A 72,089-nucleotide genomic window follows, 5' to 3' on the forward strand; every position below is an offset into this window, starting at 1 on the left:
ACTGAGTTCAGGAAAAGCAGAGTTAAAACAAGAAGGTCTCCAAAAAAATCAGTTCTAGACCAAATAGTAACAATTAAAATTTAATATAACAATACTCATAATTCAAGAAACAAGAGAAAAATGTTCTTTAATTCGAGAATGAATCCTATACGAAACATGAATAGAAAGGCCAACTGAAATGATATGATAAAAACACATTTGAGCTAATTCAAATGATTTCATGTCCATGGGTCAGTCCATAACTTGGCACATCTAATCCCATCAAGTTAATAAATATGTATTACCACTGATGAAAGAGAAGTTAGAATCTTTACCATTATGGGAACAAACGAAAAGTGTCTTCCCTTTACAAAGTTTCAGCTTTGTAAAGTTTACCGCAAAAGGAAGATTGCTTAATAAGGAAAATCGGTCCAATTTTGACGTCTAGCCAATAAAAGCCAAAGTAAGCAGAATAATTTCCAAAAATGAAAACAAAATACTTATAAAAAATGAAAAAAAATAATAAAAAGTGTCATCTTTTAATTTCTATTGTACTCATCACCATAGGAAGATGCAAATGTGCTCCAGAATCGGAAAGATAGAAAAAAGATACTCTTGGTCACAATTCAATATGCAATCAACATTAGATATCTTTGGAGCTGCACAAAAGCATACAAACTTGCAGGTGAGCCAAGTGAAACATTTGAGATTATGAATTACTGATTGAATAATCTTACTGGCAGAACAAAGATAGGAAAGAGACAAAATAATTGGATATGATGATATAGGACTAACAATAAGTGTGACAACTGCATTTAGAGAGAAAAAATAAACCCAAGCAAATGGATGAAGAGAAACCCAACATTAATGATGCTTTTCGTAAGTATAGAATCTGGGGATGAGGCCCCTCAAATAACAGTTAATGCCTAGCAAAATAAATAAACTACAGAAATCCAAATCATCATAACATTAACAAGTGAATGCACTCTGTTCATGCATTGAAGAATATGAACAATACAGAATATATCCAAATCCCCAAAGTCTTTTTCCAAAGCTCTTCTTATATACTTTTGATAATTAAAGTTATTTCCTTCTAAGAAGTGGGCCTGGAATTGTAGTACATGCAAGATTGACAAAAAAACATATGATCAATCAAGGAAATCGATAGACTTGAATTTATTAAATGGGTAATTGGTTGAAATAGATACCATAATGAATCCATGTCCAAGAATGAAGTAATCCACTTTAGAGATAGATTTGTAGAACTGTCTAAGAAAACAATCCTTAAGAAAACAACCCTAAACAGCATTAGAAGCAAAGGTATTCTAAAACTAATTCCCAAACATAATTGGGATCGTTTATTTAGTCTGAAAACGGCCAGTGGTCTTGGAATAGTATTCCCACTCAGGATGTGATTTGGTTATTGTCGGCTACCCAAATGGATGTCCTTTCACATAAGTAGGAACCTTCACCTCTTCCGCCAGGCCATCCAAGTACGCACGTAGCTGACCTTTTGGTCCTAATGGACAATATAACAACCAATGTTTAATTTAGAAATCATAATATAAACTTAATCTTCAAGGACTTGAGGGCTATAAATATTTGCTCTTTTCTAAGATATCAAATGACTAAGAAATGGTCTTAAATCTCTCACCTAAAGTGACATCATTAATTTGATCGGCCTTGTATTCATCATCAGGAAATATTGCTGTATAAGGCTGCACAAAAAAAATTAAAAATAAAATTAGAAACTCGAGCTATTGTGAAACCTAGTACATCCTGAAGAATATTGTCTGTCACATACATGGATTAGTAGAGCCTTGTACGGCTTATCATCTATCAGCAATATGTTTGATGCAAACTATTTAACTCCAAAATTCCCTAGTTTCTTGAAATCTTTAAAAAAGATGGGCTTGTTCCTATTCTCCAAGGTCTTGAACCCAGAATCAGTGCATCTTTCTTGGTCCTAAAAAACTAAGGGAGAAAAAAATGTTTATAGATGTAACCGAGGAGGAAGGAAGCTGAGAAATGCAACAAGCAATTTCATAAATAGTTCTTGTTTCATTAAGAATGGAATTCATAAAGTCCAAAATATTTACTTACCCAAGCAAATAAAAGCTTGCTTTTCAACAATTTCATTAGACAATCCAAAGCACTGATCAAATACCATCTATTTACCATGCATTCGGATGAGGTTTTAAACCATTAGACCCTCAAAATAAAGCAAAATATTATTTAGAAACTTGGAGAGAAACAAAATGAATGAGTTGGTGGGGCTTATGTATACTCACTCCCTTGCAGAAGACCATATCCCAACTTTAAAAATTCAGTGGTTACTCCAAAAATTCAGACGCCGCTTTCCAAATGATGTTTGATGGGTGAGCTAAAACTTTCGTGTATCTACATGATGAACTATGAGTTAATCCCAATGCTCGGCAATGCAACAACTACGGAAAAAAAAAAAAAATCCAGTCGAATCCCATACAAAGAGAGTGACGACTGCTGAGCTAGGCTTCTTTAGCCATGGATGGTGAAGAGAGAGAGAGAGAGAGAGAGAGAGAGAGAGAGAGAGAGAGAGTTACTGAAACCACCATTTCTAAGGCGTGGTGGAGGAGATCGAGAAGAGAACAGTAGATCTGACTGGCTTGGCGTGGCTTGGTATGGTGGAGTCATTACCACAACACAGATGCGGCGTAGTTGCTAGCGACATTGGAAATTGCAGAGGCTGTGGTTGAGACGATGGAAACAGAGGATAAAGAGGTGTTGAGCCTGGGTCTCATAGCTTCGGTGCTTTGGGTTTCAGCAACACGAAGATAAATTAAGGGTTGCGAGGTAGAGAGAGAAAAGAGAGAGGGTTTGAGTTTAGAGAGAAAACTCGAGAGGTAGACGAATAAAACTTGAGAAAGGGATTTGTGTGGTCTAAAATTATTCTGAAAAAATATCACTGACATAACGTCACACCACATGACGGTAAAACATCTCACCCATCCGAAAAGACAAATAAAACCCAACTGCACGGAAACAAACCGATATAAATCAATGGGTAGAAAAATTAGAGACCAAAATACACGGAAAAATAAAAGGAAAGTGGGAAAATCACTATTGTTAGACTGTAGCTCAACGATTGCCGCTTATATAATTACTATAGATATATATTTTAAGAGCAATATTATGTAGAGTTTCCATTTGGAGACTACAATACAGGTATAGATAATTTTATCTTTAAAATTTTTTAAAATTATTAAAATATCACTCCTAAAATAATATTTTTTCTTATTTAATAAAAGACCTGCACATATAATCTCCACTTGAGGATTGCAAATAAAATTTCTCATATTCTATTTTAAATAATTTACCTAGACTCGATCCATATTTTTTAGAAAAAATATACACAATAGTTTCATATTTTTTTATATTATTAAAAAATATAAATTTATTATTTTATTTTCTTCTATTTTACACTTTAAAAATGATGATATGTTACGTATGAGGGTGTTGTGCAGCAGTTATTTATTTTTTAGGGAAAATATTGGGAGCAGCCCCTGTTTGGGAGCAGCCGGGCGCACACAATACGTGGCGTAGTCTAATGACGAAAATGACCCTGCTTTCCGTTCCCTCCCTCAGCATTCTGGTACATTTGATTTTTGAGAAAGAGAAGAAACAGAGCTCGTGTTCCCTCCTCTCTCCCGAACGTAAGAAGTCGAAATCCCTCTCGCCCTCCCGAATCTCCTCATCCTTTTGATTTTTGAGAAGGTTTCATAACTGGGCGCTCTAGTTAGCTGATCTCTCCCGAAACGTGTGTTCTCGATTCTCGAAGGTTTCATAACAGCACTCTCCCCCTCGTCTCGCAAAAGCTCCCCCTCCCGAAAGCTCCTCAGCCCTAGAAGCCAAGCAACCACCGACCTCAACCCTCCCCACCAAGACCCTCAGCCCTCCCGAGGAGATTAGTCCCCATGCCCTAGGTCCCTAAGTCCACAGATTATTTGGTACCGGTAAATAATCTGTGATTCTAGGGCTTGGGCAAAATTAATTTTTTTTTTGTCTATTTGCTTCATTATTTTTTGCTCCGTGTATTTGCTAGAAACTAATGGTGAAATTCAGTTCGTCTGTCATTTTCTTTTCAGGAACTGGAAATGCTTCAGGAAGAATTTATTACTCGCTATCCAGGTTATAAGTTCAAGCTCCTTCATTACAATGTATCGTTTATTTTGTCTAATTTCTGAGTGTTCTTTTAGATTACGTCTTAGACCTAAATTATGGTAATTGTATGTTTTAAATATTTGAAGGTTATTAGTTTGCACATTCTCGTGGACAAAAACTACTTTTGACATCACAATTTTATTGTGATGCATACTGTGATATGATATGAAAAAACAACATTGTTGCTTGGGTAATTGTAAGCTAGCATTCAATGATTCACAGTTTGATCCAAACAGAACTGCTTGACTTGCAACATTTCATTTCATTTCATAAACTGGACAAGTTTATGAGGACTTTTGATGCTTGTTTGTTTCAATTGTTGCATGAGATTTTGTTCCTCGGCAAGTTCTTATTGTTTAAAAAGCTTGATTGTAGTTTAATGCTTGCTGTTATTTCAGATTTACTTGTTTTTTTTGTCTTCCTTTTTTAATTTTTTTTTATTAATTTTTTTTTTTAACTTTAAAAGCCTCAAATAATGTTCTCTGCTATTAATTTGCAATTGATTTAAACTTTCAGGTACCTCCTTACCATTTTAGCAAGAAGTCTCTCTTTCTGTTCTGTTTGTGCTTCATCTGGTGTGGAGTAACTTCTGGATAGCTTTTTATGCTAAGCTAGTTTTTCCTGAAATTCTTAAGATGGAAAACAATAGCTATTCCAACTTTTTTTTTCATGCATTTTCTACTGGTGTTTAGGTTATTGTGCATTAGACTTTCTGTGTTCTATAGTTTCTTGTCCATGAAGTTCTTCATAAGCCCCAAAGCCACACCGATTCTTTAGATTTATCAAGGTGTGAGTTTTTCTGATTTCAGTCAATTGGGTATGTTCTTTTCCTCAACCATGATATATATATTTTTGATATATAAACAAATTTTATTGACATCCCGAAAGGCACAGCCTGAATTACAACTCTGATGCCCCACCTAAGTAGGTGCATTAGAGGCAAGAAAGCCTCCTACGGCCAAATTCTTTAAATATTTTTCCTCAACCATTAGATATTGAATGCATATTTTGTCATGCTTCCACTGCAAATGAGTGCGCCTCTGGCTCTATCAGACCTTTAGGTGTCTTAGACGAAGTTCACAAAAATTTCTTTTGAACTCTACAAAGGAGCTGAAAGTTTTATGCCATTTTCTCCAGATCTTATATACTTTATTTGGATTAACCGTCACTATAGCTGGAAAGGAATTCTGGAATTTGTAATTGTTATCCTTTTATTCAATTGGCTCGAGTTTTAAACCATGCTGCAGGTCCCCCCGCGCTAACGTAATGATGTCTTGATGATTTAAAACACGTGAATGTAAGTTCTCAGTGGCTGCACATTCATTGGTCTGAAAACCATCATTCTGACCAGTACACTTTATTGGTAACATGGGTATTATTTTGCTATTTCATAATTTTTATTTATTGGTATAGAACCCGTTTATTTACTTCTCACACGCACGCACAAATTTTATTTGCTTTTTCAGAATCAGCCATGTCAGCATCTCAATCATCATCTGTTGTTAATGATTTTCGCATGGAATCTCCAACTTGTTGGTGTGGTTTGAAAACACAACTAAAGACATCTCACACGTCAAAAAATCCCGGAAGGAGATTTTTCGCTTGCCCAAACTATAAAACGGTAAAGCCAAATTTGATGTTGTGGTTTGTTTTGTTGTGTACTTCCAATGGTTTGCTGCTTGAGGTGTATTAAGACAGTACTAATTGGGAATTAATACTGTGTAGGGAGATGCAAGGTGTGAATTTTTTGTATGGGCCGATATACTTCATTTGCTAGATGAAAATTTTCGTGCCCGTGAGAATAAGGCGACAAGTTTTTTGTTGAATGATGTATTGCAGCGCGAGTATGCTGTTCGGAAACGGGAAGATAAAGTGAGAGAGATGGCAAAGAATCTGAAAAAGCAAAAGCGAAAACTTCTGATTTTGTACTGGATTCTGACATTTGTAATAGTGTTTATTTGGTTTGCATAAATTATATGTAAAGTACTGTGTATGATAGAATGTGTGTTTTGCATGCTCCTTTTGAAGTGCACATGGTTGGTGGACCAAGACCATGTATTTAAATTGTATGGTGTTAAGACATTAACTGTGTAAAGAACTTTAGTGCAATTATCTTGTCCTTGTAGACTCGGTCCAGGTGTTATTTAGTGACATTGCTCAAAAGATGCAAGATATTTTATAACATTCAGTTCTTATGCAATTCACGTATTGGTGTTGGCTATAACTGATCCTAGTCTGAGTTGAAGGGCAAGGTGGATTTTTGAATGATTATTGCTTAGCTACGTGTTTCGACGTTCAATGGCAAAACTTACCCATTATTTTGGTAGTTCTAACATCCTGATGGCACTTCAATATTTACCTCATCATTAGGTGAGATCCGATCCCACTTTCACAAAAAGATATCATTAAATAGAATGAAGAAAATTTACATGCAGATTCACCTTTAAATCTATAAGTCATTCAACATATTACCCCGTACACTCTCAGCTATTAAGTGTGGCTCCATTTTCAAGTGCCATACAAGAAAGCTTTGCATACATATCCATTGGACTGTACAATAAATTCCCCTCATCATCTCTTAAAATGAAAGATATACAAATGAAGAACACCAGGCACATCGCACTTGATGGACATTATATCAAGCATTCAAAATATTTAGGGTAACAATTTTTAAATCTTCAGTTCAGTGCAGCTCCTGGACAACTTCTGGATAACTATCAACCATGAAGCAAGCCCACGTTCCTCTGCAATCCAACTTCTCACATATTCGTTGGCTACAAAAATAGGAATAAATTAGTGGTATTCTTGGTTAAATGTAGCATAAAAAATTACGGCTACATCGCAGCTGTAATTACGTAGAAGCTAAATCTCTAAAAATCAATAAATGCTCACAATTGCATTATGTTTATATTCAGCTTTCAATAGAAATAGAATACCACCCTTTTTATTGTTCCTGAAATAAAAAGGGTACTTTATTTGTGTTATAACTTCTTAACAATACTGCTAGAAGTATTGTGACAAGTAGGGTGAAGCCATTAAACTAACATCATAAGTATGCAGCAGTTCAATAGAATCAGCAGCATCAAAACTAACATACAATCTGGGCATTTGTCAAATAGGTAGATGGATGGACCCAAGAATTTGACATCCAAGATATACAAAGAATTTAGGTCAAGCCATGAAATTCTAAAATGCATACACCATACATACTTTCTCCATCTAAGCTTCTCCCATTCGAAGGCATATATCTCAAAATTCCAGGTCAAGCCATTTCTTACATTGCTAACAATAAGGGATAATTAAAATTTTCATATATGAGAAGAACTACCTGGGGGTACAAAATTGCAGTATTGTGCAATCAGCATGGCAGTATTCTGCTTGTCACCAGTTAACCTCCTTTGTGTTATTCCTTCTTTCCTTAGCCTTTCTCACTGTTTAACCAACACCATCCTGAAACCATAAATAAACCTCATCAGCATTTAAATAAGGTTGACATTTAACAGATGAACATAAGTATCATAAGTTGTTTTCCTTGAAACTTGTTTGCGGTGGAGCATCAGCAGAAAAGCCCGACTACCACACCTATTTGTTTAGATTAGGAAAATGACACCACTCCTCAAAGTGTAACTACTACTATACAAATGTAAATCAATCTTGGAGTGCCCAAATATAGATTTAAAACAAGTAGACGGGCTTCTATTGCAGTAACTCCAATATTTTGACAAATCCTATTCTAACCTTTGGCATACCTCATATTTTCTTGTCTTAAATTCTCAAGTGCCATATGTGCTAGTTTTGGACTGAGTCAGGGTTGTGACAACTCCCAGCAACATCAATAAAACCATCTTGTGATCTTTCAGCAGTTCCTAAAAACCTCCGGTAGCTGTTATATGCCATTTTCCCACATGCAAATATTGTTGATAGAAACCCAACAATACATTTACCTTATGCAGATACCAAAACAAACACATTGTTTTGCTTAATGGCACTCTCAGTTGTCCAAAGGCCAATTATTTTGACAAAACCTCCTCCCTCATCTACACCAACACCCATTTCACAAAAATAGGAGACTCTCACAAAAATCATTATGAACAAACTGCAGGAGATTGACCAACCCATCAAGTATTATATTTAAAATTGTTAAATATAATAAAGATATAAATGAAGAAAATTTAATTAGAGACTCGTTACTACCACCCAGGTCAATAAATGAAGTTGGTTAAGGTTGACATCCCGGGCTCTCTTGGGGCTGACTTTCATCTATTTGGAGTTTCCTGCAAGTCTAATTACAGGGGAAAATGTTCATATATTAGCATTAGAACTACTAAATATCAAGTAGGCAACGTGTTTCGACATGCATACCTGTTTTTTCCTCTTTGTTGCCATCTTCTCCACGGGTGGAACCTTTCTCTTATTTGGAGGTCTCCCTTTCCCTCGAACAACGTTCAGGCTTAAAATCTTTTTACCCTTATCCAATACCACCGTTGGGTTGGCCTGAGTTGATTGGAATGTCGAGTCACACGTTGAACCTTCACATGTTTTATCAAACTCGTCAACATAGTGCAGAAATGCATGGACTTTGTCATTGTTTGAGGATATTTTTGCTGCTAATTTCGAACATCTTTGGATCATAAGCTCGTAATTACGCGTGTTTGATCTACCCCTGAGGTCATCATAACTACTTCTGATTAATGTGTAATGCCTCTTTAAGTCCTTTCTCCATCGATCTAGGAAATATACATCTGGCAGCACATTAATATTTCTCAACTGACAAACTCTAAGTGCATGCCTACATATAATCCCCCTCATCTCAAACAATCCACAAGTGCATTTTACCTCACACTCATCTTCGTTATAGTAAACTGAGTAATGAACTCTTTTGCTTTGCTCATCAAACGAAATTTCATCCAACACATCAAATGTTAAAATGCACCCTTGTGTGCTTACCAACCAACAATTACAACACATTAGGCCCATCAACTCTCTTTGGACCTCTTTAAACTTGGCATTCGTGTAGACTTTTTGAAACTGCTTCTCAATGTTGAAAGGGGAGACACAGGGGATAGTTTGGTTGCTAGAATTGAAATCAGCCGTTGTCTCGACCTCCACTTTCTTTCTAAGAGCATTATCGAATTGGTCGACAAATTCCTTCAATGTCGTCCCAGCATGGACATACCCGTCAAAAAATGCGTTCATACTTTCGGACCTCTGCGTTGTGCTCATACCAGCCCAAAATACACTCTTGAGGAAAACTGGAACCCAAAAGGACCTTTCCTCATATAAGGACTGAAGCCAATGGTTGCCTTGCAGATCATATTTTACAAGTAGTTGACCCCAGCTCTCCTCAAATTCTGTGGTGGTCTGTGAATCATATAATGTAGACTGAATGTCATTCTTCAACCCCAGGTTGAATTTGGCGTGCGATCCTAACTTCTCTGGAAGTTTGCGCATTATATGCCATAAACAATATCTATGGCGAGTATCAGGGAATACAGTAGCAATCGCATTCTTCATCGCTCGATCTTGGTCGGTTATGATAGCTTTCGGCGCCCTACCCTTCATGCAATCCAACCACATTCGAAATAACCAAACAAAACTATGTGTGTCCTCGCTTGATAGCAATCCCGCCCCAAATAGTATGGACTGGCCATGATGGTTAACACCAACGAATGGAGCAAACGGCATACCATACCTATTTGTTAGATACGTTGTATCGAAGGATACAACGTCTCCAAAATACTCATAGGCGGCTCTACTCCGTGCATCAGCCCAAAACACATTCCGTAGTCTTCCATCATCATCCACGTCCATGTAGGAAACGACACCATCATTCTGATCTCTCATTCTTTTGAAATACTCATTAAGTGCCTCGCTACCTCCTTTACCCAACCTTAAATATCTAGCTTTGTCTATGAAATTCCTACAATCTTGCTCTTGAAAAGCCAAATTATCATAACCCCCAGCGTCAACAACAAGCGAATAAAAATTCTTATTCATTCGTATACCGGCTCTATCGTTCAGCTCAAGGATTCTTTGACTGTATTCATCTAGATGTTTGTGCGATCGCAATAGTCTACTTTTCTTGGGGCTCACAGTAATATGGTTGTGAGAATTTTCAACAGTGGTGAAAACCCATTTCTCATTGTTATTCAACGTTGCATTTACCTTCGCTTTACAACCCGTTTTAGTTGTTGCCCGTGGTTTCGACATATTAGTGTTTGGCTTAGGATAGTACTTTCCGCCACGGGCACAACCAATAGTCACATACACAGGCCTCCCCTCATCATCTCTTTTAGTCCTCTGTATCCTTACCCCAAATCCCTCTTGCTTGGCATACTGCTTATAGTAGGCAATAAGCTCTTTTTCACTACCAAACTCCATACCGGATCTTGGTGGTTCAACTTGTACCTCATCATCCGGGACAACAGTGGTACCCTCTAAATCTTCATTTATGTCGAAGAACATTTCTATCAATGAAAACATAATGATGAATTAGCATCAATGAAATACTAAGAGAAATAAATACATAGCATCGAATAGTGTAATACCATCAGCATCATGACAACTTCCAACATTTGCTTCATTTTCAGATTCTACACTCTTTGGTGTCATCGACGCAGGAGGCGTTTCTTGCCTCAAGTCTTCCCAATTACTCGACGATTGGTATTGAGTATAAGGTGGCATCTACAATTCAATAGCAGCACAACATAGGAAAATTTTGAATCACTATAAACACATGAATTAACATGTAAATTTTTGAATTTAGGGTAACAAACTCAAATATACCCCGAATGAATCTTCAACTCTAATGAAATCCTCCAAACTACTCGGCGGAGGGTTGTTCATATCGTGAGGATGCTGCCATTATGCAATTACTTAAATGAATGAGCACGTCAAACACACTTTAATAGAAGTCAAAACATCAACCTGGCTACTCACATGGTCGACATTTGGATTTCCAAATACATTCTGATGCATGTAAAAGGCTTGTGAAGTCGAGGTCGAAGGTCTGCGTGCCATTCTATCTTCCTCTTCCCCCATCACACTAAATTTAAGTCAGTCTTCCGAGGCTTTAAAGGCGAAGCAGAAAAGAAGTTTTATTCCCATTAAAGTCTGACAATAGAATCTTGACACTTAATAAACTGTTTCACATTATTGTCACATTTGATTTTTTTATAAGATAGTTATTAAAGCAACCTATAAATTCCTGCAAATATCCAACACTGTTTATTTGGATGTTATTCACATTTTCTAAGGTTATCCATCTGACCTATCAAAAAGAAAGAAATAATTTCACAATTTCTAAATTAGGTTTTTCAGTTCAATAGAAGAAATCAAAGATTGAGCTTGTGCCTCACAACATGCACACAGAAAGGGCAAGTTAAAGAGGATAAAGCCCTTTCAGTGGACTTGAAGACAACAAGAAAAACAGCAATTGGGAGATGGCAAAAAATTATGAAAAAAGATTTCAAAAAGCAAGTGGCCTGGAATGACAAAGTTACTCACCCAATAAACCAAAAATTGAAAGCACATATATTCCATTCTTCTTCCAAAGAAAATCAGGAAATAAGGCTCTTTCAAGTAGTGTAGAAAATGGCTTCATCACTCAATATATAAATTAATTGAAAGTATTTAGGGAACAATTGCACTTTGCATCAGAATGTCCAAATAGAACTTACCTATCAAGAAAAGGATTTATAAGAGTTCTAAAGAACCGAAAGCTCTATTGTACCCGTGGCAGTTTTGTTGGTCTTTGTTTTAGTAGAATGACTCAATGCAATAAGTAATAAATTACCAAGATCCATGTAGACAGTCGTATTCATAACCATATAGATGCCTAAACAGCATTTGTAGAATTGCTAGAATTATGTAGAATCTATTAGAGACTACAAATGAAACTAAGAGTGGGAATCAGCTCTGTGTAAACAAAACATTTTTCTTAGCAATAAGTGATATTCGCATTCCCTAATTTATTATATATAGACTAGAATGGGTCAATTATGAGACTTGAACGAAAAATCATGAACAAAAATATCAGATGCATCAGTTTCATGCTCCAACATGAACTCAAGAATCTGGATATAATGCTGATCAAAAGAAGTGTAAGTAATCCTTTCCCTACGGAAGAGCTTAAAGCAAACAGTGGTGGAAATATAACATGTATTGGGAGTCTTCATTAGCTTTCTCTAAAATTCAAACTAGACCAGACACTAATTTTATCACATTCAAGTTTATATCTTGCCCGCTATAAAACAGTTAAAACTTCACAGTCTAAGGAACCCGCACCATTTCATAGACTACAAACACACTGATCTGGTCTAGGCACTGCAAATTTTTTTGTTTTTTAGTTGAAAGGATAATCAATTCCACAAGTATACCACGTTCATCTAGTCCATCAAAATGGTCATATTTAGTGTCCATTCTTTTCGGGATTTACATGCTCTGTAAGTAGAGGAAACTGAACATCATGCAGCATGAAGATGAAAATAAAGGCTTCTTTTCGGGATTTACATGCTCTGTAAGTAGAGGAAACTGAACATCATGCAGCATGAAGATGAAAATAAAGGCTATAACTATTACTTATGCCCAACATGGATAAGGTTCAAGCTTAGCCCACCACTTCGCTTAAACTCCAATAAAATTTTTGAAGATAAAGTAAGAACAGCTTACCCATTTTTTTATCTAATGATGCATGCATTTTCCTTACAATGCAAAAACTCTGCACTATCAGAAGACCCAGCTAGCAGTACTAACCTTGTAAAAGGCACAACACACGATTAAGAATGTATGAAAAACATGCAAAAAATTGATTCGAAATACAAATAATCATCTTCAATCAAACAATGTATGAATGACATGCTTGAAAACAGAGGTCCAAACCAGAGGTCAAACACCATGCAAAAACTGATTTTTTTTTTCCATGCCCTAATCCAAAATATTCATCTGAAAAAACCCAAAACTCACCTCTCCCAGTACACAAAATGAACGTAACCATATGGAAGTTCACTGGTCTGAAAATGTTTTACCTCCGTATGATCAACGACGGCGGCGAGGGACGAGGGTCTTCGCACTCCAACTGTTTGCTCCTTTCAATGATTTCCACGCAGTGGCTCCTCTTTCGTGTATGAAGTAGCGTCGCTCGGTGTCGCTGGGGAGAGAGACGGCGTCGCCGGTGGCGCTGGGCGGAGGAAGGTGACGCGGGGCCGAGGGAGGAGGGGTTTCGCGGGAGGAATTCGAAATTTTCTGTTTCGTTTCAGCCAACCGAAATATCACGTTTTTACCTTTCTAAAACGCACGTTTAAAAAAAAAAAAAAAAATAAAAAGATTTAAAATGACGCCACGTACGGTGTGCAGCGTGTGCAGCTGCACAGTGGCGGATGCGTAGTCTTACTCTATTTTTTAACCATTCGCGAAAGCCTAGAGGCCCCAGACCCCAAATTCAAAAGACTAGAAATCCTGTCTACAAGGTTGGCCTCTATGAGGGAGTGAGCTACTCTCTCTCAGGCTTCCTTTCACTGGCACGAACACCCTCGTCGATCACAGAAATCAAGTAAGTAACTCCTCTTTCTTGAAATTCTAAGAATACCCATGACCTCTTCTCCATCGCATTCAATCCCTTAGTTTCTTTCTCCATTTTTCGTGGTCTACCTGTCTCTGAATCCGCTACCCAAGTTCATAGGTAAATTGTGAATTTATGGCATTAAAGGCATGAATTTCAATGGGTTTCGCTTATTCGGGCTGCTGGGAGGTGTTGTATGATTAGGTGGTTTTTTCTCATCTGTACTGATATTGCATAATGTTAGTTGGCAATTGATTACACCGTGTCAAATGTGCTATAATTTCATTTTTTTTTTAATTTCTTTGACTTCTAGTTTCATGTGGTATTTGATGTCTTAGTTTACGAAGATTGAATAATTAACTGTAATACGTGTTTGACTTTTGAAGTTTACTTTTATATATTGTTGGGCGTGCTCAATAGATGCTTGATAATTTGCCTAAGAAATTAGCACTGATCTGTACGGTGGAAAAGAAAAGAATAAAAAGAAAGTCATTTATTGCTCTGGTCGGTTTCTCTGAAGAAAAGAAAATACCAATCATTCTTTATACGCTTTACTTGGTTTACTACGAAAGTTTACACATAGGCGTATTTCCTTTTTCTTGTTTAGTTCTTTTCTTTGTTTGTTTGTTTTTTGTTCCAATCAAGAATCAAAGGCAACGTCAGAAATTGCAATATTTACTCTCGCATGTTCTGTTGGTAATGACTGGAATGCTTCTTCTTCAGTTTTGATTTTGCATGACCTGGCTTGTTTTTCAAGATTATATGAGATTGCTGCATGGGTTTGAAAGATAGGCAAATCATGTTGTGTGGCAGTGGATCCTGATGAGCGGGCCGGCACTGTGGAGAGTTCTGTTGGAGCAGAGTTGTTCTATGAAAGAGAGATGATTCTAGAGCCATTTGAAGGTATGGAATTTGAATCCGAAGATGCTGCCAAAATATTCTATGATGACTATGCACGTCGGGTAGGATTTGTCATGCGCGTGATGTCTTGTCGTCGCTCTGAAAGAGATGGGAAAATTCTTGCCCGCCGGCTTGGATGTAATAAGGAGGGCCATTGTGTTAGCATCCGTGGTAAGTTTGGGCCAGTTAGAAAGCCAAGGCCAAGCACAAGGGAAGGTTGCAAGGCAATGATTCATGTAAAGTATGATAAGTCTGGAAAATGGGTGATAACTAAATTTGTAAAGGACCATAATCATCCACTTGTTGTGTCCCCACGTGAAGCTCGTCAAACGATGGTCAGTTTTCTTATCTCTTATGTAATTAAGTGCTGCAGTATTTTTCTCATTATTTCACTCCATTACCTGTTCAGGAGTTTGTATCTTGTCCTGTTGAGTTTGTTTACTTATCCACATGCATAATAGTGAGAATTTGTATTTTATTCTTCTAATGATTTAGATCATATTCTTTATCTGGCTTATACAATTGATAGTCACATAATATGCATATATTCTTTACTGATTTTTGGGAAGAATTGCGAGCATTAAAATTGGGCATCGGAGAGAGAAAGAGGTCTTACATGCAAGAGGCTATTTATTATATTAATTGAAAAATACACTAAATAAAGTGAGGATCAATTTACCATGACGTGAATTGTTTTTTTTTTTTTTTTTTTTTAACCAGTAAATAAGATTTTATTGACCATAAGAATAGGCAAAAGCCCAAGTACACGGTCATAGTTCGGATACCAAATTTACACAATTTTCTCTATCATGACATCCCAAATAGACTTAGGGCTTGTTTGGGAAGTGAGATGATCTCATCTCATTTCAAAACTTCTCATAATTTCCTTCCTAAACATCACTCAAATACAAATACTTTTGAATTTCAAATTTTCAACCTTTTCATCTAATCATTGCCTAATTGTTACAACTTTCCCAAACTTCCAAACATAACACACAAAAGATACTACTTTTTCAAATTTTAAAACAAAAATTATATTAAAAAATTATATTTTAACAATATTTTATTCAATTTTTTCCTATCCTTTCCCAAAACCCAATAAAATATTTTAACTCAAATTATTTTACTATTATTCACAAACCATTTCACTACTATTCACAAAATTCGCATCTTATCTAACTTCCCAAATGAGCCCTTAGACCATGTTTGGACACTTAGAATCTCATTTCAAAACTTTTCATAATTTCCTTCCCAAACATCACTCAAACACAAATCACATTTCAATTCCAAATCTACTACTTTTTCATCTAGTCATTACTTCATCATTACAACTTTTCCAAACTTCCAAACAATACAATTTTTCAAATTTCGAAACAAAATTAATATTAAAAAATAATATTGAAACAATATTTTAATTTTATAATATTTTTATTCAAAATTTTCTCTCATTTCCGAAAACTCAATAAAACATCTTGATTCAAACCATTTAACTACTATTCATAGAATTCTCATCTCATCTTATTATCCAAATATGCCCTTAGCCTTTAAAGATGCTCCCAAAGGGAGACCTAGGTATTTCATTGGCAAGGATGATACCTTGCATCCCAATAAGCTAGCCATGCTATCCACCTTAGTGACATTTTCACAAGGACCAACTATGACTTGGGCAAATTCAGTTTCAACCTAGAAATAACTTCAAAGAAAAAACATTTGCCCTTAATGAGCGGATGTGGCCTGAATTCACACCACAAAAATATGATGGTGTCATTTGCAAATAATAGGTGGGAAATGTTAATGCCAAGATTATTAGTGGTCTCAGAAAAGTCAGATAGAGAACCTCTATCAACAGTAACTGATAAACTTTTGTTGACAACCTACATGACAATAGCAAAAAATAATGATGACAATGATCACTTTGTCACAATCCATGAGAGCTACTGAAAAAACTAGCGGGAGTGCCCTTCACCATTATGGAATAATGCACCAAAGTGATAGAATATGCTATCCACTATTGTGATCTCTCCCTAAAACCACTTCTCCCTAGTAGATGGTATAGAAACTCCCGATTAACATGCTCACAGGCCTTTTTAATATCTAACTTCTCCCAAGTAGATGGTATAGAAACTTCCAATTAGCGGGCTTGTGAATTATCTTGTCAATAAACCTATTTAACCAAGTAGCAAGGAATTCTGGGCCCAATGCTTTGTCACTAATCTACTCTGGTAATGTCTAAAATTTCTAAAATCCTGGAAGATTCTTGTATTGTCTTCTTAAATCACATTCTTGCAAGTTTGGAAGAAAGTCATAGAAAAACCATCTAGGCCCCATACTTTTTCACTAATCATACTCTTTCCCACATTGGGGGCCTCAGTCTCTTCAAATGGCCTCTCAAACTGTATGACCAAATCTTCTTCTATGGACTCTAGTCCCAATCCATTAAGCTTGGGCCTCCAATCAAACCACTAAAAGAAGTTGCTCATAATACTAAACAATACGATTCTTAGGTGTGGTTTGGATAGTGAGTTGAGATGAAAGTTGAATAAAATATTATTTTTTAATATTATTATTGTTTTGAGATTTGAAAAACTTGAATTGTTTATTATATTTTGTGTGAGAATTTGAGAAAGTTGTAATTATGAGATGAGATATTACCATTGTTTTTGGTACCGTATTAAAAAACAATGGTAATATCTAGGCCGGTACAGCCGGTACATTCCTTACGGGTCACTGGTCTGGTACAGGTATGATACCTGTTTTGTACAAGCTGAAATACCGGCCGTACCGGCCTAGATTTCGGCCTGTATCGGCCTACATACCGGCCGGTATTTCGGCCTTTATCTTTTTTTATTTTTTTATTTTTTTAAATTGTAATCTCATTTTTTGACCCCCAATTCCGACTAGACTATTTATAATTTATATATACATATGTATTCATATATAATTTATTCATATATAGACTATTATTTTGAAATATAATTTTTATATATATTTATATATATAAATTATTTATATATCGACTATCCTGAAACGGTACTGGTACCGAAATATTTTGTTCCAGTGGCTTGACCAGTATAACATCCGGTACGGTATTCAAAACATTGGTTATTACATCTATGAGCTATTGAAGGCAAGCATACTATTCTCTTTTCTCCTCTGTCCATAAGATGATCATGTTGCAATTACCCTTTATATTAATGTTTGTAAATCATTTGCCCATATATCCATTTTGATACGCGGTGGAAGCTTATATACATTTTTATGCTGAATTACTTATATAGCCAGGCCGTAATTATTGTTGTTTATGTATTATTAAAAAATTTCCCCATGTTTTCCTTTTATCATTTATGACTTGGATTTCAAGCTAGATTGTTCAATGACGAAGTCAAATCCACTCATCTTTTATTATAAAATATTATTTCAGCAACCAAGGGGGAACTGAAAACATTTCAATAGTCAATATATGACTTATAAAAAAAAGATTCAGGATGTTGTATTTTATCCTTTTCATCTTTGACTATATTAATTGTTTCAGATTTTTGAGTCAAAGAAAGCGAACTACAGGGACTGTTCACAAGTTACAAAAACGAAAGTCAAAAGCCCTAGAGAGTGACTGCATCAAACACACAACCAAACATGAAAGAACATGAAACAATATAAAAGGGGACAGGGCTTAAGAAAAACAAGTTGCAGTTAAAAAAAAAAAAAAAAACTAACTACTATGGTGGAATGAAAAACAAGAAGATTCAAACTGGGACAAGAAAATAATTAATCATAGAAGATCATAACGAGATCGTTTCTCAATCCAAATTGGGCCTTAATCTCAATTTGATTAGAAGAGACCAAACATCAACCAAGAGCATCTCAATGGCATTTGAATTAGCTACTTGATATAAAAGATTTGTATGCGCGTCCCCTTATTTTAACCATATTGCCCTTCATTTCTGCCTCTCAAATACCTCTTCCCTTAAAGCGACCCTTTCTAGATGTCTCTCCACTTGTTTTTTTTCCTTAATTTCTCTTCTTCAAATAATGATTCATTTTCTTTCATACCATCATTGTCTAAACTTGTTGTGCCGCTCCTAAACTTCACTTGGGATTTGACGGAGCTTGAAGCGTTGGGACATGCAACATAAGGTCACATACCCGTTCATGACAGTTAATGATGTAGTGCATATGCAGTATTCGCAGTAGATTTTTTTTTTTTTTGAGCAATACGTAATGTACCAGAATGCTAAATTTCAAAACATAATATACTTTTATGAATAGTCACACATCAAAAGATACAACATCTGTCCAACAAGTTTGTAATCAAAACGACGTAGTACTGGAGACATGATTCAATAAGTTCAGACATAATATACAGATTGCTAAACTAAACACTAAGCCGCTTACACAGCTCGGCAATGATCTCCAAAACATAATTCAAGAGCTAGAGGATCAACTCCATAAGCTTCTTGAGCATCTTTTGTGGCCTACTCAGCCTCATCTAGCCGGTCGTGTCCTGATCCTCAGTCCCCTGACACATCATCTACCATTCCAGGGAAAATGGTAGATGAACCTAGCAAGTGAGATTTACAAAATCTTATCAAGTAAAGTTCCTAAAATACCAACAATATGAATAGGCATGCATGATTCGTGACATGGACATGCACATGCGTGACATGACTTGAAATGGAAATAACATGACTTTGACTTGAACATGACATGCTTGTATGAACATGAGACCTTGTTACATATACATGTTTGTTTACTTGAAAATGGATACTCTATGACTCCCCATGGGCCGTGTGCTCCTGCCAAATACTGTATCACATCACAGGCTCCTGCACTAGCTGCGAGTACCTCATGATAACTTGTACTTGTAGACGTGTAATTGGGGCAACATCGGCGTTGGGTGCCTGACTCCGCTTTGGAAACCAGTTACTTAGGTCCCGTTCGAAGCCTGTTGACTGTAATTCATCAACTTAGGGGATTCCACATCTAATTTAAACACTCCAGAGTGGATAGAGGCGTTCCACTAGAATAACTCCCCATCCTATCACTTGGGGTCGTGATGAAATAAAAGACTCCTGGATAACTTAGAAATATTTCATGACATAATGCTTATGACATGACATTTATCTCATGTTACAGATAATCATCTAATAGATATGATGACATGGCATTCGTGGCATGTAATAAAATAACTTCTAATAGTAATGGACGACATGGCATAGCATATTATAAACAATTATAATAAGCCTAAATGAGTATGAATATGAACAATGCAATCTTACCACCGTACATATGTAAAAATATATTTATCAAAAAACATATGTAAAAATATTTTGAGTGAGTAAGAAGCTAACTTACATAATGTAGCGTAATATGTAAGCGTAGCGTAAAAGAATGTAAGATGAAATGAGATACATTCTAGGGCTAGAATATCTTACTTAATCCTCATAAACATAAAACTTACTAACTTAGGGCCAAATTTGCAAAGTTACTGATTTATTAGAAATTACAAATTTGCCTCTAAAAATAAGGAATTTGCAAACAAACGGACTCCAAAATTGACCAAAATTTACATTCCTTAAGTAAGTTTCACCCTAAATCCACATGTGAACTCAAATTTTTTTTTTTTCTATAACTAAACCCAACTATGACATCTCTCTCTTGGCCTATTCACTCCTAGGCTAAAAATCATTTTTTTGTTGCTATTTGTCCATTTAACACATTAACATGCTTAAACCGGATTTAGCACTGAAAAAGTTCACATCCTTGGTTCTAAAATCATGTTAAAACATTAAATCACACATTTCATAAAAACTTGGCCTCACTACATCAAAGAAAAAGCCAAAACATCAAGATTGAGTCAAATAAAACCAACTCTTGTTGTTCTTGGTATAACACTTCATATCAACTCCAATGACTCTAAAGTTCATGAATAACATTCCTAACATGTTCATCATTCAAACCTAAATGATAGCATGCTGGACTAATTAAGCAAAAATCTTAAAACACTACATAGAACAATTGGCTTGCATGACAACTTAGAAACCGAACATGCATGCTTTTGGATGTGAAACAAAGTGACTAGATCCTAGATTTTCATGCAATAACTCTTGAAAGAACACAACCATATACCTCACATTCAAGTTCTAACTAGATCTAAGCATCAAATCTATGGCATGTCATGGAAAATATTTTATTAGAAACAACATACCCGAGAGCCTCAATAACATGCTTAAAATCAAACTCTTGCATGCTCATCATCATTCCAACAAAGATCTAAATCATAAAATTTCAAAAACTCATTCTTAATCCATAGATCTAAGCTTTAAAAACAAAATTCATAAAAATCATGGCCATAGAATCAAAATCCTAAGCTAAAATACAACCTACACCAAACCAAAAATTGTTTTGAACAGCCAATTCAAAGATCATGTAAAACCATTTTATAAAATCCTAACATGCTTTGAATCATACCATAAACTTGCATATAATCATGTATACACTTCATCAAATAGGGTTTGGTTGGATGGAATAGTGATTGATGTAAGAGAGCATGATGACAAGCTTGATTCACACTCCATCTCTTACACACTTTGTCCTCCTCTTAACAAGGGTCCTGGTGTTTCCAAGTGGATGGCTAGGATTGTACCATGTGTTCCAAATAAAAAGTATCTAGTGATCCTAAGTGTATTTGGACATTCTACATGGCGATTTGATAACTGTTTGAACCAAATGCCACATGGCGCTATTCCGAAGGGTTACTATTCACCTAAAAAACTTGTAACTTTTTATTGCATCATAACATCCTAAATATTCATAAGTTTAATGGTGCAATTTGTTTCGTACAATTATACTCCTAAGTGTCTTAATTAAATGAAAAGGCAATTTTGTCATCATAATGGATCGAGATCTGATTGTGCTAACGGACTAAAACCCAATCGATCGCTTGATTCATGAAATTACTTTGGGATTTCATGACCTTTGTAAGGTCTAAAGAAATTCTTCTATCAAATTTCTTTTGGGACGTTACACTTGTCAACAAAACCTTATGCTTTTAACCACATATTCTTGAATTTAAAGTACCTCGTATCCCCTCAAATGCCTATAGAGTCATGAATAAAAGGAAAATGATCCGATCAAGTTTTGAGAGCCTCTTTTGACACAAATCAAGAAAGTGCACTTCCGCTTAGTGGATATGAGTTTCGATAGTCAGACAAGCTTCTTCTTTATTATTGTCATTGAGTAGAATGATTGAAGCGGCTGTTGATGGGAGCTTCTAGTTGGGTTTTTTGGTGGGTGGGCACTCTCTTGGTAGCCTAAAGGTCTTTCGTCTCCTTTTTGCTGATGATTCCCAAATTTTCAATGAGCCTAATCAAGATCATCCTTGATCTTTTAGAGCCCTTTTATTAGGTTTTGAAGCTGTTTTTGGTTTTATAGTCAATTTATCTGAGTCGAAAATAGTTCCAGTGGGCCTTATTTCGAATACTATGGTTTTGGCCAACATTTTGGGTTGCAAGATCTCATCCCTCCCTATGAGATATCTAGGCCTTCTCTTGGGCGCTCCTTATAAATCTTTGTCGATTTGGGATGAAGTGGTTGAGAAAATAGCGAGGAGGTTGGCTGGTTGGAAAAGGATTTATTTGTCCAAAGGGGGAAGAATTACTTCTGTAATTTTTTATGGGGCTGTTGTGGGGAAGATTGGAAGTTCCATTTAGTAAGTTGGGATAAAGTTTGTTCATTGGTTGCTTGTGGAGGATTGGGGATTCGCAATTTGAGTCTTTTTAACAAAGCTCTCCTTGGTAATGGCTTTGGAGGTATTGTTTAGAGAAGGATGTGTTATGGAGAAATATTATTGATGCTAAATACGGGGAAGGTTTGGTGGAGTTGGTGTTCTAACGAAGTAAGAAGTGTGTATGGTGTGGGTTTGTGGAAATATATTCTGAATGGCTGGGGGGAATTTCTCAACCATGTTTAGTTTAAGTATTTGTTTAGACTAGTGCTACTTGTTTAAGAAAGATGATGAATCAATTGATCATTTGTTTCTGCATTGTGAGGTGGCCAAGATTTTTTGGGACGAGATTTTCATCAGGTTGGGTATTGCTCGGGTGATGCCTAAGAGGGTGGTGGATCTCTTGGCTTGTTGGAAAGGATTTATGAGTGGTCACCTGCATTGCTGCTATTTGGAAGATGATTCCTTTATGTTTGATGTGGTGCCTATGGCTAGAAAGGAATGGGCAGTGTTTTGATGTTGGGAGAATTTAGAGAGTTTTTCTTTTGAACTCTGTCTTTGGGAAAATGTTCTTGTATTGAGTGGGGATAATCTACATGATTTTCTTTTAGCTTTTCCTAGCTCCTAGTTTCTAGATTGTATTTAGATGTTTCTGCGTGTATACTTCCTGTGTACTTGGGCTATGCCTATTTACTTGCCTTTATAAAACTTCTTATTACTATGAAAAAAAAAATTAGTGGATGTGAGGAATGTATCCATTCTAGAACAAGGAGTCTCTTGATTGTTAGACTACGTGATAGAAAATCCAACAAGGGGATATCCTTAAGAGCGTGCTCAAAGATGAAATGTAAGGACTCCACCATGGCAAATAAAGTTGTTTTCCACACAATCTTTCACTCGAAAAGCAAGTGACAATGTGAGATTGCCACCGATACACCGTGGTAGTTCCCATCACCTACAAAGGCCAGCCAACTCCTTATAAAGATACCTTTTGTTACTATTAGAATTGGGTTTTTATACTTTGAAAAAGCCCCGGAAAAACCATCATCTACATTTCTAAAGAACAAGTCATCGTATGTTCTCCCCCACACACTATGCCACTTTCACTACCACCCTATTTTCTCATGTTAGAAAAACTCCATTGTGCGCCCCTCTCTGGAAGGCAAATAAATCCAACCAATATGATGGCATCCCCACAAACTTCAAACAGTTCTAGCCGCAAATTCCAGGTAGTATCTTCTAGACAAAGAACATTGACATTCTAGTGATTAATATTATTGTTCTAAGGCTCTGGTAGACATAATTCAGCCCTCTAACATTCCAAGATATTATTTTAGCTCCGTAAAGAATCCAATAACACCCTCCCTTTGCTTCGACAATGATTAGAATTCCTACCACTCGAGTGATAGTTGATAGTGCATGATAGTCCTTTTAGTTCTCTATTCCCTTTTCGGCCCAATTAGATAGAAGTAGGAGACCCTTGAAGAGACCACCCCACTTCGATGGCAATGGGTAATGCCACAAACTGCTCTGCAAAGCTCTCACATGATAACCCCACACAAGGTTGAATTTACTTCGCCTTTAAAACTACCCAATTTGATGACTTCATGCCGGGGCAAGAATTCAAGGGGTGCACACCTAAATACAGTTCTAGTGCCAAACTAGACAATGTACATCACACCTATTCATGCCAATGCCATCCGTAAAAGCCATTGCAAAATTAATCGCCTTCCTACCGTTATCTAGTATGGTTCTATTCTCCATTAGCTCTCACATGATGGTGGTAGTGGGGATAGGAAGAAATCTGGCAAGGGAACCATCTCCGTTGTGATACCCTTTATTAGGGAGTGTAGGTGGTGAATGGTCCTATATTGCTTGGGAAAGAGAAGTCTTTACTCTTACAATGATTCCCAGGGGCTCCTATTAGGGGTGTAAAAATAAACCGGAAAATCGGCCCGGACCGGACCGGTTGTGCCGGTTTTGGACCGGTTCGGTCCGGAACCGGTTTTCATAAATGAAAAACCGGCCGGAACCGGTCCGGTTTCGGTTAGTTTTAGATCGGACCGGACCGGTACTATTTATATATTAATATTATATATAATATATTTTATATTATATATATTTTATATTATATATAATTTTTAATCAAATAAAAAATAATCACATATATACTAATACTAATATTCTAATATAGATTATAGTTATACTCATACTAATATAGTTATACTAAATCATCAAAACTAACACTAACATATAGCTATACTAATAGTCTAATATTAATACTATTATATTGTCTAATATATTATATAGCTATAACTAATACTGATATATATACTAATACTAATCGTCTAATATAGGATTATAGCAGATTTTTTTTTTTACATTAGATTTCTTATTTTAGTTTTTGTTTTATAGCAGTTTTTGATATAACGAATTTTGTTTATATAACAGATTTTTTTTATAAAGCAGATTTTTTATATCAGAATTTTTTACATAGCAGATTTCTTTTTTTTATAAGCCAGATCTTTGATAGCAGAATTTTTTTACATAGCAGATTTTTTTTTGCAAAGCAGATTTTTGTAAATGGTAAACAGAATTTTTTAAATCAGTTTATTCTTTTAAACAGAATTTTTATAAAAAATTTGTATTTTATTAAAACCGGAAAACCGGACCAAACCGGACCGGAAACCGGTAAAACCGGAATACTGGTTTAGGAAAAAAATCGGTGCGTAATCGGTTTTGAAAAATGCAAAACCGGTGCCTACCGGTTCGGTCCTAGATTTTGTACAAAACCGGACCGAACCGGACCGGTTACACCCCTAGCTCCTATTGTACCATTGACTAGTCCTTTTAGAGTATGGGCCCAGGTGTGGCTTAGGCCTTCTTTGAGGTGTTACAAATGGTATCAGAGCTAGGTTGCAATACCCCATATTGGTGAGTATAAGTGGTGATGGGATCCCACATTGCTTGAAAGGAAAAAGCTTTGCTCTTATAATTATTCCAAGGGGCTCTAATTGTACTATTGACTAGTTCTTTTAGAGTATGGGCCCAGATGTGGCTTGAGCCTTTCTTGGGACATTACATCCACCCTTGCCAATGAAGGACTATACACAGCACCGAGAGCCACCCCAGTGAGCTAAAATAAAATCAGATCTCTTTGCTGATGAAAGGGGACTGCTTGCTTTGTTGCAACCACCATAGTAATACTTACATGGATAGTGGGCACTAATGAAACAAAATTAAGCCTCTTAGCCATCATATCAGCGTACTTTGAGCATGAAATATCCATTTCTGTGGACTGCCCACAGAAATGGCGCTATCTCTATCTGCAACTTGGGCACCCACTGAGCTTTTGGTTGTGGCTTCATAGTAAAGGAAGTCGATGTGGACTTGATTTGAAAGCCCAAGTTTTAGTTAAAAATACCTGTATTCTTCTCATAACCAGCCCACTCCGTGACCCATGAAATGCAAAGCCCAACATGATCATTCTAAGCATCACCTTGAAATTCGACATTCCATCCACTGCACCAAGAATCCCAATAGCTGCTGACTCGACATGACTTGCAGAAGATTTGATTTCTTCTGCCTGTGATTATGAGTCACCTCATATAACTTTGCTCCTGATAGACATGCAACCCTCCATATAACCCATTCTGCCTCTGCCCAGATTTTCAAGAGCGGAGCTTGGTCCTTTCCCTTTCAACGCCTCATCATACAAGCAAAAGATGACTGTTGCTTTCGGAGCTTCCATTGTCACCTCATGGGGTTCCTTCCTCTCAAATATTGATACATCACTGCATGGCTTCCATGGTGGAACACACATGTAATCGTGAAATGAGACAGTTTGAAAGTGTTTTACAACCATTCTCAATTCCACTTCGAATGCTAACCACCCTTTTCACGCATGTCCATCGGGTATAGTTAGTAATCCTCTCTGCCATTCTCTCCATCCTTCCAGGGAAGAGAAGCCATAGATGCCAACAGCCAGTCAACAGTTGAACTGCCCAGTGAAACAGCATGCAAACCAGCCCTGCGTCTTTCATTTATTCTTACTATAGGGATGCCTTTCTCACCTACAAATTCAAAAGACTTTGAACCAATAATAATTTTATGTCATACTTCCTTTTTTATGGGTAACATGTTGATTCAACAAAACCATATTGAGCCTTTAATACTGGAGCACTCTGACACTTGACACTTTAATACTTGTAAAATACCAAGTAACATTGAGTGGCCTCCATTGAAACTCGGAACCAAACCTCTGGGAGTGTCTGATTGCTAAGGTTTAGGGTATGAATCAAAGAAAGGAAATACGAACACTTACTGTTCAGTCACAAATTTGTCAGCATCTGAGTGCAGAGATGGGGTGCCACAACTCTTAACGAAACATTTAAAGCTTTGGCTGATGTTTTAGAAGGTGAAAGCTTCCTTTACCCACTTTTATTTTATTCTCCTTTCTTGAACCGTTTACTTTTTAAGCTGCTAAAAAACCACTGTATTCCAATCAAGCCTTTCTTGATACTGAAAAGTATCCTACATCAGATCAACATGCAGAGCTGTCCTGTTTCTGATATAGCTCTTTCTATGCAAAGCTCTTGCTGTACTGCATTGACAAGATCAAATAAAAATGGCCAGAAGGGATTTTGGCCATTTCACCCCACATCCCTCCAAAAATTCGGTAATCCACAAATTATTCCCGAATCATCTTGTGATACTCATCTTCCAGCTGTTAAGCAATGCCCACTAAATTTAGATGATCCCAACTGATATTATATATTTCATGCATATTTTACGATGCATGGAAGTTGGAACTTCAAAGGAAAAAAATACTATTGTATGCTTCCACATTTCATAGTTTCAAGTTGTTGGATTGGCAAGACACATTGGCGACACTTGAATTAATATGATATATACTTATGCAGTGTTCTGATACTTCTGGATTTGACACTTCTATGCATTGAGATACCCCCGTGAAACATTTGATGAAAATGGGAGAGAAATTTTTTCTGCAAGCATTTTTATAGCAAGTATCTTTTGATACTTGTAGTATAGTATATTCCATATTTTCCATAATTTATCAACTTTTTTTGTTATATATATAATTTCTTTAACTTCTTGAGCTAAATGTTTGAACTGTTTGACTAGATGACGGGCCACTTTAACCTTTGGGGTATCATGTTGTTGAATTCATCTCTTTACCATTCGGCCTTTTGAAATGTTATGAAACATGAACAAATATGCGTATGGGTACATCTATTTCAATATATAATACCTGTCCTGTCTATGCGTGTACAGAAATCTGACATTGAGATTATCCTATTGAATTGGTAATTAATCTAAATTAGTAATCCTGTTGATTATCAGTTTTGATAGAAATCAAGTGATTTGTGCATTATTATGTAGGATGAAAAGGACAAAAGAATCCAGGAACTAACTGCTGAGCTGCGGAATAAGAAACGGTTATGTGCAACGTACCAAGAACAGCTAAATGCATTCATGAAAATTGTTGAAGAGCACAGTCAACAGTTATCGAAGAAAGTACAAAATGTAGTTGAAAACCTTAAAGAATTTGAGTCGATAGAACAGGAGCTTCTACACCATAGATAGCATCGTCATATAGAGTACGTATCTCTGCACCCATACCTTCAATTGGGTGTGTCATTTGTTTTCATATTTGTGTTTAATATATGTTGGTCACTTTGGCCATGTTTATGTAGATGTCATTTCTAGCATAGAATTCTGTTTTGTTTTTACCCTATATTAATTCATTTATATTTTTAGTAAGTGAGAGGAAGCCTTTTCTAAGGTCTTTTGTGTGGTCAAAACAAATCAATAATTGTTCTGGTGTTTGCAATGTACTCGACTCAAATTATACACTGATGTGTTTAGAATAACTATTCTACTAGATACGTGATAGAATAATATTGTTTTTTTTGTAAGTATATATTATTTTTTATTGCTTCTATTGTCACTTGTTGGCCTGTGAGTTGAGTTGTTCAAGACTTATAGTTCACGTTTGCATGGAGACCAGTAATAATAAAATCCAGCTTTATGTGATTTGTAGCTCCATACATCTAAATTATAAAAATTATAAAGAGTAAGTGGGTGATGTTTTGGGGGGTTGTTTTTGCACCTGCCCCCAATAGAAGAATGAGAAAGCTGGTCCATTTCATGTATTCATTTGATTACACGTACACTAGCCATAGTTTGACATGCTTTTATTTCTGTAGATCGGTTATGGTTGTATTAATTTTCATATCCTTCACCAATGTGAAATTTAGTAGGGGAAAAAAGAAGAATAAATAGGTGAAAGTTGAAAATAATCCAATTTTCATGTTCTTTGCGGGTGCAGTGCAGTGATAGGAAGAAACAGTGACAGATGTATAATGCTAGTGAGGATGGAGCTGCCCTGATTTGGTTTGATCTCCATAACGATGTGCATTGCAATATTATATTCCTTTTTCAAATGGGTGCAGCAAGTAGGAAGAAGAAAGGCGGGTTTGGTGGCATGTTCAAATGATAGAAGATGAGCTCATCATCTCTTTAGTGATACATACCTGTGATTATATAGTGTGCATAGTGAGAATTGAGATGGATTTTCTTTCCTTACCTTTTCTTTCTTTTGCAGATTGTTATAATCCAATCTGTTGAGATAGTGAATCTGGTTGTATTTGAAAAATATATATGACCCCCCAATTTATGTAAAATCCCAAACAATTGTAACATGTTTCCTCATGATATGCCATTGGTGCTCTTTTTTGTTTTCTGTCAGATCACTATTAAATGAAAATATTATGCATTGGCCCCCCTGAATTCGTCCCTGCACAGTGCACACACTCGCTGAGGGTGAACGTGCAAATGCGTGTCTTCGGCTGCTGCTGTTACTATACAAAAAGTTGCGTCTCATTTGTTAGTCATTCTATGCATGTTTAAGTTATAGCATAAATAATTATACAATAGTTATATTTTTCGTTCAGGTGGAGATTGTCTAACTCACTCATTCTTTTTCTGGTAGGTCTTCTTGTTTCGTTGCTTTCACCTTCAAAATGTAGTCTTTTTCCAAAGGGAAGATTTATCATGTTGTTCAAATCTGGCTTACTTTCTCATAACATGCTAGATTCGAGATGAGTACAACACCTCGTCCCTCTAGGATTATAAAAGAGAGGAATCAAATGCTACTAACCTTAAAATAATTTTATTCAGCTCTAGGGATAGTGAATAATTCCTCATACTAACCTTAGGATCATGAATTTACCCACCATGATACTTCAAAAAAAAAAAAAAAAGAGGACTAAATGACATTAATGCTCATGCTCATGATTAATAACAATTCATTAATAACAATTCATTAATAACATATGGCAATGCATACACGACAACGAGAAAATGATACTATAATTAATAAATTACAGTTAAAATACATGAAATTCGTAGGCATGGGTAGCGAGGTAACTTACCTGAGTGCGCTAAGTGATATTAGATGTCAGAAGATTTGTTGTTTGCGAGAAATTAAAGTTATCAAGTTGGATTGTGGAAAGTGAGTTTTCCAGTGAATGAATTACGAAGATTAAAAACTTTCCAAGCATTGTGGCTTTGCAATTATGCCCCGTAGGAGTACCCAACTTGCACCTTAGTCCTTGAATTTTAGTCAAATTGCAAACCAATCCCGTTCGTTGGAAATCTATGTCAAGCCCACCATTGGACTCACTGTCACTCAAAACTCTTTGAAATACACTAAAACCTTTAAGTGGCTAAGGCAACTTCTAAACCTATTACCCCAACTTAGACAATTTTCTTTATCTCAAACTCTCGTTCCCTTTAAAAGCATCACTTGCAAAGTATATCCCATAATTGGCATTTCTAATAACAAAAGTCCTTCCTTCTGAAGACAAGCCCCAAACCCTCATTTCCGTAACAAGGTTCCATATGGCTTCAATCTTTATTCCTAACTTATGACTTAATTCAAAGCATGCCTTTGAAAGTAATGAAAAAAACCACTTTCACACCAAAATACAAAGGATCAAAGACTCCTTTAAAAACAAACCGTAGGACCATAAAACTTCTCGATCCAAGTCTTGCAGTTAAGATTCACAACCAAGTCTTAATCAAAACAAATTTCTAATTTATAGAAAATATCATTAAGGGCTAATAAGATTCCAAACCGGAACTTACAAGATAAGTTTTTGTACAATTAACAGAATATTTTGATTTTCATCACCAATTGGCCCGAGTTCTATACTACTCAAAACATCATCTTTATTCAACCATAACATGGTTTTATTTAAACCCATTTCAACATTCTTAGCATCAAAAGAGTCCTCTCCAATAATAACTCACAAGATGAATTCAACCAAACAAAAGTTCAAACTTTTTTAATCAGTACAAGATCCTCTTTTGATTACATTTTAATCTCCACACATTATATCATGGGTCAAGACGATACTTACCAAGTATACTTCAAGTTTTGCTTTGGTTCTAGTCATAACCAAACCGAGGCTTATGCTCTTCAAAACATAACCTTTTTACTAAGTTATCTACTCACTCCTATTTTAGGTTCTACGTCATACTAAGAGTATTCTACGCATTAATCTAGGACTCAACCAACATCAATGTAATAGTACCCAAATTTCTTGAGTCCAAACTAACACTACACATTCAACAATCAAAACTTCTGTTTATTGAACTACCTCTTTGTTTCTGTTTTGATCATCCAAAGAAGTAAAAAGGTTAACATCCATATGTCATTTCTCCTTAAGATCGCCCACCAAGCAAACCCTCGACCACATGAAACCGAAACCTTGAGCATCACCTTCAACAACTTTAGTTCAACCAAAACAGGTTTTCTACTATACTTTCAGTTCTTAAACATCAATGATCATAGACTTGGAAGGGTTCATACCTTCAAAAGTTACACAAACTAGTGATCCTTCCATTGACTACCCAATTGTACAAGTTGGAAAATTAATATGAGTGTTTTCAATGAGTTGTGTGCAAATAACTAAAGAGGAAATGCAACTTAATAGTAAATTGCATTGGCCGGTTAAGAAGATGAAAAGGAGAAGATGAAAGCTTGAGGTGAATCTAGAAATGGTGGAGCTCAAGTGAGAGAGAGAGAGAGAGAGAGAGAGAGAGAGAGAGAGAGAGAGAGAGAGAGAGAGAGAGAGAGCTTAGTTTGAATGTAAGAGAGTGTGTGTTAGAAATACTAGATTAGAGTATAGCATAAGCGATATTATCTCATGTGGTAAATCGTAGATCTAGTGCAGTTGTTTTACGGATTTTTCCATGATCATTAATCTGAAATCCTCCTCATCAATGGAGTGTGCTACGTGGTAAGAGTAGAGCAACACTCATATGTTCCACAATCTAAATATCAAGACTAGAGAGAACTAAGAAAGACACTTGAGAGAGAGATTCTATTTGTGCATGAAATTCTACACTATTGTTTTTTTTTTTTTTTGTTGGGGGGGGGGGGGGGGAGGGGTGGGGATATATATATATATATATATTTATATATATCCCTTCTTAAGTATAACCCCCAGCTGGCCTCCTTATGGGCTATATAGCCCCTCTAAGTATAACCTCCAGCTGGCCTTAAAGACCAGACATTAAGGCGTATTGCCATTAAATAACCTATGGGCATACGAAGAGGAAGGGGTGCTCACTATGGGTGCCCCTTTATTACATGTTCCACTCACACATAGTGGAGAAGACTCCAATTATGCATCTCTTAATATGTTCTCAATTTTGTTTATACTGGCAAATGGGCTATGCGACTACTGAGCACACCTATAAAAAAATGAGAGCACTATACCAAGTTTCTCCAAAAGAAGACCAACATAGCAGCATCCCTAGAAGTGTATTGTTATGCCCCAACTATTTTGGTCACATCAGATTAAGCATTTCTAATCACTCTTGAGTCCAAATGACACAGAACAATGCTCAATCTCCATAAAACATAATGTATCCACAGCTATGTCATAACTGCTGAAAAACAACATAACTTGCTGGCAGTGAGTACAAACCTAGTATTGATGTGTTACCAAAGAGTCTTCCATTTGCCCTTGTGTCATTAAGTATTAGTTCTATCGCTTTCCCATCAATATCTCTTTAAATCAGATCATTCATGATCATAGACAACATGTCAAAGTTGCATACACTAAAATCTTAACCTCATGACATGGTCAAAAGTCTCCTAAGGGCATAAATAAATAAAGGTCATCAATAATGACCTACAGGAGTCACATAGTGGGGAAGCAGGGATCCATTTACTCACCTCTATTGTTGGTCATAAAAGTATATATAGTATGAAATGCATGCTACAATAAAGCTTTCTTTCCAAAAATGTGTATGTCTAATCTCAATGCAGTGTACAGATCTAGTCTAGTCACTATCCAGCACCTAACTCGAGTCTATCCATTTGTTTGCTCTCAATAGTGCCAGAGAGGATCTTGAATCTGACTAAACCCCATGGCTGCATGGATTGTGGGCTATCCATATACAATCATAACAAATAACAAAGATACCATCTTAGCCTAGTTGAGGCAACATATATATATATATATATATATATATATATATATTTATATATATATTTGTGTCAACCATTTCAATATGCTGCATAAGCATCAAGGAATACAATGTCTCATCTCTGCTCGCTACCTAAGCGCCAGAGGTGATTGCTCTACAAATAATTAAACCACAACTCTCAAGTGGTGTTTTAAGACCATTTCTCTCCATATGCAATCTCATGTATTGTAACCTTCTAAAAGACACGCATGTAATAGCTCGTTAGAAATTCAATGGATGGATTTCTTATGCTTTAGGAACACTGTGAAAATCTCCAAATATTTTTAAGAATCGGTCAATCGCGTAGGTTTAAGTTTGTTAGTATAGTTAGTCTTATTACTCACTACGGAGCACAAAACGCGATTGTATTTATTTAAGGTGCTTAGGAGTGTGAGAATGAGAATGGTCTATGCCATTAGACTCAAATGAATATTTAAGATTTTATGACATAATAAAATGATTTTCAGAACAACAATTGTTTGAAATCGCATTTTGATTTATTCGAGGTACTTCGGAGTTGAATTTTTATAAAAGATTTGCACTTTGAAGTTAGTATGATTATTTATAATTTTACAGTGTAAAATTTATTTTTTATTTTTTCAAAATGAATAGTGACCTCAGTATTAGCACTCAGTCCAGTGTTTTCAAAATCACAATCTAAAATGTCCAAATTAGATTAGAGAAGTTCTATTTGGACAATTCACAAGATCTTAGCCACATTTGGTAAATAGTATTGGATACTTGGCACCAAGAGGAACCATAAGATGGAAATGTAAAAGAAATCAAGTTTTGTGATCATGCCATCTAAACCAAATATTATTCCATCCAACAGTTCAATTTGTGCAAAACCAAAAAGAGTTTAAATCCTAGTGAAATCTCAAATACTAGGAATCTAATTGAAACCCCAAAACCTTGGTGAAAATTGAAGCTCTAAATGGTTTCCCCAACCCTAAATGTTTGCCTCAAAACCCTAATTGTGACTGGTTGTAACTTAGTGTTTAATCACTTGATTAAATAAATTTTACATGTTAACCACTCAAATTCATGTCATTATATTCTTATTTATTATTATATATATCTAGGTAATTTCATTGGACCAAGAAAAATTAGATTTGGGCTTGTTAGAAACCCAAACCTCATTGAAACCCCAAATAGTGGCACATTCGATTAAGGCCCATGAAATTGCACCCCCAAGGCAAGGCTTGTGGAGGAAGTTTTCCCTGCCATTAGTATCTTTCCACTACCAAAGTCAGCCCTAAATAGTACTTGAATGGGTGGCCAAAAAGCAACCCCAAAACCACACTGCACATGGGAGTTTCCTTGGCTGAAAACCATGGGATGTATAGCACACGATTTTCACCACTTTTGGCTAACCAACCTCCCATCAAGTTGACTTAGTTTGGCCACTAAGCTAGCCCCTCCTCCTATATAAGTCATCCATAGCTGCTAGTCACTTTCCTAGAGAAGATTCAAAAGGCGATTTCTGATAACTTTTTTAGTCATTCTTGCTCGAATTTTTTGAAGATGTTGTAAGTAGATTCTTACGAAGCTCTCTTCACATAAGTTTTCCCTCATTGAGTTTAAGTTCTATTGGTATATTTTTGTGTAAATTTTAATAAATGTTTGATTGGTGAAAAGTTTGTTTAAGAATGAAGAGATCATTTTGGGTGATAGTTTAGACAGTGTGTCATATCTTGATATTTTAGATGAAGTTCTTTGCAAGATCTTGGTTTGAAACTTTTATGGTTTATAGCTAACATGCTAGTATACAAGTTTGATGACAATCCATTGCATGTTATAAGTTTTTTATAAAGGTCTTGCATATATCTAAAAAGTTGAAAACTAGGAGTAGGAAAACAGTTGTTGTTTTGGAAAAGTTTAGGTCTTTTGTTATGAAAACTTGCTCCAATGACTTTGATATTCACATATGATTCTTGGTTCACATAAATTTGTTATGTTTTAAATTTTTCTAATTAGATATTTAGATTTAGGACAAAATTTATATGAGAAATGTAAATTTTGGAGTTAGGATGTGAAATCTTTAAACCATAAGTAAAATGGTAATTTTTCTACATATAGAGAGGTAAAATGGTAATTTTATTTTAAATCAGTATTTCTAGTTTCTAAGTTTGCTAGTAAGGAATTTCTAATATTTAGAAATGTCTCCTCACAGTTATTGTTTATTCACACATTTAATTCGTCACGCTACACTCATTGTAAGTTAGTATCTAACTTACTTTCAGGATATTTATGTATATGTAGTGGAAAGAAACCATCATTCACGTTTACTATGCTTATTATAAATGTTATGTTATACTGTAAGATGATATTTTAGTTATATGATTGCCATGATTATGATGTTATTCCATGTCATGCTATTTTAGTTAGATGATTGTCATGATTATAATGTTATGACATGCCATGTTTATTTTAATTATATGAATTCCATGATTATGATGTTATTTTAGTTGCCAGGCCAATGATGTCAACGGCTGCAGCACGACGACTTAGAACCTCCAGAACAGTCGAGTTGGGGACGCCAAACACTCCTCGTAGAGTATGAATGTCGTATAAAATGCCATTGACTCCCAAGTTGGATTGCTGAAACGCTGTGGCTTATCTCCAGCAGCGGACTGGGGCCCCTTTCGAGATCATTGGAAGACCCCTCAAGGCAACCGAGAAGGTCTTTTTTAAGGTCGGAGCAAGGAACACTCTTGGGAGCCATTGGAAATGAGCATAAAGTAGAAGTCGGGAATGGTTAACAGAGAGGAAGGAAGGAATTCGTAGAAGAAGATGAGAAAGGACACGGAGACAACGAGTACTTGAGAAGAAAGTAGACGAAAGTGGAAAATAAAGGGAGAAAAGGGATTTAAATAGATCATCTTGCTAGTTGGGATGCCCAACGCACAAAGTGAGAGGGACCGTCAGAAGCGAAACGACAGGAGTAAATCCCGAGATTCATGTTGCATGCAATAATGATAGAGATAAACCGTCACGCACACCTCGACTGTAGAAGGAAAATGGATTGAGTGCGTATGGGGCATGAACCAGTCAGGTAATTGTGTGCGAGGCCAGCCACCACTTCACATGTGGCAACGTGAGTGCAACTCGTGGTAACGGGCAGAGTCACACCGATTACGGCGAGTGACTTTTGAATTCTCACTGCATGTGTGCGATGGGAATTCGCAGGATACTAAGAAGGGAATTCACCTCCTTCCTTGGGCCATACGAGAGTTTGGCCCCTCCCTCAAGGCCTAAACAGCCAGCAAGTGTCCCAATATAAAACCGATGGAGAGAAGGGGACGGGGCTAGGCCCGAGGAGGCCCATCAGGTGTGGTGACTGGACATGTCACCCCCTAGGCAACAACCCATATCACCAAACAACAAGCACACCTCATTAAATGATCAAAGAAGCTAGCATGCAATACAATGATACATCCACTCACCTTTGGGACAAGGTAATGCACACATCTCCCACCCTTACCTGTCGTAGGGAACAGATGGGTGACCTATGGGCAAATTGGCAATGTGGCAAGGCGACATCTGACATGACAGGGGAGAAAATTTGCCACCTGTGCAGTACCTCGTACACCCCTCCAAAACCTGCTAAGCATAGAATAGGGACAGCCATGACTATGTATATAAACACGTCCCTAGCACAATTATAGCTCCTTGAACATTTTTCTCCATATATTCCTACACAAAAGACAATTATGACTTAGGCATTGGAGGTGACCCTCACCACCCTAAGCCATCATCTCCTTAAGTCTTGTAGGTGACATGGAGGAATTGTGGAGTTGCCCAAGTTGCGAGACACGATATCAACACTTGACAAACACTCACACTGTCTCTCATTCCTCACCTTTAGGAGTCCCCGTGTGTCCATCAATAAAGTAAGAGAGAAAATTGTAATGCACATACTCCATCAATGAGGCAAGATTCCCAATTGCCTCCAACATCATATATATTGAGTTCTATCAAGTTGGTATATCAAGAGATAACATTTTCTTACAATCGATTTTTTTTGCACATCTTTTAAATTTATCTAGTCTTGCAGGGGAGAAGGGCACATAGCTAATAGCATTTAGAACCATTGTGATGGCATTATTATAATCCCTCAAACTCTCATTCACAATAAGTTTCAAAATATGATCATATCATCTCATGTGCATATATTTCCCCCCTAACACATTCCTTGTAAAAAATTGTATCAAATATTCAATTGCAAGATCATTTGAGCTTACATTATAAAAAATTACTGTAAATATTCTCTCAATGCCTCAATCAATGAGGCATGATTCAACATACCTCCCATAGCCTCCACTCGATGATTATGAATTAAACAAAAATTAAGAATCTTTTTCTGCAATTTCCAATTCCTATCAATGGACTTTACAATTAGATATATATATACAATTAAGATTTTGTAGCGATGTCTATGTATGGATAGTCAATGAAATCCTCATGCATCCTACCGTTAAACAACTTTATGAAATTTCTTTTTCCAATACAAACAATTTCATACAATCTCTTTCAATACTGACATGGCATGACACTTTAAATAGAGGCTCAAGAGACCAACACACCTTTTTAGACCTTTGCCCTTCAACAACTCTAAATGGCAATGGAAACTCATCTAGAATTACCATCTCTGCAACCGCCAACCTCATAGTCTCTTCACTATACTTATGAGTTACAAAGTTCCTCATCATACTACCAACACTATCTTCAACCCGCTTCTCTGGGTGTTGCTTACCCATAATATTTTTTTATACCTATCAAATGGTCTACATTTATGAAGGTTTTTGAAAAATGCAGGCAAATATTTTTGCATGATAGAAGTCTCATACCTCTTTGAGTGGCAAGCATACATTTTGCCACAATAGTTACACTTCACCTTAGACTCATCCATGTGACAACCGAGACCTTCTTAAAATGGTCCTAAACAAATGATAGGTCATTCCTCTTCCATTTCTATTTCTTAAGAAGTGGATAAATATTATGGGTAGAGGCACTTAAGGGTCTTGATGTTTGGGTATCTTTCAAATCATTGCTCAAGTTTGTGGTTGGTTCATTTAAGTTAATATTAATTTGAGTTGACAAAATATCCATCTAACATGTGAAATACAAAACTAATTACAAAACACAAAAACAAAACTGGAAATAAAACAAAATACATATATCAAACGCGAACATAAAAACCACAATTATACAGTAGCTAGTTTGCAACATGATAAATATCACAAGCCTAAAAGTGTGTTTGGATGCATGAGTTATATGAGTTTATCTAAGGTATGCTTTTATGGATGACTACGTTCAGCATCCAAACACACTAAAGTTATTTTGCTAGAAGTCATTTGAGATTTTTCATCTTTTTTCATCATTGTATACCGAAAAAGATTGATCGCTAATGCTCGACAGAGAAGAGAAAAAATCATTTTCTCTACGCACCCGCCCTTCCTCTCTTTCTTAAGCCTTTTTACCCCTCTTAGTTTCTACTCATGTGCGTACTCTCTTATTCTCTATCAATGTGCAAAATTAAAGGGAAAAATCACACTCTAGAATACTAAAATTTAAAAAAAAAATTATTTCTATTCTTTATTTACTTTGATGGTCAAAATTAAAAAAATACAACATTTAAAAGGCAAATGAAAGGTATAATGTACAAATTTTGACAATTTACATTAAATTTTAATGTTAATTAGATGATGTTTCTAACAATAAATAATTAGATGTTGTTTATTAATATTAATAACAATAAAAATTATATCCCAATAATTATTTTTATTTCCGATATAATTATTGCCATCAACTTAAAATAAATTGAGTTATGAAAATTAAGTTGCGGAAATATAGTTTAAGATGATAAATTTGGATTAGCAAAAACAAAAATTTAAAATTAATTTTTAAATTTTTAATCCACCATTATAATTATTTTGAGTACCTATAATCCACAATTATAAAAAAGAAAAATTAATTGATGCGACCATTTAAAATTTAATCCAGTGTTATAAAAAAAATTTCAAATTAATATTTTTAAATGAGAATGTTGAAATTCAAAATAGATAATTGCTATTTTTGGGTAAATTCGAATTAAATAAATTTGAGAATTAAAAAAGTGGGGAATTCATTCGGGAATTTTCGAACATTATTTGTGTTTTATTAGGAAAATATATAAATAAAATAAATATTCTATCACTACAACAACAAACATATCATTGATACGACCCACTAACTTTTCAACTTCTCATTAAAAAAAGAAACATATCCTAACCTATTTTATATATTCAAACACATCTTCATAAAATTTACTCAAACATCTTAATTTATTACTATTCACAAATCATTTGAGATTACATCAGATCTAGAGACAACCTTAGACTCTAAAATCTACATTCTAGTTCCCTCATCTTTCTAAAATTCGCATCACATCAACGTCACAACAAAATCACAATAACAATAATCATCGATGGACTGCTAGATCAAGCAGAGGGAGAGCCTAGAGCAAAGAATTCTAAGAAATGAGAGAAAGAGAGATGTGAAGACTAAAGAAAATGAAAGGGAGAGTCTTAATCAAAACAACGCCGTTTGGTTTATTAAACCAAATAGCATCATTTTTACTATTATTTTTTTTATGGCATACTAATAAAATGACGCCTTTTTGTAAGAATGGAATAAAAAAATATAAATATATATAATGGCCGGTTCACCAATTATATGGCGTATTTGGCTTGAATGGAATGATAAGAGCTTTGAAGATAGGAGCGTTTCTTTGAATGAACTTATAAATCTCTTTTTACACACTTCATTTCTTTGGTTTTCTACTATTGTATTCAATGGAACTAGTGTCCGTAACTTTCTTGTATCATTTTCTAGTTCCTAAAATGTGAGTGGGTGTTTTATTTTGTATAATTCTTGGATAACCCCTATTCTTATGTTTCAATAAAATTTTATTTTACCCATAAATTTTTATTTTTTTTTAGATTTGGTTCTTTACATAAGTAGTAAACTTGGGCGGAGTGACTTGCATGTTTGGAAGGTGCATTCTGTTATAGGTGTCAACTTGCTACGTGTGCAACAGTGGATATGGAAGTGGACGATGGGAATGAGAGAACAGAAACTTCTGCTGAAGGGGAACCAAGTATACGTAGAGTTGAAACAGATCAAGAACCTTATGAGGGTATGCCTTTTGAATCAGAAGAAGCTGCTAAAGCATTCTATGATGAGTATGCAAAACGGGTAGGATTTGTAACCCGTGTATTGTCATCCAGAAAGTCTGAGCGTGATAGGTCAATTATCTCCCGTGGACTTGGATGCAGTGGGCGTTCTGTTAATCGAAAGCGAGGTGGGCAGCAGGAAGTTTGCACAGCAACGATTTTGTTGAAGAGAGAGAAGCCTGGGAGATGGGTGGTTAGGAAATTTGTGAGGGACCATAATCATCCGTTGGTGGGTCAATTTCGAAAGACTCGTCGAACACTTGTAAGCTTGTTTTGCTTTGAGCAATCCCTTGTAAGTTCTTTATATCTTTTGTTTATATTGATGGTTCTTTTGAGCTTATATGAACTGTAATGTGATTTTGATGGATACTATGACATAGATATTTTTTTTTATTACTAAAAATAGATTTTATTCATTCTAACAGAAAATAGGCAAAGCCCTGTGAAATGGAGACTTTGTCATTGATTTTGCCTCTGCAGAGGTTCTTGTTCTATTCAGGGGAACCATTCTTCCTCAATGATTTCTTTGGTATCTTGTTTTTCTTCGTTTGTTCTAAAAAAGTACCTTTATGGCCTCTTGAGGTATCTGCTTATTTATGTCTTGATTTCTCTTCCAACATGAGATAATTCTTCAGTATCCAGAGTCGTTTCTTTTCTGCTGATGGTAAATCTGCCTTCCCTGCTCAATCTAGGGCTGACAGCCATTGAGCTGGCGGGCATATACATCTATGTCTAAGGTGAAAATCTTCCTGAGAAAGACATCTTCAGCATGCTCTATACATGTCGGAGTCTCTCTTCCTTAAAAAACTCATATTAGCTTATCTCCCTTTCTCTCGTCTTTCTTTTAATGTGACTCATTTTTCCTGCCCCTCTCCTTCTGGTCTTACCATTGTCCTAACAAGACTGACTTGGAAATAACTAAGTCAAAGATACCAACTTAGCCTTTACCTTTGTTGCTTGATGCATTTTGTTCATGTTTCTTTGGAAAATCTAAAGAGATGTCTGGCAATGATCTTTTAGAAGTTCTAAGAATCTCTCTGTAATTTGTATTTTCAGCCTTTTACATACCAAAGTAAAAACAACTTCTTGTTCTATCCTTTTTCATTACATGTATAAGAAGATTTTGCCGAGCTTCTGTCCCTACTTAGATGGTTTTGGAAGAAATGTTGATTGTTCTTGTTAATGACAATGACATATTGGCCATTCCAATAGGTTCATACCATTTTAAGATGTAGCCAAGAAGATATTTATCAAAACCCCTCAAAAAGAAGGTAAGGACATTTATCGAAACCCCTCAAAAAGAAGGGAAGAAAAATATAAATTAAATTGATACCTTTTTCAATCACCTGCTTGGTGCTGGGACTCGTTCCCTTTTCTTGTTCTTTTTCTTGTTCCTGTTCAATTATCTACACTGTTTTTAGTAAGTTAAACCTGCTAAAGATTAATGATTATATTGAGATTTTCTGAATTGTATGGGTTTAGAAGGTGATCTTCTTGTGCACTGATGTGCTCAATTCATTTATTCTACTTCCATCCACTTAATGTGTCTTTTTTTCTAAATCTATTTTTAAGGATGAGAAGGATAAGAAAATTCTGGAATTAACGGCAGAACTGCGGGTTAAGAAGCGGTTAAGTGCAGCATATCGAGAACAGCTACTTGCTTTTATAAAGGATGTTGAAGGCCATAATGAACACCTATCAACTAAAGTTCAATTAGTTTTGGACAATCTAAGTGAGTTTGAAGCTAAAAAGAAAGAGGCTTCAGACCATAGATAACTTCCGAGTATAGAGTGAGTACCATCTCTTTATATTGTTAGTCATTCATGTTTGTTTGCTTTCATTTATTTGGTCTCATTTTGGTTTACTTGAGGATTCTGTTTTCCAAAATTTGAAATTGTGCACTGGCCTTGTTTGGATAGCTATCTCAACTCATCTCATTCCATCTCCTTCCCAAACATCACTCAAACACAAACACTTTTCAATTTTAAGTCTTCAACTTTTTCATCTAATCATTACAACTTTCCCAAACTTCCAAACAAAACACAAAACAATTCAAAATTTTCAAATCCCAAAACAAAAATAATATTGAAAATTATATTCTAATAATATTTTAACTTTATAATATTTTTATTAAATTTTTTCTCTCCTTTCCCAAAACCCAATAAACCTTTTAACTCAAACCATTTCACTACTATTCACAAAACCATTTCACTACTATTCACAGATTTCTTATCTCATCTCAACATCCAAACGAGGCCGAAATCTTTGAATAATACATTCATGAAAATTGAGTATTTTTTTGTTTGTGGTCAACCTGCCACATTATCTTTCTTTCTTAGATATTGGGGTCAGTTGATTTATATTTTATATTAACTTATATTTCATCCTATGATATATAATTAATTATAAAGGTGGTTGGGTTTCTGGCTGTAATGGTTCAGTGGATAACGGAATCATTACCACCCCGAGATTCTCTATCAATATAAATAGGGAGCTCAATGGATATTTCTCAGGAAGGAGGGGTCTTTGTTAAGGGACCTCTTTCCCCTTATATTTTTTCCTTATAAAGAAAATTTGTTTTCCTAGTCATGGAGACTTTCTTGGGTTTGTTGGATGCCAAAATTCAGGAAGGGCAATTTTAATAACATTCACGGTGTAAGAAAGATAGAAGAATTTCCCACCTTGCTTTGCAGACTATCTCCTCGTCTTTTGCAAAGAAGACAGATGTTCGGTGCAAGGATTGTCTGATCAGTTTTGAGGAGTTCTCTGGTCTTTCTCCCGACCTGAGAAAGAGCAGTTTATTAATTGTGGTGTTGACAGCAATACTAAGGATCTCTTCCCATGAGGGTGTGTAGAAAATATTGGACACAAAGCACTAATACAGACAGAGTTGACTCACTGTGCTAGGTGATGCTGGAATGTTTGGCTTATTAGGAAAAAGTATGTTTATGAGGGATTGTTGCCAAAATGAGGATGTTAAGGTGGATATCATGGTGAATAAGACAAGGAATACATCTGATCAAAGGTAGGTATAACTCCTGTTGATGAAGAGATGAGGGAGATGGTTTGGGCATGTGCAATGGACAATGATTAATATGCTGCTGAAAAAAAAGTGATTCAATTCATGCTGGCAAAGTGAAAAGAAGTAAATTGAGGCCTAAAGTGAAAGGGGTAGAAGTTTTGAGGAAACAAAGAATATGCTTTTGGATAGAATGGCCGAAAACAATATTTATGCCAGGCCTCAATTATTGACAAGAATCATATAGCTAATCCTAATTTATTTTGGATTTAAGTTTAGTTGAGTACAAAGCCTCAGCACGTGGAAATCTGATGGAAATTGAATGACTACACAATCTTTACATGGGAATGTCACTGCATCATTTCACCACCTTTGTTTGTAAGGATGGCTACTGATTCTTCTGATTGATTTTTTTTTTTTTTGATAAGTAAAATATTTATTTATATTATCAAAAACGAAGGCAAGAGCCTGTTACAAAGATTAGTGACCAATTCTAGGTTTGATCAATGGATATAAGGAATTCATGTAACCCCACTCCATTGAAGTCAACCGCTATGGTCCAAGTACAAAGAGTTCTAAAGAAAAAAACTATCAAATCCTCCATCGATCTCTCTTTGTCCTCGAACGTCCTGTCATTGCGCTCTCGCCATAGACACCACATGAGACATATAGGGATCATCTTCCACACCGCTTTTATCAGATGATTTCCTCTCAGATTTTTCCAACTGGCCAAAACCCCGACCACCGTTTCCGGCATAACCCAAGCCAATTCCAATCTGCCAAGAACCTCATTCCATATCCTTCTCGCTACCTCACAGTGTATTAAGAGGTGATTCACCGATTCACCTCCCTTCCTGCATATGCAACACCAATCTATGATGATCACCCTGCGCTTCCTCAAGTTATCAGTTGTAAGAATCTTACCCAATGCTGCAGTCCACACAAAGAAAGCCGCTTTGGGTGGCGCCTTATGTCTCCATATCTTTCGCCATGGAAACTGAATAGGTGTCTCTTGGGTAAGAGACTTATAGAAAGAGCACACCGAAAAAGTACCTTTAACTGTAGGTATCCACCATAAACTATCTTGTGAATTACCCGGTTTAATAGAATATAAAAGGCTATAAAAGGCTTCAATATTGCTCATCTCCCAATCTTGTGCCGCCCTGTTGAAGTGGATGTTCCATTGAATTTGCTCCCCTGATCTTTCCAGTACATCAGCTACTGAGGCATCACTATCTCTTGCAATTCTGAATAAAGAAGGAAAAGATTCCTTTAGAGCCCCCTGATCACACCAAGTGTCATACCAAAACTTAATACGGGTTCCTCCTCCTAAACGGATTCGGGTAGAAAGAGCCCCCTGATCACACCAAGTGTCATATTAGAAGATTCTTCTGATTGATTTTGACCTGATATATTGCTATTGAGATGGTGGCGGAAAGTTCTGTTCACATTAGAGCTCAAAGTTGCCAAGTTCTTTACTTCATTTCAGCACTCAAAATAAATACTCCAAGCTAGGCTCTACTATGTTGAGGTAGTTAATTTTGAACTCATATTAACTGAAATTTTATTGGACAAACCTTTTTTTGATAAGTAACATAAATTTTATTCATGACAATGGGCATCATCGAAGTAATTGTAAACTTAAGAGCTCCCTCACCACACCAGAAATTTGATGTAGCTAGTGAAGACCGCCTGTCCTTTTAGGATATTCTTCCACAACACTACACGGTGTGGCCTGTTTACTTTGATAGAGCACCACTCACCCCAAGCACCACCATACTTGGAATCCACTACAACTTCCATTGAGTTTCCTTTTCCAGTTGATATTGCCACAACCATTTCCCAAGTAGAGCCTGATTGGACACCAGAAAATCTCAGATACCAAAACCTACCACATAAATTGGTGAGCAAACCTTAGTCCAATTTACTAGGTGAAATTTGAATTCTTCATCTATCCCACTCCATAGAAAATCCCATCGTAGCTTACTTATCAAAAACAAAAATCCCATTGTAGCTTGTCTATATGTTTGGCCATGATATTATGAAAAGGTAGAGAGACAAGAAATATGTAGGCAAATTGGAGAGTGTGCTCTTAATCAAGGTGATCCGGCCACCTTCAACAAATACATCCTCTTCCAACTTGCCAATATGCCACCCGGTCATTCTTTAATGCTTTATTTTCCCATTGTGTCTTCCATTGGGGGCACCTTTAAAGTCTTTTGCTATTTGTAATGGGGTTGTCGAGAAAGTTGAGAAAAGGTTGATTGGTTGGAAGCAACTATATTTATCTAAAGGGGGTAGGTAGACTTACTCTTGTTAAGAGTACCTTTCTAATCTCCCCACATATTTTCTATCATTGTTTTCATTGCCTACAGGGATGGCCAATCGGATTAAGAAGTTGTTTTGTGCTTTTTTATGGGGTGGCATGGGAGAGGAAACTAAATTCCATCTTGTTAGTTGGAATAAAGTGTGTTCTCCTATTTCGGTTGGGGGTTTGTAATTTTAGGATCTTTAATAAGGTTTTATTGGGGAATTGGCTATGGAGATATCAATTGGAAGGAGTGCCGCTTTGGAGGAAGGTTATTGATCAGAAGTATGGAAGTGCTTGGGGGTGTTGGTGTTCTAATGAAGTTCAGGTGGTTTATGGTATGGGACTTTGGAAGTTCATTAGAAAGGGCTGGGAGAGTTTTGTCAGTCATTTCCATGTATGATAGCTAAGTTTCCATCAATACTACAAAAAGGGATTGCTGCCAACAACTCCAAAACTGTCTCCAAGGCTGAACTTCTTGCCACCTGGGGATACCAATGGTTAAAACCTGTTTATATAATAATTGGACACCTAGCATGTCCAATTTGATGGGAATATTAAGTTCTTCATGCTATGATGTCATGCCATGTTTTTATATCACACCATAATTTCTTTGTGTTATTATGTCTAGCTATAATTTTATATGCTTTGTGTATCATATAATTTTATAAGACAAGTCATGTGAGTAATGAATGAAGCTTTAGAGAATGGCCATGAGAGATGTGTTGCATTAATGTAAAGGTTAGAGTGAGTGTCCAAGCCACACAGAATCAATAGTAAAGGTGTGGTACACCAAAGATGTGCTAGAAGCAATTAAGTGGCCATTGTCATGATCACTGGCAATGGGACTGGAGATAACTTAGTTATAAGCAATGAAGCGGTCACCCTTATGGTCCCATGCAGTGGTTTGGTGCACAAAAGTAAAGTATGTTGGCCATAAAGTGAAAGGCAAGTTTAATATGTCATGCGAAGAAGATGTTTGTTGTTTATTTATTCTTGAAACATGTGTGTTTAGTTATGATTAGAATTGCCATGCTTATTTGTTGAATGTTGTGTAAGCTCCTTTATATGTTTGTTCTATGGTTGTTGAGTATTCCACATGTTATGAAAGAATCAGTATACAAGAAAATTTCCAAGGAAAAACCCTAAGTTTAATTATGTTTACAGTATGATGCTTTATTTACTGAGTTTTCAACTCACTTTTGTTTGCTTACATGTCCCAGGTGATGCTGTGGCTGAGGAACAAGCGGGCTAGGCTTAGACCTGTGTTGAAGATTAATCACGAACTCAAGACTTAGATAATATCACATAGTTGTCAGATACCCTCTGTTAAGACATGATTATGCTATATGTTTTATTTATAATTTCAATAAAATGTGGCAATGTTTATTTATGTTGGATCTCTTACTTGGTGCAAGTTATTTGTTTTAGTAGCATTCCTAACCCTACAGGAAGGGGGTGTTAGACAAGGTGCACCTAGTTGTCAAAGATCAGGCTTGAGAGGAGCTGCAAACTGCCACATCTTGAGTTTGATTTTGCTCTAGAAGTTCCCCTGGATTGCCTAATACACGGTTATGGCAGGTAGAGTTGTTTACCTGGAGTTTGCACCACAATGGTGGGTCTGAAGCACCCTGCATATTAGTGAGGTTTCATGTCATTAAAAAAAAAGGCCGTGGATTCTTGTGTTCTAGAAAGAGTAGTTTGATAGCCAGCTAAGTGAATATCTGTGGAAAATGAATCTGTCTTGCTTAATGTGGTGAGCATGGAGAGAAAGAAACAATTTTAGTTTCTGAGAGGGGGAAGATTCTCAAGTCTTCAACTTTCAATACTCTCTGAGTCTCTATATCACTTAATGGTTGTCCCAGAATCAGATTGTTCTACTTCTAGATTTTCAAGACTATTTTTTGGATTTCTTACATTTTCTGTATAATTCGTGTGTAATTGTATAAGGTCCTTTTTGCTTATCAATAAAAATTTGACATGCTCAAAAAATTTCTTCAGGGGTTTCTTTGCAATGTGGAGGGACAATATTTGGGGGTCTCTTTCGCAATTTGGAAACCAATTCAGCTGTAGAACTTCCATCTCGTACTACCACTACATGTGCTGGAATTGGAAAGTAGAACCAGCTTGTATGTCAAATTCAGCTTAGGAGCCAGCTCATTCCTGTGTTTTAGACCTCTTGGTTTAATAAGGCCACTCTTTAGGCAGGGGAACAAAGTTGGAAGAGAAGGAAGAAAAGGGAATGGATTTTTATTGGAGTGCAGGGTTGAGGCTGGAAGAGAGAGTTATAGAGTGCTGGGATGATTTCGGCCCTTGGTAAGTGATTTTATTCCGTGGCTCTCTCTTGTTTCACATGACTTCCACTCCGTATGTTCTTCTGTATTTGGCCTTTTCGTCCGTGAATTAATTAAGTTAGCTAGATGTGTTCAGAAATAGAAACTCAGTTTGTATCTCAGGAATTCTGATTGTTAAGTCTAATTTTCCTTCTGATTCAACTTATAAAAAAATAATTAAAAATCCTTCTGCATCAGTTTTTATCTCTGAAAAAAAGATTAACAAATTTGAAACTTCCCTTAAATCACTTATAAAGCTTACTTTCACCTAATAAGTTATAGCCCAGATGTTGCTAACGCTTTACATATGGTAACAGAGCCATTAATTATCTCTGAAAAAAAGATTAACAAATTTGAAACTTCCCTTAAATCACTTATAAAGCTTACTTTCACCTAATAAGTTATAGCCCAGATGTTGCTAACGCTTTACATATGGTAACAGAGCCATTAATTATGTGAAACTGGAACACTGTATAACAAGACCTGTATGAAGACAAAGAATTTAAGAGGGGTTTTTTAACACCCAATCCCTCAAAGAATGAGTTGGTTATAAAGATAGTCACGGATGTGAAACAATTCTAGGGAAGCTTTAAGCTTCAAATTGACTAATATCCTTTTGAGGTCATGGTCCAAGCACACAGGATCATGCTAAATTTAGACCTACATTGTAGTGAACGACCTTGAAATTTGTTTATATGCAGTTGAATTCATAACTTAGGTTTCTGTAATCTGATTAATCATTGTGAATCATTGAATCCGTGGGTAGATAAATTCACTTCATCTGCTCTTTATGTATTTATTTATTTTTATGTCAGGGAACCTCTCCAAGGGCCCTTCGGACTCACTTCTGCAGAGTAAAACCCTGGTCCGTGCACCATACCCTCAAAAGTTTTCCTACACTGAACTAGTTAAATCGCTGGCTTTTCACTAGAGTGTGTGGCCTCAAAGAATTGTTTGCATCCATAAGATGCTAAACCTTGGACCTTGAAGGGAGGAGTGATACCCCAAGACCAAGGCTTTCATCACTTGGGCCAACCTGGGTTTGCTCTTGAATTGCAATTATCAATTTTTAGGTTTTTAGATGGTCTTTTTTTTGGCATAGCTCAGATGATTTTTTTTTTTTTTTTTGTCAAAGCTTTTATTTATTAATGATTTGTATCCCAATTCAAGGTGAATGTATTAAACTCACCCACAGGTTCAAATATTTATTCCATCTAAATATTTTGTTTTGGTTCTGCGCCTTAGATTCAAATGTGAACCTAATGATTCATGCTTTGTTAATTTATATATTAAGATGCGAAATGCTTTAGCCACAAAAAAATCTCATTAAAGTAAATCAACATGGCTTAATGTGATTCATTAGATTATAAAGTTACTTTTATTATAAAATAGATCCAACATATTATATGAAACCATATCAGTTTGTAGGTTTACTTTTGTGAAATCGCTTTTTGGTTGTATCACATCTCAATTATGATTCTGATGCACCATTATATCCTATTAGGTGAGCATCTGAAGATATTATTGTTACATATGAACTATTGGTTTAGACCTCTGTACCTGGGCATCTTGAAAGTGTATTTGGCTTAGTTTGAGTACATACGGAAATATTTGGCTTCACTAGGAATTCAAAACAGAAATTTGGGAATTGTTGCCTCATCAAAAATAGCGATTGGGCACGACTTTCTCATCTGAAATAGTAATGAGGGTATATGGATTTTGCCCTTTGGATATAGTTGGACCCATTGGAATTGACGATGAGGATTGAGCCTTAGTTGAATTATTAAAGTGGTATCGTTATCACCCTGATTGCTTTGTAATTTTTTCACTGGGCTGTGATATTATTAAGGTACGGTTTAGATAGTGAGTTGAGATGAAAGTTGAAAGTTGAATAAAATATTATTAGAATATTATTTTTTAATATTATTATTGTTATGGGATTTGAAAAATTTGAATTATTTATTATATTTTGTGTGAGAATTTGACATAATTATAATGATGAAATGAGATGAAATAATTCTTGTATCCAAATAGGGCCTTAAGACTATCGTCTGTTGTTCTCAAATTTGAAGTCATAGAAAGTGAGCAATTTGAAGGTTGAAACTTTAAAGCTATGTTTGGAAGATAAAATCACCTCAACTCATTTCAAACTAATCATTGATGAGAGCTACTACTTTCTCAACTTCTCATAAAAAGTTAAAACTTATCTCAACTTATGTTATATATTCAAAAACATATGTCAACTTATTTATATTTAAACACATCTTAATAGGATCCACAAAATATCATTATTCACGTATCAACTCAAATCATCTGAGATAACCTCAATATCCGAATGTAGCAAACTCTTAGAAGTTTCACTAAGTTGTGATACGTATCATGTTTGTGAATATTTAGGTGAAGATTACTTTATAATGTTATGTGATTTAGATTAATTTTAGTGGTGCTCCGAATGATCACATGTAGAATTTCCTTTCAAAGTGTCCCACCTGCTTAGTTTATAACTGATCCTAATATCCAATTGTGGACAAATGCTAGTTTATAAATAGGGCTGGTTGAAGGGGGAGGGTGGCTGTAATTATATTGGTGTCACACAAAGGGTTTTCCATGAGACAGGGATTTCCTCAACTTTAAAGGGAATGAAAATTGCGACAAGGTTAGGTTCTAGTTTTCGCTGAAATTGGATCAATGTGAGCTACACAACACTTGCATCCTACTACTACTGCCATCTGTTTCACATCCAACAAGTATAGCTGAAATTGGAGTCACGAAAGAACTAGAATTGACTTGAAAACATCCGTTCCGGTCTTCAAAACAAACAATTTTGGGCCTTTTGGCAAATATTTTGTCCCGGATAATGGTAGAAAAACATTTTTACCAACAAAACAACAAAAACAATATTTTCTAAAAAAAAAAAAATTTATAAATTAACATGACTTATTATGATACGTTAAATTATGAAATATCTTATGATATAAAATAGATTTGACGTATTACATTAATCTATATCAATTTGTAAACTTACTTTTACAAGCTCATTTCTTTCTATTCAAAATTGTATGGGAAAAAAATAAAAAAACTTGACTCCCCCCTGAAAAAAAAAATATTGATGAGGATTGCAATACTGTGAGTTTTGCATATGAAATTATATAATGGAAAATGATACTATGCTCATTGAGTTTACTCTCTCAATTTGACAGTTCGTGTATTTTATTATATTTTTTAATATTTTATTTTACTAATAATATATTGGTTTTTTTTTTATTTTTTAAAAATGTTTAAACATTTTTAAAAAAATGTTTGAAAGAAAAACAGTTTGTACCAAGGGCACACCAAGAGGGCAAACTTAGGTGGCATAGTAGGTAATGTTAAATTCAGTTGTTGAATATGCAAACACAATGCTGTCACTTTGAAAAAAGAATAAAATATATTATTAAAAAATTAATTTTTTTTATATAGATAATGTATTTATTTAATTTTTTCAAAATGATTGCAAAGTACTTATTCACTCACGACTGCAATTATCATTTCTCTAAATGTATATCCACAGGACAGCTTGTGTACAATAACAGTTGGATAGCCACAAAAATGGGGGTAGATGAAAGAAAGTGTGCAATTGGTGAAAGAGCCTTATCGAGAGAGCACGAGTTTATATTTTAAATTGGACTGTAGAATCGTCGCAGCGGTTCATTCGTTACATATACCGTAAAATAATTGAAGCAAAATTTGTAGTGCCAACAGCACTTTTAGGTCAGTCGTCTCTCCATCAGCAGTAAATGTGAAAAAAGGATGGTGCCAACATACAAATCATGGAAAATGTTGATGACATCATAGCAATCTATTTCTTAATCATTCATATAATTGTCTGCTAATATAACTATCATTTTGATACCAAGTAATTGTTGATGATGACTTTGACTTATATCCCAGGAATAGGGAACTGGATTGTAAGAGCTTCAACCCTCCTGCGCAGGTCTGACACCTTGTCCATTAAAGAAAAGTCAGGGGATGCTACAAACTTCATGAAATCTTGGAGCTTTGATCCAGAGACTAATCTCTTAGCTTCAAGAGTTATCTGCACACCCTCATGAATGAAGTCTGCAACTGCTGCAAATTCTTTTTCTGTGAATCCTCTGGTTGTCATAGCAGGTGATCCAATGCGAATGCCACCCGGCACTAGCGCACTCTTATCACCTTTGTTATTGAGCATTGGCATGCGTAAGTTCAACAAGAAAGAAACAGGTCAATTCAAATAGAATATGACAAGGCTGCAAAGGCAAGACTCACCAGGCACTGAGTTTTTATTTAGAGTAATAGATGCCAAGTCAAGAATCTTCTCAGCCCGAGCACCATCAATTCCCTGTTCATAAATGGAGTCTTAAATCCCACTAATAATGTTAATAGCAAAAACAGGCTCCACTCTCGAATATCTTGATCCTAAAGAGTTGAACTGATAATCACAAAACTTATTTCTACATTTAGCAAGTCAGATAGGTTTTTAGATCAAAGAGAGAACAACTGAGGACACATTTTGCTAAATGGCAATAAGAAGCCAGCCTTCTTTTTTTCCTATCAAAGACAACACAAAACAGTAATGGGGTCATAAACAATCAAGAGCGATGGCTGCTAGAAAACTAAGACTTACAATTTCCTGCCCAATATATACACATGTTACAGCCTTATTTGTTACTAAAGTAGTTAGCCAAAAATGTTCATAAGCGGTACAACTCTTTGGTGAGTTCACAGGTCCACAATTTGCTCTTTCAACAAAAAAAAAAAAAAAAAAAAAAAAAAAAAAAAAAAAAAAAAAAAAAAGGTCTACATTTGCTGGGTAAAAAAGTTAATTATCAAGGGAAAAACTAAATAAATAAAAGATGACATGGGCGCCGGAAACTTACCAATGGCCTTAGATCAACAAGAACCAGGTGATTATCACTCCCACCAGAAACCAACTTATATCCTAATTCAATCAATCGGTTAGCAAGAGCTCCACAATTAGAGACCACCTACAAGATAGTAATTATGCTAAATTATCATCATTATGGCATACCTTGTAACAAGTTAGGATCTTTAAGGAATGTGTAGTACCTTGTTCTGGTAAGCCTTAAACTCAGGGGACTGTGCATGCTTCAAGCAGACAGCAAGTCCTCCAATTGTGTGGTTATGAGGACCTCCCTGCATAGATAATTTTGTCATCTACTGCTACACATAACTTAAAAAAATTTAAAGAACCGAAACATGGAACACCACGGAAGTGACAACAATAACGGCAACAGTAAAGAAGTCCAACTGACCTGTAGACCTGGAAAAACAGCATTGTTGATGGCAGATTCTAAATCAACTCCAAGAACAGGATCCTTTTTGAAGAAGATCATGCCACCTCTTGGGCCTCTCAAAGACTAGAGAGAGATGTCTAAATTTATAAGGTCATGCATACGTAGATTGCAAGAACGATAGAATATGCGTTTCCGAGGATTGATGACATTTTAAACAGTCTAATGTCCCATAAACTCTCTTAATTGCACCAAAAGTAAGGCAAACAAAACCAATGACCTCATGATGTGTGAACAATATTTTAGAGCAGTAAAATTGGAAAAAATTGGCTCATACTTTGTGTGTTGTGGTGGTCACAATGTCGCAATACTCGAAAGGATCAGCAACAACAGATGCAGCAACAAGTCCACTGATGTGAGCCATATCCATCATGAGAAAAGCACCAACAGCATCTGCAATCTTCACAACTCAGAATCAAACTTGATCAGTAAGTATGAATTTCTAGAAAGGAGAAATTGTTTAGACACAATAAAAGCTATGGCGGTAAGCAGATATCATTGCGACCTTTCTCATGCGGGGATAGTCAAAATCCCGGGGATAAGCACTAGCACCAGCAATGATGAGTTTTGGTCGAAAGAGAATAGCTGTTTTCTCCAGCATGTCATAATCAACAAGACCTGTTTGATATTTTTAAAAATTAGATTTAATCCCCCATCCCTCAAAAGAAAAAGATTAAAGCATCCATAGAAATTTGATAAAAGAATTGCAGCACCTGTAGATTCATCAAGTCGATAAGGCATAGACTCAAAATAAATTGATGTGCCTGACACCCGTCTTTTAGGAGTCATGAATCCATGAGACAAATGTCCCCCATGGGGTAAGTCCAAACCCTAAATTACATGTAAAAATAAGTAAATAGATGCATTCCAAGAAGTGAATACAATCAACAAAAGCAAAAGTTTAGTGTGAAAAACAACTTACCATTAAGCGATCATGTGGTTTTAATATTGCTGTGTAAACCTCAAAGTTAGCAGGCGAACCAGACAAGGGTTGAACGTTAACACCCCAATTCTTCCCATCTACATGAAAGGCTGCTAAAGCCCTCTGTTGACACAATGTCTCAAGCTCATCTATGTACTCATTGCCACCATAGTACCTAAGGTATATAATAAACCTATTAGACACACTGGGACACACACAAAAAGACACAAATTGAACCACTTATCCACAAATTACCTAAATTTACCTTTTACCAGGTAGTCCTTCTGAGTACTTGTTTGTCAGGCATGAGCCAACTGCTTCCATCACTGCTCGAGATGTAAAATTCTCGGATGCAATAAGCTCAAGGCTTCTGAACTGCCTTCCCTTCTCCTTGTCAATTATTGCACGAACTTCAGGATCTGCTTCACTCAAGCCATGGTCTTCAAAGCTATTTCCACTACCTATATTTCATAACATGCATAATGAACAGTGTAATATTTACTGTCAACTATAATATGCTTCTAATCAAACAGAATACATTGTGTAACACTAATTTTACCAGAATCTACCATTCTGCCAATAATTAGTGGCTATCAGTAACCTATAGATATGAGCATGCTAATGGCATCACATCCTTACAAGAAGATGTTCATTCTTGCCTATGCAGACAACAAAAACAGGTACTTAAGAATAACATGCCAAGGCCAATAAGGCCTTGTTTGTTTTTACAACTCCTATCAACTCATCTCATCCCATCTCATCTAATCATTATAACTTTCCCAAATTCCTACACAAAATAAAATAAGCAATTCAACTTTTTCAAATCTCAAAACAAAAATAATATTAAAAAAATGTACGTTAGAAATATTTTATTCAACTTTTAACTTTAATCTTAACTCATCTCATCTCATTTCATTGGTGAAAAAAAAATGAGGCCAAAAATTTCTAACCTACATGGTTTTAGCACTAACAAGCATCAGCAATGGTAAACTATTTTTCTGGGATGTTTTGTTAGATGCATATGGTCGTGAATTCCAAACCTTGACATCTACTACTTAAACTTTTCCTTAAACAGTCATGGTACACCCACAACAACAGCAAGAACCAATTAATTGTAAAATGTAGGCTACCTCCACTTTTAGGGACAGACACAGAAGAAGGCGGCTTTCCAGTAACCAAACTTCCTTCAGTATAAGATCTGCAGGGTTTCACCAAATTGAGTTTTACTTGGTGTGAAAATCCAATAACACCACACCCTTTTGAAGGAAATCTTGAGTGCTCAATCCAAATGGGCTGTTGGAGAGAACCCATCAGGGAAGGTCTGGTACAAGCCTGCATCCTAGCCTCTGACACAAGACTTCACAAACTACCTACACGAATAAAACCGAGGTTAAAAAACATACTTGATGGAAATGCAAGAATATTGCATACAAGAATCCATTCAAATCAACGAATATAACTATGAACATACACTCATGGGACACGGCATATTATTCGTCCCATGAACAGAGCCATGCGATAAACAAGGTCTGAAATTAGAAAGTCTTTAAATAAACATTGTGGTACAAAGAAAACTTCAAATAATTTGTAGAATACAGCTACAGCACATGCTGAAACAACAAAAAATCAAGTTTATAGAACCAGTAGACAAAGCACAATTCAAATGTCCATCCTTACATTCTCAAAATTGTTATAATACGAACCCATAATAAGTCGTTAAATTAGATGGCGGTAAACCACAAATGTTAACCCTCATACCCTTTTTTTTAAGTGGTAAGTTGCCCTTCATACCTAAAATGATTCATTTGAATGCACTTAAAAGACTCACAAAACAACTTAACCATGCATGCAAAGATCCTAAAAAAAAAAACATAGTCTAATAAAGATGTCTTTGGGTATTTTCTTTCATGAAAATACTGCATAGCATTCATGTGAAGGGTTTCTTAATACATATAAAAGGCTCAAGTCCAGAAGTGTCCATTCTTTCCTTTATTCCACAAAGAACCACTAAGTGTCTAAATCCTAATGATTTTGGAACTACAGAATGCATACCAAAATAACTCAATATTAACTTCATGGTTTAATTTGAATCAAAGGTCAAACTTTAGAGGTTATTATGTAATTACACAAAAATATAAAAATCTTTTATATGACGCAAATTAGCAATTTCAGAAGAATATGAAAAAATGTTTCAAAATTTAAAACTTCAAAATATCACATTGGTACCAAAGGCAAAAAAAACTCTTACTTAAATGACAAGCAGACACTTAAATTCATGAATCCAGCACAAGCACATACCTTTTAGGCACCAAAAGAGACCCTATTCCTTTATCAGTTATTACTGCTAACTTGCAACAAAATCTCAAGCATGAAACACAAATATAATTATTCGCTAAATCTCATAGAATGAGAATGGGTCATGGCTTTATATGGAAATGAGTAAATCTGTTAAATTCCGTTGTCAATGATTCTATCTTATTTGTATCTCAAAACCACAACATACCAATAAGTCAATCGCAATTGCAAGAAACACACAGTATCCAGGAATTTCCATGTCACCATATATTATACAAAGAACATCTACCACTGCCTCTCAGCAACAAAATATTAATCAATTAGCACGACAATAACGACTCATACTGCCTTTAAATAACCCAAAAGGCCAAAACTTATAAAATTATTGATAGAAAACTATTGATAGAAAACCAAAAAAAGATAAACACATGAAACGGAATGAATCAAATAGAACTAATAGAAAGCCGCACACATGTTGTATAAAACATATGCAAGTTACAAACTGCAGTACCGGTACAATATGATTCGGGAAGAACTTCTTTAAAGCAAGAAAGTAACCCTAATCACCCAAAGATTACTAGCTATGATATGAAAATTTACCTTTAATGCGGAGACGCAAGTGAGAGAGGTAGCTCAGCGTAAAGGCCGGGGGAGAATAGTGAGGAATAGGGGTGTAACCGGTCCCGTTCAGTCCGGTTTTGGTCCTTTTTTAGAACTGAACCAGTATACACCGGTTTTGCATTTTCAAGAACTGATATGGCACTGGTTACCCTCCTAAACCGGTACTTCCGGTTTTACCAATTTCGGTCCGGTTTTCTGGTTTATAACTAAACAAGATATCTGTCATTTATAACTAAACACCTAAATCTGTAACTAATCAGATCAATAAACAGTAGCTAGCTGTATATATATATAGTAATTAATCAGATCAAAACCCTAAATTAAACAGCTCAATAGCTAGCATCAACATCGATATTTCTACAATTTTGCTTGAACAGAGCATTGAATATGCAAGAGCTGATATGAACAGAGCATTAAATAGATTAATATTAATTAAGCTGAACAAGACCCTAAATTTTCACAACAATTTACTTATATTATGGTTCAAACAGATCAATAGAAAAATGCTAATCAAATCAGTGTAATGAAATCAGTGTAAATTGTAATGAAACAAAATAAACAGTGTAATCACTAATAATTTAATAAAAGCATAAATCAGTCTAATAAACATTGTAATCACTATTATGGTTCAAACACATCTTACTTACATTAATATCTATGAAATCAGAGTAATGATTCCATGAAACAAAATAAACATCGAAAATTAAAAACGACGAAAACCCTAAACAATAAACATACCGAGACCCACGAAAGGGAGACGTCGGAACTGTCGACGGTGAGGATCTATTGACGGCCACGCAGCGTGGCTGAGTGAGAGAGCGGCTGCGTGTCTGCGTGAGAGAGGGGCTGCGTCAGAGTCCGAACCCTAGAAGACGAGAAGAGGTGAAGTGAGTGATGAAAGTGACGGGGTCTGGTCTTTCAAAGTGAACTGAGGGTGAAGTGGGAACGACGTCGTTGACTATTATGAAGAACTGCGTTTTGGGGGCTAACTGAAGTGGAGGCTGTCGTTTAAGAAGCTGCTGCAATACGCAACGTTTTTATTAAGAAAAACTCTGGAGACAGTTGATAACGGTAAGCGGCGCGTAAGCGGCTGTTAATGTGAATAAAAAAAAAAAAGCAAACGCACCATTTTGACCCTATAGCCCACACGCATCATCTCAAAGACATCCTCCCTCATTAGATCATATTTTCCATCCTCTTACTTCTTACTTGAGTCCTCCTCGATTCCCTGCGTAGCACCTCTCTCCTGAAGTGTGATAACACGTTCATTCTTTCTTCTATAATTACGAATCTTGTTTTACGTGTCGAGCCTCAATGACATGTTTTAAAATATATCAAGTAGATTTTAAATCAATTTTGATATTTTAAAGCTTACGAGTATTTTAAATATTCTAAAAATATTATATGTGATATTTTCAGTGTTATTAGACTAAACTTGTTTTTAAATAACATAATTATAATATTTGATGAGCTTTAAAAATATTATAATTTTGAGAAATTATTTAAATTAAAATATTAGTTATTCAAAAATATTATGAGATTTAACTTTATGTTGAGAACTCTAAATTTAAATTTAAATGATTTTATCCTCTTCAAATAATTAATGAGACTTCATCATTTTAATTAATGATGAAGGAATATTATTTTATAAATTTTAGTTTATAAAATAATATTCTATCTTAATTCCTCTCAGTGTTTTATTTTAAATAAAACACTTACGTATTTTCAAATCAGTATTTAAACTCATCCTTAGATCGTTTTGAAGATTCCGAAATGAAGCGATTGGATTAAATACCCAAGCTCCTATACTTTTTTCCTCACTTTTCTCTTTTTCCTCTCTCTCTATCTCTCTCCTCTCCCTCTATCCAGCCCGACATGTTGCTCCCTCACCTCCACCATGTGATTTCTCCTTCTAGCCGACACCACCACCAGCCACCCAACCTCACCTCCACCACCGACAGCTTCCCCTCTCGCCGGCCAGTCCATCCCCACTGGTGGTGAGTCCCACCGACAACCCCCTCTCTCTCATCCTCCCTTCAACCAAATAGGTATGAAAACCCATTTATCTCCTCGTACAACTGCCGTACGCAGCCAACGTGGCCACCAACTGCCACCAATAACTTCACCACCTAATGAGCTTCCCCTCTCGCCGACCAGTCCATCCCCACTGGTGGTGAGTCCCACCGACAAGCCCCTCTCTCTCCTCCTCCCTTCAACTAAATAGGTATGAAAACCCATTTATCTCCTCGTACAGCTGCCGTACGCAGCCAACGTGGCCACCAACTGTCACCAATAACTTCACCACCTAATGAGCTTCCCTTCCATAGTCCCCATTCCACCCAGCTCTCTCTCTCTCTCTCTCTCTCTCTCTCTCTCTCTCTCTCTCTCTCTCTCTCTCTCTCTCTCTCCATTGGGCTACCTCACACATGGGATTTCCTCATGCACAACTTCATCGTTCACAACTCCTAGCGTTACTGTGTGTGGCCAGCTGGACTACCAAGCACCACCACCGTGATATCTAGCCACCAAGGAACTACCAGCACCCCTCCACCTCCCCCACGAGCCTCTCTTTCTCTCTACTTGAAATGGGTCTCTCATGGTCTAGATCTACCACCAACGGCCCTAGTGCCTCCGTGCTCCACCTCCCTTGCCACCAAGCACTTCCACCAGCCTCCCTCTTCCTTCCCCTAGCTCCCCACGAAATTCCATGGTCCCCACCTCTCTTACGCACTCTCATACTCTCAGATGCATTTTTCACAGCGTGATGTCGCCGTGCTCCGCTACCTCAGACCACCATGAGGCCACCTTGAGCCTTTCCAAGACCACACCTAGCTATTCCCAAGCTCAAACCACCACTTTACGTGGTGGACAGCCACTGTACGTGGCTAACCGCCACCATATGCGATTTAACCACCACGTATGACTCATCCGACGTCTTGATCGTGACGGGCAGTGAGCGATGCACAGGTTATCCCATCAATAGTATAACCCTTTATCTCTCATATTTATGATATATATTAGTTAATAAGTTATGGGCTGTGCTGTTAGTATTCCGGAGTTAGTTGTGAAGTGTGGCTGTGTTACGAAATATTGGGCATAATCATGTAGTGTTGTGGACTGTGCTGTGAAGTATGGGTGTGAGGTGTATGTCGTAATTGTTATGCGACATGGTGTGAAAGGAGTACATGTGGAGCGTGTTCCATGTACTGTGGCGACGCACCGTGTGACGTGCGCCATGGTAACACGTGGTGTAGTGTGAGTGGAAGAGAGTACACGTGGCGTGTGCTCTATGTTGTATAGTGATGCACCGTATGGCATGTCACAAAGAGAGTAATGGTTGTGTAGCCGAAGAGCGTAGGATGTATTGTAACGTGACTCGAGATTTGTCTCAAGCTACGTGACGTGACAATTAAGTGTCAGGATGAACTTGTACAGGGTCTGAGCAAGTTGGTATCGGAGTATGGAGCTTATTTATATAAGCGAGCATTCGTTAAATTATAAGTTGGTCTTAGGTGATAAAATGGATAAGATACATGTGCCTCTGGTAAGACACGTGTGCTAGACAGGTTTACCATATGTAATGGGTAATCCGTTCTTACCATGGTTGCACGATCTTTAAGCCTCAAAGTTGATTTAAAGTCATGTGGCATGCATGGATGGGAATGATGATTGAGTATTGGCTAGGATGCATGAAGATAGTGACGAGTATATCGTCTAAGGTTAGAACGCATGACTCTGTCGATCAGAATCATGCATTGGAATGTGGAAATAGAAGAATAAGACGGAGCTCTTAGTGTTTTAACCCTAAGGTGAATCATAGAGGTTCACTTTAAGGAATAAGACTCCGAAAGTTTTAGCATAGTAAATAGCATGTAAGAGCCCAGGGATGGATGGAGAGTGTTCCAAGTGAAGCATAGTCCTATTTATAGTATAGTTGCTTATGCATTAGATAGAGAATGACGTGAGGTTGTGTGTATGTATGTAGGTTGTCATCTGACACGCACACAAATGGACTACATGGATTAAGTATGGCATGAAGTCCAGATAAGTATTGCGTTCATACTCTTCTAGAGTTTTCTTAAATAAATGAAGATGAAAATGAAACGCTTTTCCTTAAAATGCTTTACGAACTGACGCGAAAGACTTTTTAAGAAAGAATGCCAAGCATAAGTTTTCAAGTATAAGTAAGTAACGGCCCTGTATGTAAGTGTATGCATGTGGATGGATGCTATATGTTGTACATATTGTATGTATGTTCATAAAAGGAAATGAATCGAAGCGATAAAAATGCACGAACTGACGTTTTTAAATGATGCCATGAAAGAAAACTTTTTTAAAAAATTTTCAATGCTATCAAAATGACTTTTATGAACGAAGGGACTGTAAAAACTGTAAAGAACTGCATAAAAGAACTGTAAGAACTGCATAAAAGAACTGTAAGAACTATAAGGACTGTAAATGAACAAAATGACTGAAAGGAATAAATTGACTGAATGTATGATGTATGAAAATACGTAACGGCCACATGAACGGAAATGGAAAGGTTTCGAATGAATGGACTGGGCAGATTGCAATGCCAGGTAAGTAGTACTGGTAATGCACCCATTGCTGCACCCTGACGAAATAGATTCCTAACCCATGGCCACGGGCCAAATCATGTTTAAAAGACCGCTAACCCTAGCACACGGGACGCAACATTGTGCAAGAAAAGATGTATGCATTAATGTATGTAAGAAAAGATATATGCATGAAAAGACTCTTTAAGAAATGAAGGTAGTAAGGCGTGGGGAACTGTTTTAAGAAAGAAAACGTTTTTAAAGAAAAACCCAATCTCGTAACGTTTTAAAACGAACTGAATGTCTATGCATGATATGTATGATATATGGAGTGATGAATGCATGACTAAAAACCTACATTCATATATGTTAACTGTATGAAGTAATGCTTACGAGTCATTGACTCATTTTAGTTTTTATGTGTGCTCTCCCAGGGACAAGATGAGCATGACGTGTCAGGACGGGCATTATCCGAGGGGAAGAGTACGAAAGCCTAGGCATGATATTTTGTAAGAGAAATTTTAATTATGAAATTTAATATTTTTCGATGTAACCTTCTTAATTAAGAAAACAAGTTTTATTTATAAAACATAGAGTCTTTTGTATCCTGGTACAAAATGAAAGCAAATTTCAAAAGGAACCATAATTTCTGTCTATTTTTATTAAAATCAATTTCTAAAGGACCCACCACAAGGATGGACGTTACACGAAGCTACATACCTCCCCTCGATGCCATCTCTTACGACCTCCCTTAGTGTCCGAATAAAAGTCTGAGACCGACATGGAGCCGTCTTCGATTCCTCCTTCCCTCAGTTTTGTCCCTCCCCTCGAAGCCGCCTTCGATTCCTCTTTATTGGTCACTGTACAACACTTCACCCCTAAACCTTAGTTTTCTACAGTCTACCATCTATTCTTAGTCTTCTTAGCATGCCTCCCCTCAGATCTTAGTTTTCTGCAAGATTTGGCATCTAGGTTTTACTTCAATCGGTGGGTTTGCAGGGAATTTCAATTCAAAGTTTGAATCTTTTTGTAAATTTGTTGTGGGTTTTCGATCTCGCTGACTTCCCGATTGAAATTGTATACGGTTTCTTGATCAGATGTTTTCTTGATCGTTGAATGATCAGATGTTTTTGAATTGAATCGAAGATAATGATTTTTGTGTTGGAGATTGAGTTGGTCGGCTTGTAATAAATATAGGAATATGGTATTGGATTCATAGTCTGATTGGTTATTCATCTACATTTCAGTTAAAAAAATAAGAACATCTTGGTAAAAAATTGACTGGGTGACTTCATATTATTTTAGAAGAAGAAGAAGAGCCATAGTTTGCAACCAAGTTAAAGGTCTAAAGCTTTTGATGATTGATGAAAAGTTTGAGTTCAAGAACAAATGGAAGAGATCCAAAAGGTTTACAAGAGTTACTTGGATAAAATTTGAAAACTAGGTTTTGGAGAAATAGTTGAAATGGGTTTTGGGAGAATTGCTTTTATTTTCTTGTAAAACAATTGCTTTTTGGAGGAGGGATGATTTGTGGTTTCTGTAAGAATAGCTTTGGGTTCTCTGTGTTGTTCTAACTACAGATATATTTGTAGAGAAAGACGACGACATTTGAAGGTCTGCTTTTTACCTTTTTATTTATTTTTAATTTTGCTTTTCTTATAAATGCTATGCTTGGTCCGCCGTTTACATGCCGCTTGTGCAGTGGCATTTGTATGTAGTGGAACTATTTTATTAATAAGTCATAGAGTCTGTCACTTTGGGTATGTTGTAAAGAACAATGTTTTGGGATTAAATACATCAAAATGATGCACTTCATATTTTGTTATTTTCAAGTGTCTATGATGTTAGTTTATCAGTGCTAGGAGTTAGTTACAGAGTCTATAGTGGATTTCGTATATAAGGTAAACATGATGAAGAAAAGAAGCATCTGGAAATTTTTAAGGCTATTCTCTTGTACGAAGGTTTGGAATCCCTCGAAGTATTCCATTATCAATAGACATGTGGCTCATTGAAGCTTTTTATCAAATACCTTCGCTATGCCCCTTTTTTCATTACAGTAGCTTTTATTTACATATTCACTTAATCCTTGTTGCATCACCACAATCACAACAGCTATTACAATAGGAATCTAACATTTGGTATCAGAGCCCACCAATTCTATGGTAGATAACACTAGGTCCAAGCACCAACAATAGGAGGCTCTTCAACACCAAGTAGACCACCAACAATTCATCATTGAGTTGAAAACCGATGTGCAAGAAATCAAGGACATTGATGAGAACCTTCTTCAATTCCCCACACAACCATAACCATGAGCCTCACCATGAGGTTAATCAGAAAAAGAGAACCAGGATAACAAAAGAGTTAACTTCCGAGGGGTCAGGCTTGAGTTTCCTCATTTTCAAGGAAATGAGCCAGTGGCTTGGATCTTTAAAGCAAACCACTACTTCAATTTTCATCAGACTCCTCTTGCTCATAGGATGCTTATGGTCTCTTACCACATGGAATGAGAAGCTCTTGTGTGGTACCAAGCATTGTGGAGGGGGGACAATACAGAGATTGGAAGACATTCACCAAATTCATGCTTCTTCATTTTGGCCTGACAGAGTACGATGATCTCATGGAGGAATTGACCAAGCTGAAGTAGATAGACATTGTAGCGGGGTATAAGGCACAGTTCAAGGCCTTGTCTAACTGTCTAAGGGGGTTATCAGATGCACATAAGCTGAGTTGTTTTCTCAGTGGCTTGAAGGATGAGATACAAATTCTCATCAAGATGTTCATATCAATGTAAATGCAGCTTATAAGTTAGCAAAAATGAAAGAAGCGTATCTCTTGAGTACTAAGAAAATCAGTAAACCTATGGGGGAGAAGCACGATACAAGGATGGCAAAAAAAATAGGAGAACTACTAAGCAAGTGTCATCCACGTAAACGGATGAGAAGCGAAGGAAGGGACTGTGCTACCATTGTGAGGAGAAATGAAGTCCAGCCCACGTTTGTAAAACCCTTTAAATTGACCTTTTATAAGGTAATGATGAACTGTTGGAAAAGGAATAAGACAAGCCGTGTAGGGAAGATAAAAAAGAAGAAGAGGTGACAGTTTCTATCGACAAACCTAAGGAACTAGAGATTTCTTTGGCTATCGTTGCTGGAACTCCCACTGTTAGAACCATGCATTTGGTGGGAAATATCATGGGAGAGCAAGTGGTCATACTAGTGGAGTCAAGCAGTTCACATAATTTTGTTGATTCCACCTTAATTTCTAAGTTGCAACTACCAGTGGACTATTCGATTAATTTGAAGGTACAAGTGGCTAATGGCCAAAGCCTAAGCGGTGAAGGAATGTGCAGAACCGTAAAAATGAAGGTACAAAGAACTTTACTACAACCTCCTCTTCATTTACTAGATTTCGTTGGTTGTGATATTGTACTTGGAGTTCAATGGTTAGAGACCTTGGGGTCGATAACTTGGGACTTTTCGAAGTTGTTGATGAGTTTTGTGCTAGAAGGTAAAACAGTGGAGTTAAAGGGGTTGAAGTTAAATTCTTCGGTTGTGGAGAATAGCAAAAAATGCTGAAGGCCACTATGGCTAAGGGCAAAGGAATTTTGTTGCAAATTGTTTGTGATGAAAGGAAAGAAAAAGGTTATGAAGTAGTAGATGGGGAAATTTCTGATCTGTTGGAGGAATTTACAGAGGTATTTTTTGAACCTAAGGGGTTAACCCCACACCGCAACCACTACCATCAAATAGTCCTTAAGGAAGGCACTCAACCGATCACCAATAGATCCTACGTATACCCCTACTACTAGAAAACATTTTCTTCCCTTGTTTTGCTAGTTTGTAAAGTCGATGGGAATTGGAGGCTTTGTCTCGAGTATAGGGCACTAAATAAGGAAATGGTGAAGGCAAAGTTTCTTATTCCAGTCATAGACGAACTATTGGATGAGCTATATGGCTTGGTGATCTTTTCTAAACTTGATTTAAGGTTGGGTTATCACCAAGTCAGGGTAGTACCTAGTTACATTCCTAAGACGGCTTTTTGCATCCTTGATGGGCATTACAAGGTTTTGGTGAGGCCAAAAGCCACCTTCCAAAGGTTGATGAATGGTGTATTTAAACCCTATGTAAGGAAATGTGTGCTCATATTTTTCGATGATATACTGCTGTATAGTAGGTCTCGGGAGGAGCAACTAATTCATCTAAGGCATGTCTTAAACATACTAAAACAACACTATTTGTATGCAAAAAAATATAAATGTCGATTTGCAATTTGGGAAGTGCACTGTTTAGGCCATATAATTAATGCTGAAAGTGTGATGGCTGAATCGTCTAAGATTGCCACCATGATGGAGTGGCCGGAGCCTAAGAATGTGAAGGTCTTAAAAGGGTTCTAGGACTCATGGGGTATTACCAGAAATTCATCTGGAATTATGGATTGATTGCAGTGCCTCTTACATCTTTACTTAAGAAGAATTCCTTCTTGTGGACCAAGAGGCCAGCAAGGCATACATGGCCTTAAAACATGCAGTTTCACATCCCTCTATTTTGAAATTACCTGATTTTAACAAGCCTTTTATGATTGAGTGTGATGCTAGTGGAAGGGGAATTGGAGCAGTTTTAATGCAACCATGGTAGCCCATTTGTTTTTTAAGTCAAGAACTTATAGGTAAGGCCCTTTTCTTATCTACCTGTGAGAAGGAGTTGTTAGTGCTCGTCACCATTGTGCAAAAAAAGAGGCCATACCTCCTTGGGCAGCCTTTTATTATCAAAACTGACCCAAGTTCTTACTTGAGCAACGAGTGGGTACCGAGGCCCAACAAAGGTGGATAACAAAAGTGATGGGGTATGATTTTTCTATTGAGTTAAAAAAAAAAAAAAGGGAAAGGAGAATAAAGTGGTTAATGCCCTTTCTTGAAGGGAAGAGGAGTTACAAGAGGGTATGTGTTCTACTATGATTTCTTTTCCCACCCCACTTTGGGTTGAGGAACTTAAAAAGAGTTATCAAGACTCTAGGGAGTTGGCTAAACTGCTTAAGCAGCTATAGTCTAATCATGTCATTCCTAAGGGGTTTTCCTTACAACAAGGTCTAATTATAAAGAATGGCAGATAGCGTTGGCTTCTGATTTTGATTTCAAGAAGAAGATAATGTAATATGTGCATAATAATCCCCAAGCTGGTCATTCAGGCTACTTGAAGACATACCAAAGGGCCAAATGAGACTTCTACTAGAAGGTTATGAAAAGGGCATGAAGACTTCTACTGGTTAAAGAGTGTGATACGTGTTAAGCTATGAAGTATGAGATCACACACCCAGCATGGTTGCTTTAGCCCTTACCTCTTCCAAAACAGCCCTGGACTGACATATCTTTTGATATGTAACTCCTAACGTTGGACTACTATGAGGTAAACATGAAGAAGAAAAGAAGCATATGGAATTTGTTAACTATATACCAATATAGTATCATATAGTGATATAGTGTTAGTATAACTAGTAACTACTAATAAAAAATATATCATATAGTATTATACTATTAATATAATCAAGATAATCACCCAAGAACTCAGAGAAAATGACTTCGATATTCAATAGAAAATAACCAAACTCAAGAATGACAAAAATCTGCCCACAAGTCGGGCTAAAATAATTGTACATCAAAGATATCAGAATTTTGCTAAAAATAGCAAAATCCCAAAAATCACATACAAAATAAATACGCAATTAAAGAAGTAATTTGCTAAAAATCTAGCCCAAATTAGGTTCATAATAATTTCCTAAACGAGAAATGAAATATTACTATAAAAGATAAACATTATCTAAAAATGGAGATTTGGAGGGGAAATAGCGAATTTTTGCCTTGAAAACGATTTACACTGAGCACAGCTCATGACCAAAACATGTATGCCGAAAAGAGCTTTCCGAATTGGGATCATATGCTCTATTCCGATACCCGTAGCTAAAGTTATGGCCAAAATATCGAAACGTGCGCAAAAAAATCCCCAAATTAGGTAAAGATCATTGATTCCTGCCATATTTGCGCTGATCTGCTATCTCATGATATTGTAGTGTGTGGTGTGTTAGGATTGTGAGTAGCAAGACTCTTTTATCATTACCATTTTTGGATTTGAAATCTTCTCCAATTATAACATTCCGTTTGATTGGTAGTACGTATCTATTATTAAAAAAATAACTTTTATGTAGATTTTAAACGAATAATACTAGATACAGTCTAAAAGTGTGCAATCTCTACACACTCATTTTAAAAAAAGAGATATAATATTAAAAAAATAATTCTTTTCACATGGGTCTCAGATTTAGCCATTTTTTTCAAAGGTGATGCACGAGACTTGCACGTCCTATGACTGCAAATATCATTTATTAAAATATTAAAAATCTTAAAAATAATTGCTCAAAATTTAAAAAAAAAATTACAAAAACAAAAAATTGAAACTAGAAAAAAAGCATAAAAACTAAAAAAAAAAACAAAAAATTAGAAAAAATAAACATTGAAAAATAATTTCTTAAAATCAAATAGTTAAAAAGTTAAGCAAAAAATAAATAAATAAACTTAAAAAAAAAAAAAACCATCAATGCAACTTCGGTTGCACACCTGGGATATACACCAACTGGGGCTCACGTTCTACTAAGCAGCATGCCACTACACTTGGTATATGATTAATATTAGATACAATTATAAATTATATAAGTGCTATGTATTTTTTTTAAGTAGAGTTTATTACTAACAAATTAATTTTTTTATGTGAGTCTTATATTTATTTATATTTTTCAAAAAGCGTGCACAATATTTATGCAACCAATGACTACAAATATGATTCCTCGGCAGACGTATTGTATGTCTAGTTAGATTTCCATCAGATTTCTAAGCAATATATGATGGAAAGGTCCTAATTGTAATTGAAACGTTAAGTTTTTCAACCTCATGAGCTTTGGACTGCAATCGCCTAGAAATGCGATAATGGATGATGAGTACCGAGCACCAAGACTCACTAGTTCATAAATGACGTCATCATCTGACTTATTAGTCAGATCTCTTTCATGCTGCGTAATGGCACCTATAGTAGATGCCAAGATAACTTGTGGCTGAGGTGTAGAATACCTCATATATTGATCAAAATGACTATTGGAAAAAGATTGTAGAACCATTGCAGAAGGAGAAAATTTACAAAATGAGAGTGCAGAAGGATTACATATATGTGAAAAAGAATGGATGTGAATTAAATGAGTTGAAGACAACTTTTATAGAGATAAACATGAGAAGAAGACAAGATATTATATCTCTTCATACCATACTTAGTCAATATTACAAGATATGCTGGACTCATATTAGGAAAAGTTTTTAAACTAGGCCAATGAGACTAAATGCAGCTAGTCTCTATTTTTCTCGTAAACACTGAACCTTTGTTGTTATTCGGCGATGTTGGTCTTGAATTTGAGCTCTCTCTCTCTCTCTCTCTGATTCCTCTATTCATGGTTGAAGGTCACTAGTATACCAGTCTACAAATTTTTTCAACTCATTGTTTTCTTACTTTAACCTTTTGTTTCTTTCTATCTTCATAGCAAGCTTTCGACGCAATTGAAAAATTTGATTGTTAAGCTGATCAATCTTAATCATTATTGCCAATAATCTATGAAATATGGTCGTAACAAAGGCTACAGGGTTCTTACTTCTACAATGACCTCAGAATCAGCTTTGCAAAAATAAAATAAAATGCATTTATGCTCCTATCATTGTGTTGATAGTCTCAGTAGAGAAAATAGGTGGTTGAGGCATGAAGGGTTCCTAATTCAAATCTGGAATATTAATGGAACAAAGTTGCTCGACCATAATATCATTTTGGATAATATCATTTTTTGAGTATCTGATGGGAAATGATGATTCTTTTAAACCAAAATCTAAGCTTTCAAATCTTTGCAAAATTTCATTTGTCAAAAACATCAAACAAATTTGAATCTCTTTCTACACTAAGTCAATAGAGTTAGGCCTCACAGTTTTGCAACACTTGTTGAGACCCGAGCAGCTCCAATTATTCAGCTCTCCACAGTTTCTACTAATGTATTGTTTTCGTCTATCCATTGGTTATTACTATTCCTTTTTAATGACTCCAAAAGGGGGAGAAGTTTAGAATAGAACATTAACATGTTCTTGCAGGTGCTTTATTTAAATTACCATATTTTGAATTATTAAGCTTATTATATATACGTTTTTTTTAAAAGAAGGTAGTCACATATCCAATAGTGACCCCGCCCAAATTTATTAATAAGCCCTCAATTGTGGCAGAAGAATACCGTGGTAACAATCAAAGTACTTGGGTTTTACAAAAACTAACGCACATTCTTAGGGAGAGCTTAAATATTACTACAGATCTCAAAGTTCTACAGAATATTTGTCATCATAAAAAAGGGGAGGTTGTTGAATCCAAAGTTTCAAGCATTGTATTATTATATATCTACATGTGGATTTTGATAATAACACAAGTTTAAGTATAAATGAGTTTTAAGCTCAAGTTGTACATATAATGGAGCCAAGCATATCAACGTATTAAGCATGAGCAAGAAAGGGAACAAGTTTACATATAAAGCTCTTAGAGTAAATTTTGTATATCTCTTTCAAAATTCGAAAAGGGTTAAGGCTCAAAAGAATCTTTTCTCATAAAGTATCAAATTGCATTTTCCTCATGTGCACAATATATTTGAAAGTTAAAAGTTTCAAATTTGAATTTTTGAAACATGATTTATTGTCATCTTCTACATGTGCATGGCATGATTAAATGTTTGAATTTTAAAATTTTGAAATATGATTAATTGTAAAAGTTGATTGTCATCTTGAAAAGTGACAATGTAAATTTAAAAAATGATTGATACTCTTTTTAACATATATAAAAGGTAGTTGCTTTTGTTTGAAAAGTTTGAAAAGTTATTTATACTCTTTTTGACATATGCAAAAAGTAGAAGATTTGATTTGAATGGAAGGGTTGCAAAATTTGTGGAGTAATCTGCGGCTGAGTGAAGAGGAAGATGCGTCTATTGTGCTGGAGGAGGTGGATGTCTCAATGGTGAAGAGTAAGGGTGATCTGAGCTTGATTGGAAAAATTTGGTGTGATCGACAGCTGGGAAAGCAGGTGGTTGAATCGACAATGTCAAGAATATGGCGTCTTAGTAAACCTACTGTGTTGAAGGAGGTTGGAAGGAATGTGTTTGTGATGAGTTTTGCAACTCACGCCGATAAGGAAAGAATTGAAGCAAGAAGACCATGGTTTTTTTATGGCCAATTATTTGTGATTATTCCATTTGATGGCATTACTCCAGTTCATGCATTGAAGTTTGATGTTGCACCTTTCTGGGTGCAATTCCATAACCTTCCTTTGTTTGGTATGAATAAGGATTATGGTATCAAGTTGGGTGGATCTATTGGTGATGTATTGGATGTGGATGTTGATACTGATGAGGTTGGCTGGGGTAGCTGTCTCAGAGTGAAAATTATGATTGACCTGAAGAAACCACTTGCTCGAGGAAGGACATGCACGGTGTAGGGCACTAAAGTTTGGTGTCCCATACAATATGAGAAGCTCCCTCGATTCTGTTTTACATGTAGTAGAATTATACATGAAAGTTCTCTTTGTCAAATGGAACCTTAATCATCTCCCCAATTTGGTGCTTGGCTACGGGCAGAGTCAAATTTTAAAAGGAGATGGGAACTACCGCAGGATCCAAATTCTAAAGTTGGTGCCAAGAACAATGGGTGGTGCAGGAGCAGAATGAGACGGCAGTTGGTGGTGCTGTGATGGCTGATGCCAGAAATGGTAAAGTATGTTCAACTTCATTGCACCATTATGAGGTGAGCATACCTTCAGGCATAAAGGCAATAATAACTCACGACAATTTTCAAAAAACATTAGTTACTGACTGTTATGGTCAGCAAGGAGTTTCTAATGCTGTAATGGCCGTTGATAATATTGAAGCTGAAGTAGTTATTGAAGTAAACGTGCACAAAGTAGGTGATCTTGAGCCTATAAGAACATCTCACATTGGGCCTATTATTGGGCCTATTGTTGGGCTTGATATTGGGCTGTCTGAGGTTACTGGAGGGGCTGTTGCTTTGTTAGAAGTTGGGCCTGATGTTGGATTGTCTGAGGTAAATGGAGGGGTTGTTGCTAAGCCTGTCCAAGGAGATGAAGATCATTTGAATGATGTTGTAAGTGCCCAAACTATGTCTTTGTAGAGAAGGTGCACCAAAAGTATTTGGAAGAAAAGAGCTAGAGCATCTACCTATGATTTATCTGAACAACATTTAGTCCAAGTTGATGAGGATGCTAAAAGGAAGAGATCAATGGAGGGGAGTGCTGGTGATGTTGGTGATGATGTAATTGGTGGTGAGCATAAAAAATGTAAGTTTATAATATTATCTAATGATGATGGTATGCATGTTGAAAAAGAAGTTCACCTTAGAAGGGGAAACAAACAATTAGAATTGGTAGTGGCTATGCAACAGCCCTACCGAGGTCAATGAGTTTTATAAGCTGAAATTTCCATGGTCTTG

General features: G+C 36.1%; 4 protein-coding genes and 2 long non-coding RNA genes across 15 annotated transcripts; 3 read left to right on the forward strand and 3 right to left on the reverse strand.

Annotated features, from left to right (window-relative positions):
• Positions 1–240: 240 nt before the first annotated feature.
• LOC122294529 lies at positions 241–2,792 on the reverse strand. Its single transcript, XR_006237669.1, has 3 exons — positions 2,271–2,792; positions 1,634–1,697; positions 241–1,498 (listed from the first exon to the last, which is right to left on the reverse strand). It is a non-coding gene; the product is annotated as an uncharacterized LOC122294529 (long non-coding RNA).
• Positions 2,793–3,513: 721 nt separating this feature from the next.
• On the forward strand, positions 3,514–6,309 carry LOC122294440. 4 transcript variants are annotated; one of them, XR_006237625.1, is made up of 5 exons: positions 3,514–3,671; positions 4,104–4,146; positions 5,427–5,542; positions 5,646–5,800; positions 5,905–6,309. XR_006237625.1 is itself a non-coding variant. In XM_043103182.1 (4 exons), the coding sequence occupies exons 2-4, from the start codon at positions 5,548–5,550 to the stop codon at positions 6,148–6,150; spliced, it is 405 nt and encodes a 134-aa protein (XP_042959116.1). In that variant the 5' UTR covers positions 3,786–4,146; positions 5,427–5,547; the 3' UTR covers positions 6,151–6,309. The 4 variants fall into 4 exon arrangements, 2 of the variants coding, with proteins under 2 accessions (XP_042959116.1, XP_042959110.1); XR_006237622.1 differs by having other exon boundaries at positions 5,427–5,800; XM_043103182.1 differs by lacking the exon at positions 3,514–3,671 and having other exon boundaries at positions 3,786–4,146; positions 5,427–5,551.
• A 313-nt stretch (positions 6,310–6,622) lies between these two features.
• Positions 6,623–13,506, reverse strand: LOC122300171. Its single transcript, XR_006239941.1, has 3 exons — positions 12,850–13,506; positions 7,508–7,629; positions 6,623–6,953 (listed from the first exon to the last, which is right to left on the reverse strand). It is a non-coding gene; the product is annotated as an uncharacterized LOC122300171 (long non-coding RNA).
• A 64-nt stretch (positions 13,507–13,570) lies between these two features.
• LOC122300170 (protein FAR1-RELATED SEQUENCE 5-like) lies at positions 13,571–29,127 on the forward strand. 3 transcript variants are annotated; one of them, XM_043110638.1, is made up of 4 exons: positions 13,571–13,729; positions 14,552–14,973; positions 27,765–27,982; positions 28,714–29,127. In XM_043110638.1, coding segments are annotated over exons 1-3 (627 nt in total). In that variant the 5' UTR covers positions 13,571–13,728; the 3' UTR covers positions 27,969–27,982; positions 28,714–29,127. The 3 variants fall into 3 exon arrangements, with proteins under 3 accessions (XP_042966572.1, XP_042966573.1, XP_042966574.1); XM_043110639.1 differs by having other exon boundaries at positions 28,719–29,127; XM_043110640.1 differs by having other exon boundaries at positions 13,601–13,729; positions 14,462–14,973.
• A 10,538-nt stretch (positions 29,128–39,665) lies between these two features.
• On the forward strand, positions 39,666–46,864 carry LOC122300172 (protein FAR1-RELATED SEQUENCE 1-like). 3 transcript variants are annotated; one of them, XM_043110642.1, is made up of 4 exons: positions 39,672–39,813; positions 39,911–40,436; positions 41,717–41,934; positions 46,695–46,864. In XM_043110642.1, the coding sequence occupies exons 2-3, from the start codon at positions 40,014–40,016 to the stop codon at positions 41,918–41,920; spliced, it is 627 nt and encodes a 208-aa protein (XP_042966576.1). In that variant the 5' UTR covers positions 39,672–39,813; positions 39,911–40,013; the 3' UTR covers positions 41,921–41,934; positions 46,695–46,864. The 3 variants fall into 3 exon arrangements, with proteins under 3 accessions (XP_042966575.1, XP_042966577.1, XP_042966576.1); XM_043110641.1 differs by having other exon boundaries at positions 39,666–40,436; XM_043110643.1 differs by having other exon boundaries at positions 39,671–40,406.
• Positions 46,865–51,420: 4,556 nt separating this feature from the next.
• On the reverse strand, positions 51,421–57,892 carry LOC122300173 (serine hydroxymethyltransferase 3, chloroplastic). 3 transcript variants are annotated; one of them, XM_043110646.1, is made up of 13 exons: positions 57,714–57,892; positions 56,955–57,181; positions 55,190–55,429; positions 54,325–54,520; positions 54,060–54,234; positions 53,851–53,968; positions 53,643–53,755; positions 53,415–53,537; positions 53,099–53,203; positions 52,893–52,979; positions 52,703–52,810; positions 52,092–52,164; positions 51,421–51,998 (listed from the first exon to the last, which is right to left on the reverse strand). In XM_043110646.1, the coding sequence occupies exons 3-13, from the start codon at positions 55,395–55,397 to the stop codon at positions 51,724–51,726; spliced, it is 1,581 nt and encodes a 526-aa protein (XP_042966580.1). In that variant the 5' UTR covers positions 55,398–55,429; positions 56,955–57,181; positions 57,714–57,892; the 3' UTR covers positions 51,421–51,723. The 3 variants fall into 3 exon arrangements, with proteins under 3 accessions (XP_042966580.1, XP_042966579.1, XP_042966578.1); XM_043110645.1 differs by lacking the exon at positions 56,955–57,181 and having other exon boundaries at positions 55,190–55,425; XM_043110644.1 differs by lacking the exon at positions 56,955–57,181.
• Between the last annotated feature and the right edge of the window lie 14,197 nt (positions 57,893–72,089).

This window comes from Carya illinoinensis, chromosome 2 (assembly GCF_018687715.1).
Source record: "Carya illinoinensis cultivar Pawnee chromosome 2, C.illinoinensisPawnee_v1, whole genome shotgun sequence".
NCBI lineage: Eukaryota > Viridiplantae > Streptophyta > Magnoliopsida > Fagales > Juglandaceae > Carya > Carya illinoinensis.

Excerpts from the sequence above, each read along its gene's own strand:
- LOC122294440 (XM_043103182.1), top strand. Across the intron at positions 5,801-5,904 it reads CTTGCCCAAACTATAAAACG|GGAGATGCAAGGTGTGAATT; the intron begins GTAAAGCCAAAT and ends AATACTGTGTAG.
- LOC122300173 (XM_043110645.1), bottom strand. The coding sequence starts at position 55,397 with ATGCAGGCTTGTACCAGACCTTCCCTGATGGGTTCTCTCCAACAGCCC. Across the intron at positions 53,969-54,059 it reads AACCACATGATCGCTTAATG|GGTTTGGACTTACCCCATGG; the intron begins GTAAGTTGTTTT and ends CATGTAATTTAG. Across the intron at positions 52,811-52,892 it reads TTAAGGCTTACCAGAACAAG|GTGGTCTCTAATTGTGGAGC; the intron begins GTACTACACATT and ends ACTATCTTGTAG.
- LOC122300170 (XM_043110638.1), top strand. Across the intron at positions 14,974-27,764 it reads GTGAAGCTCGTCAAACGATG|GATGAAAAGGACAAAAGAAT; the intron begins GTCAGTTTTCTT and ends ATTATTATGTAG.
- LOC122300172 (XM_043110641.1), top strand. The coding sequence starts at position 40,014 with ATGGAAGTGGACGATGGGAATGAGAGAACAGAAACTTCTGCTGAAGGG. Across the intron at positions 40,437-41,716 it reads TTTGCTTTGAGCAATCCCTT|GATGAGAAGGATAAGAAAAT; the intron begins GTAAGTTCTTTA and ends TCTATTTTTAAG.